General features: G+C 42.3%; 1 protein-coding gene across 1 annotated transcript; it reads left to right on the plus strand.

Moving 5' to 3' along the window:
• Positions 1-5,770: 5,770 nt before the first annotated feature.
• Positions 5,771-41,801, plus strand: LOC134358952 (5-hydroxytryptamine receptor 7). Its single transcript, XM_063071655.1, has 2 exons — positions 5,771-6,326; positions 40,883-41,801. Exons 1-2 carry the CDS (start codon positions 5,779-5,781, stop codon positions 41,634-41,636), a joined length of 1,302 nt encoding a protein of 433 aa, XP_062927725.1. The 5' UTR covers positions 5,771-5,778; the 3' UTR covers positions 41,637-41,801.
• Positions 41,802-72,089: the final 30,288 nt, after the last annotated feature.

A 72,089-nucleotide genomic window follows, 5' to 3' on the forward strand; every position in this document is an offset into this window, starting at 1 on the left:
AGACACAGACACTGAAGTACTAGGAACAGGACAAGGTTTATCAAGAAAGCAAGGGGAGTCAGGAAGAAACGACGCTGGACATTGTCTCATCTAGGGCCTGTGACAAGGATACCGGGCCTGGGCTAGGACTAAGACTAGGAAAGCAGGACCAGGATAAGGAACTTGGAACTAAGAGCCAGGGCTAGGACTTCGAGCCAGAGACTGGACAGGGACCCAGAACCTGGGTCTTGACTTGGGCTCGGACCCCAGATATACGTGAGGACAAGACATGAGTACAGGACTGGACGTGAAACTCCTGCACAGGATGAGGCACATGGACAGGACGAGAACACAAAGCCTTGACTTGGACTGGACGAGGTTCTTGGACGTGGCTTGGACTGGACGAGGGAACTCCAGCACTGGGCAGGGCGAGGTACACCAGGGCAGGACTTGGCTCTTGGACTAGGCTTAGTTAGGCCCTTGGGTACAGAGCTGGGACTCTTCCTTGGAGCACAGGGCCGGGATGACTGCCAAGGTAAACTGCCAAGGATTTGGATGGGAACGATCCAGCACAGGAGAAGGAATCTCCAGCACCGGGCTGGGCGAGGCACTCCTGGGCTGGGCAAGAACACGAAGCCTTGACTTGGACAGGACTGGAACATGGTGCATGGAACTTGGAACACAGGAACAAAGAACACAGAGCCTGGACCCCTCCTTGGGAACAGGACTTAGGGCTAGGGCTTTACACAGAGTCAGGACCCCTCCTTGGGAACAGGACCTAGGGCCGGGACTCTTCTTTGACACAGACACTAAACACAGGGTCACAAAGAGACAGTTCCAAGATCAACAATACATAGTTCCTTACCATGGCGTGACAAGGCTCTGGTCTCACTCTGGCAGTTGAACTAGACAGTGATACAGGCGAGGACACAGGTGAGATTGCAGGCAAGGTAGCAGGCAAAGGTAACAGGCAAAGGTTACAGACAAAGATTAGTGCCAAAGTAACTGTTGAGATAAACTGCCAAAGTAACTGCCCAGGATTAAGATGGGGATGGAGAGCGGAAGGGAACAGTCCAGCAGGGAATCATTGCTTTGCAGAGGTATGTATGTGTCAGCCCAAAATGAGAATCAGGTGCCTCAATTAAGGCACCCAATGGAACAAGGGAAAACAGGAAAACCTGGAATAAGGATCGATGAACTGGACTGTGCACTGGAATGCAGATTTCACAGACCGGACCATGACACAGACATGAATAATATCTTTTCAAGATTTTGTGAAGACATTTATCAAAAAAAAATGTTTAATCTTCTGCTCAAAATGGATCAAGACATGCCATCACGATGCTTAGAAGTTTGCATCTATTGGTAATTTTGATGGGTAGAATTCCAATCTGCCTGAATATAATTTCTGCTTGTTAAGAAAACACATGACGCTAGGTCTCTTATAAGGAAATTGGATGTGATTCAGGCTCAGGCCTTGAGAGTGTGCAGTGGGGCTTTTAAAACGTCACCAGTGTCAGCCCTACAGGTAGAAATGGGAATAATGCCTTTGGAACTAAGAAGGATGCAACTGATGGCAAACTACTGGGCTAACTTGCAGGGGCACAATGATTCTCACCCTACTAAAGGAGTGTTGCAGGAGTGCTGGGAAAATGGGAAGTTTCAGAGGGATAGCTTTAGTCGGGTAGGGAATGATATCGCGAAAGAATGTGGAGTATTGATCTGAGGATAAGTCCTTCAGTAGTTTATCCGGTTGTAGCTCCATGGAAGCTTGTATGGCCTGACATAGACTGGCATTTGTTAGAGGTAAAAAGGAAAGAAAGATATAAAACAGATTTGGTAAATGCATTTAACTGTCATGTGATGGAAAAGTATAGTGATTATACTCACATTTATACGGATGGTGCGAAGGAACCTGAAACAGGAGTGCAAACAACAGGAATTCTGCAGATGCTGGAAATTCAAGCAACACACATCAAAGTTGCTGGTGAACGCAGCAGGCCAAGAGGCGCAGTCGACGTTTCAGGCCGAGACCCTTCGTCAGGACTAACTGAAGGAAGAGTGAGTAAGGGATTTGAAAGCTGGAGGGGGAGGGGGAGATGCAAAATGATAGGAGAAGACAGGAGGGGGAGGGATGGAGCCAAGAGCTGGACAGGTGATAGGCAGAAGGGGATACGAGAGGATCATGGGACAGGAGGTCCGGGAAGAAGGACGGGGGGGGGTGACCCAGAGGATGGGCAAGAGGTATATTCAGAGGGACAGAGGGAGAAACAGGAGAGTGAGAGAAAGAATGTGTGCATAAAAAAGAGTAACAGATGGGGTACGAGGGGGAGGAGTGACAGGGTTTGGGGTGGTAATACCAGCAAAAGAAATTGGAATCAGCAGAAGAACATCTAATAAGTTAGGATGTTTACAGTGGAGATGCTGGCAGTGTTGGTTGCGTTGCAATGGGTGCAGAAAGCCAGACAAGCCAAAGCATTGATATGTTCAGATTCATCCTCAGTTCTAGCAAGTTTAAGGTCTTTTCACACAAACAGTTGGCAAGATGTACTTTATGAAGTCCTTCAGTTAGTTACAAGAATTGCAAATCAGGGAGGTCACGTAAAATTTCTATGGTTTCCAGCACATGTAGGGGTGAAGGGGAATGAGAGGGTGGATGAGTTGGCAAAGAGGGCGTTAAAGAAAGAAAGTGTGGAAATGCACATTAGTATCAGTAAAGCAGAGGTTAAGTGTGTAATCTGGGAAAAAGTCAACCGAATGTGGCAAGAAAGATGGGACAGGGAGGGGAAAGGGAGGCATTTATATCAAATACAAAAGAGTGTTGCAGTTACTAGGGTAGGTAATGGAAACAGAAGAGAGGAAATTGTGTGGACTAGGTTAAGGCTGGGACACTGTGCATTAAACAAAACATTGAAAATGATAGGGAAACACCAGACAGGATTGTGTGAGGAATGTCAGGAAGAGGAGTCAGTAGAACATGTAGTTCTGTGTTGCAGGAAGTATGGGATACAGAGAGAGATGATGAGAAATAAATTAAGGGAGTTGGGGATGCAGGAATTCACATTAAAAGGGTTGCTGGGCATGGGTGAGAGAGCACAAGTCCGGGTATTTTTAGCGTTTTTAAGGGGTACAGGAGTTTTTTATAGAATATGACGAATAAACAGGAATAGGATACTAGGATGGTCAAAGATGGGAGGGTGAAGTGTAGGTTTGTGTGTGTATATATATATATATGTGTGTGTGTGTGTGATTGGGTGAAGGGATTTAGAATGTATGTCTAGTGCACATTCTGGAGCAGAGGGTGGCGGTAATGCACCATTAAGCTGGATGCCAACTGCCATAAAACAAGATACAGACAGACAGAAAACACATGACATCAAGGACAGAGGCCTATGGAATCACATAATTTTTTTACGCACCATGATGTGGTCTGGATTGGAGGAAGACTTGAGTAATGACGAGACATTGGATAGGCAGTGTTTTTTTTCTCCTGGAGCAAAGGTGGCTGAGTTGTAACCTGGTAGAATTATATAAAATTATGAGAGCCATAGATAAAGCAGACAGTCAAATTCCAACTACCTCCTTGTTAGAACGTTAAAAAAAGTCCACCATTTTAAAGTGAGAGAGGTAGAAGATTTAAAGGGGACCTTAGCGACAAGTTTTCTTTGGAATATGGTGGAATCAGAGACGTTTATGAGGCATTTAGACGGGCTTTAAAAAGGCAAAGCATGGAATAAAGCAACACACATCAAAGTTGCTGGTGAACGCAGCAGGCCAGGCAGCATCTCTAGGAAGAGGTGCAGTCAATGTTTTGGGCTGAGACCCTTCGTCAGGGCAAACTGAAAGAAGAGCTAGTAAGAGATTTGAAAGAGGGGGGGGGAGATCCAAAATGATAGGAGAAGTCAGGAGGGGGAGGGATGGAGCCAAGAGCTGAACAGTTGATTGGCAAAAGGGGTATGAGAGGATCATGGGACAGGAGGTCTAGGGAGAAAGAAAAGGGGGAGGGGGGAAGCCCAGAAGATGGGCAAGGGGTATAGTGAGAGGGACAGAGGGAGAAAAAGGAGAGAGAGAAAAAGAATGTGTGTAAATAAATAAATAAATAACGGATGGGGTAGGAGGGGGAGGTGGGGCATTAGCGGAAGTTAGAGAAGTCAATGTTCATGCCATCAGGTTGGCGGCTACCCAGGCGGAATATAAGGTGTTGTTCCTCCAACCTGAATTCCAGCATGGAATAAGGTCTTAATGGGGCAAATAGGATTAATAGAGAGCAAACAGTTCAACACGGATATGTTAGGCCGGGGGGTTTGTTTCTCTGCTGCACAATTTTTTTTAAACTACCTGCATTATCAGCAGGAATCCATTACATATCCCCATGCCTATCTAGTTGGCATTACTCCTTCCCAGTGTGGTAATGGCATGCGTGCACACCTACAACCGAGAGAGACTTTCAGCCTCAGGAAACAGGTTTTCCGCAGACGACGAATCTCCAGTTAACCCACGTATTGATTCAGCTGGGTAATCAAACCAAAGGCCCTGCCCTGCCCCGCAGAGAAACAGGTTGTCTGTCGTCCATCTACATTGCAACAGGGAATTCATTTCACTGTGAGAATTCTCCTCCCAAATGAAAGACTAAAGCTCAGTTTCAGATTCATTTATTTATCATATGTACATCAAAACATACGGTGAAATACGTTGTTTGCATCAACAACCAACGCAACATAAAGATGTGCTGCGGGCAGCCACAAATACCGGCACTCTTCCATTATCGTATCAAACAGCGTCTAAACAAGAATAACACGAGCGCTTAAAACAGGTGAAATAAAAGTTTCGGAATGAAAGAGAAAATTAAACAAATCAATAAAGAAAAAGTATTAGCCGTCAGAAACAGTGCACTCAATCATATAGAAAGTAACTACTGTAATTCTTGTGTTGCCGGTTTGTCTGTGGGAATAACTGTGAGCTCACACTTGCCATGCAGGATCAACGCAAATAGAGGCAAGAATTCGGTTTGATTACCCAGCTGAATCAATACGCTGATTAACCGGAGACCCACCGAACCATATATTTTTTTTCTCCTAACCTTACACCCTGCCACGTCAGGCTGCCGGTGTATAAATTACACTGGCATTAAAAATTGTCCCCTAGCCCCCGTGTACGAGAGAGCCGAGAGCTCCATTAAAAAAAACTGGCTACAACAACAACAAAACAAAACATCGACGGGGAGATTCAAAAATACATTTTCTGAAGTCATTCTGGTGGCGCTCCATGGGAGAGATCTACCAGAGCACCTCCAGGTACGGAAAAAAGGGAAGGTGTTCAGGAGTTAAGCCCAGAATGATGGAAATAGTCAAAGACGAGTTTGACCCATGCAGAACGTAACATCATAGAGGGAATTCCCAAGGATATACAGCGAAGAAAAATAAACGGTGAGTTTTAAATCTAACTTCCGTGTGAAGGACCGCTCTCCGTTCTCCAAAATCGAGGATCTGTTGCTCCTCCTCGGACTTCGGTTTTGTTCAAAGCCGCTCACCTTTGGAGAGAATTTGCGCAATGCCAGGGAACGAAGGGAAGCGGGCGAATTTCGCCACTGGCGCGCCCCGAGTCGAGGGATCCGCAGCACCCGCCCGCTTGCACGGGCTCTCCAACTAGCCCAATGTCCTGCAAAAAGTGACTGGAAAGAAATCTACTCTGTCGAATGATTGACGCCGCGAAGGCAGGCACGGCCAATTAATCACCAGTCTGGATTCGCTCTGCACATTGTGTGAACATCTTCAACAGCAAAGGTTCGGCGCCGAACAAATGCTGTGGGCACTGTCGGACCTGGTGATGGACACTAACGGCAGCTATATCAGCAAGTTCCGCTGGCATACCGTTGGGGGAGCCCTAGAAGAGCTGAACACCCCTTTGATGATCCCTGGGTCGCTGGACCCCAAAATCTTACACATTGCCCAGCAGCCCACACCAAGCGCTCGACCCATCGCTGACACCTTCCCGCTGCAGAATGCCACCAAGTGCGGAGCGGAAATCCTGCCCTATGGCGACACGGAGAAGGTGATCATCGGGATCGTTCTGTCCATCATTACCTTACTCACCATCTCTGGCAACTGTCTAGTTATGATCTCGGTGTGTTTCGTGAAGAAGCTACGGCAGCCTTCTAACTATCTCATTGTGTCTCTGGCCCTGGCCGATCTGTCCGTGGCCGTGGCCGTGATGCCATTTGTTATCGTTACCGACCTGATAGGAGGCCAGTGGATATTTGGGCAAGTTTTCTGCAACGTTTTCATTGCCATGGATGTGATGTGCTGCACCGCTTCTATCATGACGCTGTGTGTCATCAGTATTGACAGGTGAGCTCTTCACATACCTGCCCCGCAATCATTTGTATCCGCGACCGTGTGGGAATGCAAGAGTTGCCCCCGAAACCCCTTGTATGCAAAATGCAATTCACTTGCCACCAATCGGCCGGCCGTCTAATAGTAACTGCCCGTTCATCGGAAATTATGATGTCAATGCGCAGTAATGCGAACTTATCCGGTTTTAAAATTACTCTGAAATGTTTCCCGAACTGTTTCACTGTGTATGTGTGTTTGAAGTAAATCCTCTCAAGAAAGTCGTTTGTAAATAGAGTACAACTCTTCAGATCAAATAAAGGGATACGATGAAAATAATTGGTGTGACAAGAATGAGGAGGCGAATGAAAGCGTAGTTCTGGACTTTATTCGGCCCATGTAAAATATCTCGCTTTAGCTTGCCATTTAAGAGGCTCTTCGAGACATAGAGAACCGCGGGTATACTCAGTCAACAGGATGGAAGAAGGGGGAGGGAGTCCAGCCTGTATTGACACGTCTGCCATAGTCTGTAAAGCATCTTCATGGTCGCAGTTGCTACACACTGTAGACGTCCCTTGTAATTGGCACTGTGACACTGCGGCGCGCCTGTTAGTGTTTATTTGATTTGATCTTAAAGTAGAACGAAGCTTTCACAAACACGCACGCTAATTTTTCTACCTGTGAGTCTAGAAAGCAGAGTGTGTCCATACCCGATGCGGGGGAATCCACGTCCCAGCTGGCGCGGATGTCTGTTGTCAGTTACTGTCCCCCCAGCTGGAGAAGGAGGTGAAATGTTGATGACTGGATGTCTGATTGCACACGTATAAGTGAGCTTGAGCGTCAAATTCTGCCCGTTTGCGAAATAAGCACCCGTTTCCACTAGTGTTACTATGAGGTGCTATTTTGTGGGAAAATAATGTACCAATGTACAACCTCGGCGGGCCTACGAAGGGTAGAAAATGCACATTATATGTTGCAGTTTCAGATCCTCGAGGAAACAGACTCGAAACGGAGAATGTTATTCAACATTTCCCATCCCTTTATGCTTCTTAAGTAGGCATTGAAAGAACTCGTGCATGAATTCAACAGCTTGCTTTTAAAATTCAACAGTCCAATTGCATTATGTTTGTAACACCGATATAAAACGGTCAATGTTAAATAGCTTCAGACTCACTGAACTTAACTTGAAACTATCGCAAGAGGTTCTCTTATAACGAATCTTTTTCCAGATATATCGTTCATTTGCATATAAACTTGGATTAGATGGATAATTTTGCGACGCGGTGTGACAAGGTTTAAAAAACAAATATACTCAGTTGAATGCTTCCGCGTTAACGTAACTTTTCCTTGCGAATTAACTCGCCAGTTTTATTTATCCCGGGGTAGAGGTATGGGAAACACTTTTTTTCTTCTTTAAAAAAATTGAATTAAGAGATGAAATGATGGCAGATCGCTAATTGCGTCACCTCTGTAAGAAATGCTGCAGTACGCAAAACCTGACTGCTGATTCTATTTGTAATTTAGATTAAAAAGATCAATCCCTGATCATTTTAGTAGAATTTGCAGACTATGATCAACTAATGCACACGTTCACCAGGATATTTTGGCAATTGAAATGCTTAATGGAATCCATATCACATGCATAAACTAACGGCAGCTGTAGACAATATGACCATGATCTTCCGATATAGATTAGGAAGTAATTCCGGACACCTAGACTTTCAATTAAAACTGTGACCTAAAGGTTTCTCCGGGCACCCAGGGAAGCATTGGTCATGAAAAGATGGAGCTGATGCAGAAGTTCAACGGGCAGAATAAATCCAAGAGGTTGCATGGAAACATGTCCTTTGGCCCAACTGGTCCCAGCCAACTAAATTGCCAGATTGAGCATGTGCTATGTGTCTGGGTTTGGCCCATATCCCTCCAAACCCTTCTTATCCATGTTACAGTCCATATACCTTTTAAATATCGTGATTGTACACATCTCAAGCACTTGCTGTAAAAGCTCTTTCCAGACACTCACCATCCACTGTGTGGCAGAAGTTGCCACTTAGGTCTCTTTTAAATCTTTCCCTTCCCAACTTAAACCTATGCAATCTAGTTTTGGACTCCCTTACCCTGAGAAAAAGACTTTGTTATTCATCTTATCTATGCCCCTCATGGTTTTATAAACCTCTGTAAGGTGACCCCCCCCATGCTCCAGTAAATAAAGGTCCAGACTATCAAGTCTCTCCTTTAAACCAAATCCTCCTGTCCCCGTAACAGCCTCTTAAATCTCATTTGTACCATCTTCACTTTAGAGGCATAAACACAGTACTCCAAATGGAGCCTTACCCACTCAATATTCTGGGCAAGTGTGCTAAACAGCTTCTTCACCACTCTGTTTATTTGTTTCACCACTCTCAAGGAACTATGTACCTGCACTTCCAGGTCTCTCTGTTCTATAACATGTCCCAGGACTCTTCTATTTACGATGTAACTCCTGCCTTGATTTATTTTACTACAATGCAACCTGATATTTATCTGAGATAAGCTAAATCTGCCTTTTCTTGGCCCACTGCCCTGTTTGAATATGATCAGGGTGTCACGGTTGTGCAGTGGTTAGTGTGACACTATTACAGTTCAGGGTGCTGGAGTTCAGAGTTCAAATGCAGTATCCTCTGTACGTCCTCCCCGCGGAATGCATGGGTTTTCCCCAGGAGCTCTGCTTTTCTCCCACAGTCCAAAGACATACCAGGCAGGTTAACTGGTCATTATAAATTGTCCTGTGATTATGGGTTAAATCCAATTTGTCGGGGGTTGCTAGGGAAATGCTGTTCCAAATGCCTGGAGGGTCTACTCTGTACTGTACAGTACAACTAAATAAAAACAAAATCCCACTGTAATCTTAGATGGCCAACTCCACTGTCCATTCTACCATTAATCTTTCTCTTATGTTTGCAATGCCCACAAATGCATTGGCCAATAATGAGTTACCAAGTAGTTTTCGGTGATGTGAAATTTCATTTATCACCTTTCTTATAAAACAACAGAAACTCATGGATGAAAAATAACAAATATAGATGTAAATTGTAGTGTTTTACTGCTTCTCTTTTAACTATGGATACAAAATGTTTGATCAGCTTATACCATTGATAGGCATTGGAATGATATAGAAATATATTCCTCTAATTTGTCAGCTGAAGTTGATGAGACCACAGGCATCCCTTGAGCAATAGTCATCAAAATACTGATCAAGGTATCCAAAAACTATTGCTATCTTTGGAAATATATTCTAACGATGTCAGGCAAGGTATAATGGGGGTCTGAGATATTCTTGGTTCACTTTTTAGTACTAGGTAAAGGTATCAGGAGTTCAAGAGATATTGTTGTAATGGACTTATTATGACTTCTGAATCCTTGGAGTACTATTAAAGAAATATATTAAGCAGGCATATAATATCATTGGAGCCGTAGAGAGCTGGGAAAGGAGAAAAAGTAAATAATCAATAGAAAGACAACAGAAGTGGGGGAAGAAAGGTAGCTGACTGAAGTATCATATACTTCTACTGAGGTGTAATATGCTTTTTAGGATTCCAGCAGATGCAGTCAGTTTTTTCTTTGTCACGGGTTAATGTCATAGACTTGCAAATAACTCTAAGAAGATCTTTATTATCATTAAAATTCTATCTGTGGAAACACTTAATCCCATTCACACCATTGATGCTGTTGCTATTTTTTTATCATCTATTTCCAAATAACTGGATTTCACCCTTATTTGGAGCATTAAAGGAGTGCCACATTTGTTCTAATGCCCAATCACAGGAGCCCTCAAAAATGCCAAAACCTATAAAACACATTAGTGAAAATTAAGATGGTTTTTGATGAGCCCTGATTGCTGAGTTACAACATACTTTGTACATTCTTCCTGGGCCTGGCAGTTGCTGCAGACATCATAGCTGCCTCCTCTGCGGCTTGGGTGCATGACAAGTGAGTCAAAGCTCATAGGAGTAATCTCCATAGCATCCAGAGAAAGTGTGGGTAGGGCAGGTGGGCACGCGTGTGTGATTACACAGCTGCTGTAATTATCCTGCCGTATGTCATGCCTCCACATAGCCCAGGATCATTATTCAGGCAGAGACCACAGTATATAAGACCATAGAACATAAGATATAGCAGCAGAACTAGGCCATTTGGCCCATCGAGTCTGCTCCACCATTTCGTAATGGCTGATCCATTTTCACTCTTAGCCCCAATCTCCTGCCTTCTCCCTGTATCTTGATTGGCCAGAGCATGAAGGAATATCGGTAGAAGGCGGGAGATTGGGATTGAGAGGAAAATTGGATCGGCCATGATGAAATGGCAGAGCAGGCTTGATGGGCCAAATGGCCTAATTCTATTTCTATACCTTATAGCCTTATGGTATCGTTTCATGTCCTGACTAATCAAGAATCTATCAACGTCTGCCTTAAATATACCAACCTTGGCCTCCACAGCCGTCTTTGACGAGAACTTCCGCAGATTCATGACTCTCTGGCTAAAGAAATTCTTACTCATCTTCATTCTAAAAGGACACCTCTCCATTCTGGTCTCAGACTCCTGCACCATAGGAAACATCCTCTCCACATCCACTCTATTGAGGCCTTTCAGTATTCGATAGGTTTCAATGAGGTCATCCCTCATTCATCTGAATTTCAGTGAGTACAGAACTACAGCTATCAAATGCTCTTTATATGCCAAGCCTTTCAATCCAGGAACCATTTTTGTGAACATGCGTTGAGCCCTCTCCAATGCCAGCACATCCTTTCTTTGGATGTTAGGCCCAAAACTGCTCACAGTACTCCAACTGAGGCCTCAACAGTGCATCATAAAGCCTCAACAATACATCCCCTTGCTTTTATATTCTCATCCTCTTGAAATGAAACCTAACGTCACATTTGCTTTCCTCACCACCAACTCAACCTGCAAAGTAATCTTTGGGGGATCCTGCAGAAGGACTCCTAAGTCCCTTTGCACTTCAGAATTTTGAATTTTCTCTCCATTTAGAAATAGTCTACACTCTTATTTCTTCTACCAAAGTGCGTGACCATACACTTCCCGACACTATATTCCATCAGCCACTTCTTTGCCCATTCTCCTAATCTGTCTAAGATCTTCTGAGTCTCTCTACTTTCTCAATATGACCTTCCCCTCCACCTATCTTGGTAGTATCCGTAAACTTTACCATAAAGTCATCAATGACATATAATGTAAAAAGATGAATTAACAGACAATGTTTAAAGTCTGTGTGAGGTATAAGTGAATAGTGTTGGGAACTCCAGCAGACATTTTAAAATAGCAATATAACAGTGTTTGAATCAGTATTTCTCTGTTGATGGGTTTACTGAGAGTAAAATTGAAGGTTATAGATTGCACATTATTTCTTCATTTTCTCATGTTAAGTGAGTGATACCAGCAAAATATCAGACCCACTAAGGTGAAATAGTCCATTTTCTCAGTAGGCAGGATATCTATTTGGAATGGGCACAATTACATTAAATAGGTGTTATGTGTAATTCACTTGTGACAAATGGGAGCAGCTCTCCAATCCTTAGGCCAACCTTCCTATAGGTTAGGTATGCAGGTTTTTCTGTCATTTAGAATGCTATTTTATAACAACAGATAAATATTTATCTATACTTCAAGCAAAGACATTTATCAAGGTAACCACAGATCAAGGCATTGACATTTGAGTTTTTTCTTCAATATTAATCCATGGATATAATTGTGGGAATAATGGCAGTCCCACATCATCGGCTTGGTTACACTTGGCTTCCTTGCTATCTCTGCATTTAAATGGATCCCTTCAGTTCAATTTGACATGCTAACATCAGTTGAATGTCAACTTTTGTTTAGGTGCTAGTGTCTAAATATGAGATATTACTAATTGTTAATGTCTATTTATTTCTTTTCCAGTTGTTCTTCATTTTATTAGCTTCTCCAAACTATTTTTGATGATCCATGCAATAAAGCAATGGGGGTGTATTAATCTCAAAGAATATAATAAATTGAATTGCTCAGTTTCACAAACAATGGTAAACTGTATAATATTGTGTTTAATTTTGATTCCCAAGCAGTTTCTGTGACTGGTTTCAAAATATTAAAGATTTGACAGTCAGAAATTAGAAAGGGAAAGGGCTTTCTCCTGATAGGGCTAGACTTCAATAGATTCAAGGATATCTTCAATGGATTCTATATTGCATATAGTGTGTATGTAAATAGATCCTTGCTGGAAAATTGTCCGCAACTCTATTCAGAATGGTTGGGATTTACCTTATTAGACGGGAGCAATTCCAAGCTTTTTAGGCACTGTAGTCAAAATGTGAAAGTCCTAGACCTACTGGTTAACAGTAAGTGCCCTGTGATAATTTACAACCCCATTGATTTCAATAGGGACTGCAGGTTCATAGAAAAATACGCAGTGGAATTATTAATTAATTTAGTCATTTAATATAATTAATTATTTGCAACAGTTGAAAATGTTTTATTGATTTTATGAAGCATTATTAACAGCATTTAAAAAATATTTTTAGGTATCATATAATGCACCGGACAGTCCAATTGCTGTCAAAGCTCTCTGAGGATATTAAGGGTGGAGGTTTCTTGTTTCAGTAGAGGCCCTGCCACCACCTATGACACACCATTAGAGTTCAGCATGCTTTGAGCCAACAGACCTAGCCTTCCTTCACGCTATCAAGGTGTGGGCTGATTCCAGGGACTGTATGCAGACAAGAAGGCAAAAAGCCTTTGGGTCGAGGCTTTCCAATCCCTGACTGGACATAATTTACACATCTTTTAGAACTCCATTTTGAGATTCAGCCTATAAATATCTGATACCCAGTACTAATATTCAAGAATCTAATTAAGATTTCACTTGCGATTTAAAAAATTGACTCCACATGAAAATTGACTCTGCCTTTTAGCTCAGTGATCTTGAAACATTTTGAACTTAACTGAAGAACGAAACTGAGATTTTTTTTCGGCAAAGTACAATCAATAGCTATACAAGAGGTACCTAATCAAGTGGCCACTGAGTCTGTGGTCATGGTCTTCTGCCACTGTAGCCCATCTACTTGAAGGTTCAACACATTGTGCATTTAGAGATGTTCTTCTGCATCTGCACACCATTGTTGTAGCATATGGTTATTTAAATGACTGTTGCCTTCTTGTTAGGTTGAACCAGTCTGGCCATTCTCCTCTGACCTCTCTCATTAACAAGACATTTTTGCCTGCAGAGCTGCCACTCACTTGATGTTGTTTGTTTTTCGCACCATTCTCTGCACGTTCTTGAACCAGAAGGGATAACTTATCTCAACTTCATTAGCCCCATCATTGAACTGTTCCTACAACCTATGGACTCAACGTTCAAGAACTCTTCATCTCATGTTCTCAATAGTTATTGCTTATTTATTTATTCACTTGTTTTTTAATGTATGTATTTATTACTTTTTTTCTTTTCCTCTTTTCGTGTTTGCAGTTTGTTGCTTCCTTTTTCCCACATTGTTTGTCCATCCTTTTGTGTGCAGTCTTTCATTGAATCTCAGGGTTACATATGGTGACATATGTGTACTTCGATAATAAATTTACTTCGAATTTTGTTGTGTGCCCAGATCAGCAGCTTCTGAGATACTCGGAAGCATCCCATCTGTCACCAAAAATCCTGCTTTTATGCATTGATTGGCTGCCACATGATTGGCTGGAAAGTTATTTGCATTAATGGAGCAGGTGTACAGGTATGCCTATTAAAGTGGAGTCTTAAAAAAAATCAGAAGTTGCATTAGGACAAACATTTTCAAGTCGTGATTGGTTGGAATTTAGATTGCACCTCAGAGGTAAAGAAGTAGTTTCAGTGTATGTTTCGATATACATGTGATAAATAAACTTGAATCTTGAATCTTGTACGATTTAAAAGTGAACGGGGCATGTATTTGAAAGGAAAATATTTGCAGGGTTATGGAGGAAGGATGTTCTGCGCAGACTGGCTAATGGCACAATCTTCCTGTGATCTTATAGCTGTGATTTTTCCCACAGCTGTAGTAAATTTCTGATAGTAAGTATTTCGGTATACTCACATGATGTGTGAGAAAGCATGAGTCAAAGCTGAATGTTGGCTCATGCTTTTGAGGTGGAGTTGTATTTGGATTTTTGGTTACTTGGGAGATTTTGTATAAATGTATTGCCCTCAGTGATCCAATGCTTCCTCCAAGCACACCTTCCCGTCTGTGATATGAAAGCAGTCCTTTTCCTTCATTTTCAGGGTGAGCAAACATGCACCACAACTGATTCAGGTGATTTGCCTTGTTTCCTGCATAAAGTACCTGGGATCACCCCACACATAAAGGTGTGAAGACCAAGATTGTGATGCACTTTGTCAGATGGTCACTATTACTAAAATACTAATGGATCAAAGAGCAGAGGCTTCTGAACTAAAAAGAAATCAGGTACATTTACTTGCAATCGATATAATTTACAATGCAGTACTAAAAACATTATATTTTAAGAACAGTAGAAATAATGAAAACAGATAAAATGCTTCTTTTGTAAAATATCATGTTTGATTATAAGACCATAGGAGCAGAATTAGGCCAACTGGGCCAATGTGTCTGCTTAGCCATTCGATCATTGCTGATTTATTTTCACTCGCAACCCCATCCTCCTTCCTTCTCTCCATAACCTTTGATGCCCTTACCAAGCCCAAATCTACTGTAAATATACCCAATGACTTGGACTCCATTGCTGTCTGTGGCCATAATTCCACAGATTCTGGCAAAAGGAATTCCTCCTCATCTCCGTTCTAAAGGGATGACCTTCTTTTCTATGGCTGTGCCTTCTAGTCCCAGACTCTCCCACTATTGGAAGTATCTTATCCGTGTCCACTCTATTTTGTCCTTCCAGTATTCGGTAGGATTCAATGAGATTTCTTCTTCTGAACTCCAGCAAGTACCGGCCCAGAGCCTTTAAATGCTCTTTATACATTAACTCTTTCATTCTCAGGATCATTCTCGTAAACTTCCTCCAAATCATCTCCAATGCCTGTAATCCTTCCATAGGTATTCACCAAAAAATGACCATAATATTCCAACTGTGGTCTAATCAATGCCTTTTAAAGCCTTTATGTTACATCCTAGCTTTTATATTCTAGTTCTCTGAAAATGAATGCTCGCTTTGCATTTGCCTTCCTTACCACTGACTCAACTTGCAAGTTAAACTTCAGAGAATCCTGGATTAAAACTCCCAGGTCCCTTCGCACATCTGCTTTTTGAATTCAGTCACTATTTACAAAATAGCCTGCACCTTTATTTCTCCTACCCATATGTACCATGATACTTCCTTATATTATATTCCATCTGCCTCTTCTTTGCCCATTCTCCGAATCTGTCTAAGTCCTTCTGCAGACTCCCTCCTTGCTCAACGCTTGCTGCCCCTCTATCTATCTCTGTATCATCCACAAGCGTGACTACAAAGCAATCAATTGCATCATCCAGGTTATTCATATATTATGTGAAAAGCTGCAGACCCAACACCAACCCCTGCAGAATATACCAATCAGAAAAGGCCCTCTTTATTCCCACTCTTGGCCTTCCGTCAGTTAGCCAATCTATAGTCCATGCTAGTGTCTTTCCGACAATACCATGGTCTCCTATCTTATTTAGCAGTTTCATGTGCAGCACTTTGTCAAAAGTCTTCTGAAAATACGAGTACTGTAAAAACATTTATTGACTTATCTTTGTCTATCTCGCCTGTTATTTTCTCAAAATATTCCAACAGTTTTGTCAGGCACGATTTCCCTTAAGGAAACCATGCTGATTTGGGTTTATTTTATTGTGTGCCTACAAGTACCCCAAAACCTCATCCTTAATAATAGACTCCAACATCTTACACTGAAGTCAGGATAACTGGCCTATAACTGCCTGAGTTTTGCCTATCTTACTTCTTAAAGTGGGAAGTGACTTAAGTGATTTCTAGTCCTTTGAAACTATTCCAGAATCTAGTGATCCCCTAATGCCTCCACAATCGTTCAACTACCTCCTTCAAACCCCTAGGGTGTAGTTTACCTATTTACCTTCAGACCTTTCAGCTTGCCAAGCACCTTCTGCTTATATAGGAGGAGATCTTTGTAGATTTGATCAAATTTTGCTTCTTGATACAGTAAATTTAATTTGTCTCATCTTCTCATGAAGCCTCTCCTGCCAGTCTGTAATCTTTGAGAAATTTCAGTCAAGGACTGAATTATTGGCTCACTGCTGGTCAGCTGCCTGCTTCAGAAATATATTTTGACTGCTTCAAGCTCTAGCCTTTGCATTGTAAATAAAATCAAACAAAGAATTACTTTGATTATTTGATATTATTCAAACTACATTTCATTGACCAATTAATGGATCTCAATTCCAATATTTATGGATTCAGCTTTTGTACTAAAGCTCACACTCCAATTACAGAAAAATACCTATCAATTAACAGTAAAATATCATACATGTATTGAACTAAAACAATTTAAAAGTTTAAAGAAATAGATTGGGCAGCATCTGTGGCAAGAGAAATTAAGTTAACATTTCAGGTATGATGACTGTTTTCTTCAAGTTGTAAAATGTACAGCTTGTAATCAACTATAATACAATAACCCTTCAACAAATATTCCATGAGTTTCATTTGATTGGCAACTCTGTGTTAGTGGAGGCTGTGACTGACAAGTGCCAAAAGGAGTGTTGCAACAGAAGTTAATAGAAACATAGAAACATAGAAAATAGGTGCAGGCGTAGGCCATTCGGCCCTTCGAGCCTGCACCACCATTCAGTATGATCATGGCTGATCATCAAACTCAGAACCCTGTACCAGCCTTCCCTCCATACCCCCTGATCCCTTTAGCCACAAGGGCCATATCTAACTCCCTCTTAATTATAGCCAATGAACTGGCCTCAACTGTTTCCTGTGGCAGAGAATTCCACAGATTCACCACTCTCTGTGTGAAGAAGTTTTTCCGAATCTCGGTCCTAAAAGGCTTTCCCTTTATCCTCAAACTGTGACCCCTCATTCTGGACTTCCCCAACATCGGGAACAATCTTCCTGCATCTCGCCTGTCCAATCCCTTTAGGATTTTATACGTTTCAATCAGATCCCCCCTCAATCTTCTAAATTCCAACGAGTATAAGCCTAGTTCATCCAGTCTTTCATCATATGAAAGTCCAGGAATCAATCTGGTGAACCTTCTTTGTACTCCCTCTATGGCAAGGATGTCTTTCCTCAGTTTAGGGGACCAAAACTGCACACAATACTCCAGGTGTGGTCTCACCAAGGCCTTGTACAACTGCAGTAGTACCTCCCTGCTCCTGTACTCGAATCCTCTTGCTATAAATGCCAGCATACCATTCGCCTTTTTCACCACCTGCTGTACCTGCATGCCCACTTTCAATGACTGGTGTATAATGACACCCAGGCCTCGTTGCACCTCCCCTTTTCCTAATCGGCCACCATTCAGATAATAATGAAGTACATATCATAAGAAATGGGCCTAAAAGAGCATGCAGGAGGGGAAAGATGGCAATCAGGCATGAAAAGGTTCATGTGGGCCAAAAATATGGTAACAGAGAGGGGTCTAGGCTCCAGGGGCTTCAAGGGTGCTGGTTATCCCTTTAGCCATGTACTGATAGGAAAACCCCACCCCAAGTTTTCACATACCTCCTGTACAACCTACGTCTCTGCTGCAGCCCTCCTCTATTTCCAGTTCCAACTTTGCAAGGAGAAAAGGGAAAAATATTAAAGACCTAAATTGCTAAACTTCAGGTTGCCAAAAAGTATATACATTTGTTTATTAATGTAATTCTAATCCCCCCCCCATCCTAAATTTAACCCTTAAGAATGTAACGTGTATATTCACAAACAAGAGAAAATCTGCAGATGCTGGAAATCCATGCAACAGACACAAAATATTGAAAGAACTCAGCAGGACCTGCTGAAGGGTTTCGGCCCTAAACATCCACTGTACTTTTTTCCATAGATGCTGCCTGGCCTGCTGAGTTCCTCCGACATTTTGTGTGTGTTCCAATATATAATTGATGAATTTGCAACAGATACACAATATAATATGGCTTACAGTAGGGATTAATTCAATTACTTGGTATTAAAATGCCATTCATCTTTAGAGATTTTCTGTCTCTATGAGCTGAGCAAGAAGCTGGGAGGAAACACAAAGAAGCCGAGGCAGATTTTGATGGCGATAGGCAACTTAGGCAAAAAAAATGTATCTATTTAGGATGTGTTGCATTTGGATTTTATTTTGCCAGATAGCTGTAATGATAACTTACAATTCCCGTCAAAATCAAAACATATTTATTTTGTTTCTTTCAAAAGTTGGAAGAATCAGAAATTGCCGAATTCCACAGCAGAGTAAGGAAATACTATCATAATATGAAGCAAGAAAGATTTTTCTTCTCAAAATTGCTGAAGAAATATCAATGTGTTCAGCTAGCACACAAAACGTACTTCATTTTGTGTAGGAGCTAATGTAATCCCTAGGTTTGGTGGGCTGCGTTAGTCTAGGGAAAGACACTCTCCGGCCTGCCAAACTTGTGAAATCTCATTTGTGTGGATTCTGCATGATGTTTTCCCCTGTTACAAATCAGTACCATGCAATAACAGGCAGTACACCATATGCAATTATATGATTTAGCGTTCTTTACTCGAGGGCTAGAAAAGAAAACAAAAAGAAAAGGGCCAATTTTAAGGGAACAATCTAATGTGCACGTTGGAGCTCATGATTTTCCTGTCTGTTCCTTTTTCATCAATTTTCCCCAGGCGTCATCGACTCCCGACCCCATTCCATGTCCACTCAGTCCTGAAGTCTATGACCGCTCCCTTCTAGCATCTTCTCTCTCCATCTTCCACCAAACAAAAGCCCACAAATCCCTCGCTCTCAGTGCACAAGAAAGTAAAACATTCCTCTCATTGGACGCCGCACGTTCCAAAGCCCCGTTATCTCTAGTCATAACCTAAACACTGCTGCTACAGAGAAACCATTACATTAACAGTGAAACCTTTCCCAAGGCGTTACACTTAGAACTAGGAAACTTGAAGGAATGTAACTCGATATTAGGGCACTGATGTTCTTCTGGGACTGGTGTCAATTGTAACCATGTGACCACTCCTTGTTCATGTTACAAAAACATTGGAAGTATAACAACATGTGAAAGAGAAGGAAAACACATACTTATTCAATCAGATGCTGACTGATGAGATGAATATCATTTGGACTGTAATTCTTTTATAAAGCATTTACAATTTTTTCTATAATTGCTACCATTTAATACCTTTCTCTTCTAAAATGGCATTCATTTTATTACTGGCCACTTCAGGAAGTTTCCAATTACACTGCTGGAGAAATTTACTGGATTGTGAATGCAGCCGTGTTGAGGCGATAATAATTCTGCAAACGCGATTTGTCCTAACAAATGTTCAAGAGGCAGTTATTATGGTTCAGAGTTATTTGAATTGTTCTCAGCTGTTACAATGTTCTCATAACTGGCTTCCAATGTGTGAAAAGATGTGTTCTCCTAACTGACTTCCAACACACTCTACATCTTGTTCTGATATGACCCCTGTGCTTTCAGATTGAATTCCTAATCATGTTGCCAATCTCTATTTCTGTCGTTTTCAGCCTCACAATTCTCTGAGATGTCCTGGCTCTCCAGGTCTGATCTCTTCTATTTTGACAGCAATACCTTTAGCTGCTCATGCTTTAATCTTTGAGATTCCATCACCCCTCGACCTCTGTTTGTACTTCCACTTCTCCATTAAGCCACACTCCTGAAAACCCAATTCTTTAAAAAAGTTGCCATGGATCTTAATACCTGCTTACATTGCACAGTGTCAATCACTACAAAATATTACTGAATAAAAGTTTTATTATACTAAGGCTACTATACAAAATTAGGCCATGTAGTGTAAATCCCTTTGCAGCTAGGAGTTGCCCATTCTAAACATTTTTTAATTTTCTAGGGAAAATTTGCATTTGTAAAAATATTTTTGAATGGTTTGGTTATAGCTATTGCGAAATATTAAAGAAAGTTAATCTGGAGAATATTTGAATAATTCTTCTCGAGCCTATTCACAGAAGCCATGCATCCTTCTGTTAACAGCCACAATGCAAGCTTGTGAATTGATCTCGGTGAGATTCTTACCTACGTATGTCCTTTTCCTGACCAGTGGATGGATTCAAATATAATACATGGTTTGCTTCTCATTGCTCTGTTAGATTTTAGCTATTGTGGTGTATATACTGAAGAAGATGACTTTGACCCAAGCATTGGAAGGTAACACAGTCCTCAGACTCACACTACCAGCTACTGAGAACAGTAATGCTACACTGCTGTAGAGTGTTCTCACACCACAGACTTTTTCACTTTTGTAACTGAATACCCTGCAGTATGTTGCTGCCATAGAGAGTTCACTCATATTTAAAAAGATCACTTTTTGCTCTGTCACACCACGAGAAAGTCTGCAGAGATACTGGAAATCCAAAACAACACACACACAATGCTGGAGGAACTCAGCAGGCCAGGCAGCATCTATGGAAGTGAATAAACAGTCGACGTTTTGGGCCAAGACCGTCCTGAAGAAGGTTCTCGGCCCGAAACATTGACTGTTTATGCATTTCCATAGGTGCTGCCCGACCTGCTGCTTCTCCCAGCATTTTGTGTGTGATTTTTGCTCTATTCAAGGAAGAATCAGAGAAGCAGGCCTTCACTAGCAGAGAGATCATGCAGATGCAATAGGTAAAAGCCTCCTGTCATGTAAAATTCTTTGATTCTATCTACAAAGCAAACTATAGTGAATAATTCTCACTGTAGTTTACAGTATTGATGATGATTTTTTTCATTCAAAAAAGCAGAAATTTGACATCAAGTGTTAAGTTTGCTGTAGTAGGTACAAGGTCTGTCACACAACATACTGAATGTATAATGGGGAATAGCAGTGATTTATTACCAGCACTGAGTATAGATTAGGAGATTTAGTGCTGCACAGCCGGTTACCATATGGAGTAGCTGGGGGGAATAGACAGATGGAAGTAAGGGAAAACTAGGTAAGGGGTAATGCAACAGAGTAATACATAGATGTATCTGGGTGAAATAGTGTGAAAGGTCAATCTTTTGGAGCACAGATCAGCTGAGCTGAATGAAATGTTTTGGTATCATATGCTCAATGAATCTTGCTTCCAGCTCTTCATCTGCTGACACTAAGATCCTGCAACCTGACCTGCCTCACCAACGTGCTTCACAAAGTTTTAGTCAGGAGCGTTACTGACCTTATTTCATATAAGACCATGAGATCATAAGACATAGGAGCAGGATTTGGCCATCTGGCCTATCAAGACTGCTCCACCATTCAATCATGGCTGATTCTTTTCTTTATCTCCCTATCAACTCCAGATCCCAGCCTTCTCCCTATAACCTTTGATGTCAAGTCCAATCAAGAACCTATCAATCTCTGCCTTTAATACACCCAACGACCTGGCCTCCACAGCTGCATGTGGCAACAAATTCCACAAATCCTTTGGCTAAAGAAATTTCTCCACATCTCTGTTTTGAAAGGAAGACTCTCCATCCTGAGGCCATGCCCTCTTGTCATAGAGTCTTCCACCATGGAAAACATCCTTTCTGTATCTAATCTGTCTAGGTCTTTCAACATTTGAAAGGTTTTAATGAGATTCCCCTCTCATCCTTCTGAATTCCAGCGAATACAGACCCAGAGCCATTAAACATTCCTCGTATGATAACCCTTTCATGCCTTCCTCACCACTGACTCAACCTGCAAGTTAATCTTCAGAGTGTTCTGCACAAGGACTCCTAAATCCCTCTGCATCTCAGATTCCTGGATTTTCTTCCTGTTTAGAAAATAGTCTGCACATTTAATTCTACTACCAAAGTGCACGACCATGCATTTTCCAACATTGTATTTCATTTTCCACTTTCTTGACCACTCTCCTAATCTGTCTAAGTCCTTCTGCATCCTACCTGTTTCCTCAATGCTACCTGCCCCTCCATCAATCTTCATATCATCTGCAAACTTGGCAACAAATCCATCTATTCCATCATCTAATTATATACAGCATAAAAAGAAGTGACCCAACACCGACCCCTGTGGAACACCACTAGTCACTGGCAGCCAACCAGAAAAGGATCCTTTTATTCCCACTCACTGCCCCAGACTAATCAGCTAATGCTCTAACCATGTTAGTAACTTTCCTGTAATACCACGGGCTCTTAACTTGGTATGCAGCCTCATATGAGGCAGCTTGTCAAAAGCCTTCTGAAAGTCCCGTTTATCTAACCTACTTGAAATCTCCTCAAAGAACTCTAGTAGGTTCGTCAAGCAAGATTTTCCTTGGAGGAAACTATGCGGACTTTGTATTATCTTATCCTGTGTCACCAAGTACTCCAGCACCTCATCCTTAACAATTGACTCCAACATCTTCCCAACCACTGAGATCAGGCTAACTGATCTATAATTTCCTTTCTGCTGCCTTCCTCCTTTCTTAAAGAGTGGTGTAACATTTGCAATTTTCCAGTCCTCTGGCACCATGCCAGAGTCCAATGATTTTGGAGAGATAATTTCTAATGCCACCCCAATCTCTAACCCTACCTCTTTCAGAACGCTAGGGTGCAGTTCCTCTAGTCTGGGTGACTTATGTACCTTTAGGCAGGGGTCCCCAACCTTTTTTGCACTGTGGACCGGTTTAATATTGACAATATTCTTGCGGACCGGCCGACCCGGGGGGTGCCAACGGACAAGAGTAGTAGTCAAATACGTTGGGTTTACCCCGAGAAAGACGGCAATGACCATGAAGCCTTGCGCGGGACCCAGTGCGCATGCGTGACCTGAAGATTTTTTCTACAAATCGTTTTTGCTGATTCTGTTCGGGGGGGCGGGGGTGTTAATCACGACCGGAATATAAGTGATAAGTGGCTAATACACTCAATTTCGTTTCTAAAAAGGTTTATCTACCGAATTTAATATTAAACACACAGCGTATATTTTCCTCGCATGAATATAGTGAGAAGTCAATTATCAGGGGAGGACAGGGGAGCTTGAAGTAAGTGTTGAACGAACTTACAGTAGAAGTGACAGAAGCAGGTTCGATATTATCATTTAAAGAAAAATTGGATAGGTATATGGACAGGAAAGGAATGGAGGGTTATGGGCTGAGTGTAGGTCGGTGGGACTAGGTGAGAGTAGCGTTTGGCACGGACTAGAAGGGCCGAGATGGCCTGTTTCCATGCTGTAATTGTTATATGGTTATATAAGTCACTTTTCAGTCAATAGCTTCATAACATTTTAAGTAACGTTTGGATATTAAACACACAGCACATATTTTCCCCGTATGAACATATAAAATCATTGCAACACACCAATATCGCTGAATCAGTGGGAGCCCTGGGCTTGTTTCCCTGCAACAAGACGGTGCCATTGAGGGGTGATGGGAGACAGCGATACTCGAAGGGGGTTCCTTATGTCCAGTCTATTCCGCAATTTAGTTTTCGTTGCATTCATTGCAGAGATATGTTGGAAATGGAAGAAACGTTTTCAGTGCTTTTGTGGCTATCTCAGGATATTTAGCCTTGACTTTGATCCAGAATGCCGGCAGAGGTGTTATGTCAAACATACTTTTCAGCCCGCCGTCATTTGCAAGCTCGAGGAGTTGATCTCCTTCCCGCGCTGACATGGATGACACGCGGGTAATGACCTCGCGTGTGTTCAAGCTCAACAGTGGCCGTGACAGGGAATGAGGAAAGGTGCAGCTGACTCCTGTCGCCAAATCATATCGTTTCTTCGCGGCCTGGTAGTACATGCTTTGCGGCCCGGTACCGGTCCACGGCCCGGTGGTTGGGGACCGCTGCCTTTAGGTATTTCAGCTTTTTGAGCACCTTCTCTCTCGTAACAGTAACTGCACCCACCTCTCTTCCTTCACACACTACAACATCAGGTGTACTGCTAGTGTCTTCCACAGTGAAGACTGATGCAAAATACTCATTTAGTTCATCAGCCATCTCCTTCTTGTCCCCCGCTATTATTTCTCCTGCCTCATTTTCTAGCGGTCCTATTTCCACTCTCATTTCTCTTTTATTTTAATATACTTGAAAAAACTTTTACTATCCGCTTTGATATTATTTGCTAGTTTGCTTTCGTATTTCATCTTTTCCCTTCTAATGATTTTTTTAGTTTCTCTCTGTAGGGTTTTGAAAACTTCCCAATCCTCTATCTTCCCACTAATTTTTGCTTTGTTTTATGCCCTTTCTTTTGCTTTTACAATAGCTTTGACTTCCCTTGTCAGCCACAGTTGTATTATATAGATCTGGTTCAAACTCCCCTTCTCTAATTACTGGCTCTGCAGATTATAGGTTATTCTGTATTTTCAAAAGATTCAGTGAAGGTGAGAAACTAATCAATATGAAACCACCAGAAAACATAATTAGTAATTTCTCACCTGAGTGATATTCAAAGTTTATCTTTCACCTCATATAATTTCTGACACATACAAGCCTATTACAATATGACAAGGAGTTAACCTTATGGAATCACAATTCTAACAGTGCAGATTCTCATTTCAGTGGCATAATTGAGAGTTGCCAGCTGGAATCTGGTGCCATCAATTATTACAGGTTACATACATGATAATGAAGCATTTATAATGACTTTTACTGCTTGAAAGCTATATACTATTTGCTTCTAAATAATTATTTATTTCAGAGTATTTTTCATTTCTTTATTCTGCCGCATGCAGCAATCCAGAATTGTAAAAATGATTGTGTACATATGCAAAGACTTAGATTGGAACCATTAGACCATAAGACCATGGGACCATAAGACAGAGGAACAGAATTAAGCATTTTGGCCCAACAAGTCTGCTCTGCCATTTCATCATGGCTGATCTACTTTTTCTCTCAGCCCCACCCTCCTGCCTTTTCTCCGTATCCCTTCATGCCCTGACTAATCATGTATCTTTCAACCTCTCCCTTAAATATACTTAAAGACTTGGCCTCCACAGCTGCCTGACCAATCAAGAATCTAAAAACGTAAACATGAGAAAATCTGCAGATGCTCGAAATTCAAGCAACACACACAAAAAAATGGTGGTGAACACAGCAGGCCAGGCAGCATCTACAGGGAGAGGTACAGTCGACGTTTCGGGCCGAGACCCTTCGTCTAGTCCTGACGAAGGGTCTCGGCCCAAAACGTTGACTGTACCTCTCCCTATAGATGCTGCCTGGCCTGCTGCGTTCACCACCATTTTTTGAGTGTGTTGCAAAAATCTACCACTTCTGTCTTAAATATACGTAGAGACTGAGCCTCCATAGCTGCCTGTGGCAATGGATTCCACAGATTTGCCACTCTCTGGCTAAAGAAATTCCTCCTCATTTCCATTCTAAAAGGATGCCCCTCCATTCTGAGGCTATGTCCTCTGGTCCTCGACTCTCCCGCAATAGGAAAGACCCTCTCTACTCTAATGAATTTTAAAAAAGCCTGCAAATCTAAAACAGAACTGGGAAATAATAAAAATACTCTTCAGGCCAGAAAAGAGAAAGACACAATGTTTTAGGTTGATGGCCTCAAAAACAGTCCTTCTGTTTTTTGCCGCACAGATACTGCCTGAGATCTGAGTGTTTTCAGTCTTTTTTATTTTATAATGCAAATCAATTGGAGGAATATAAAATAATAATGAAGAGATTTGGATAAATATATGGATCTGCTACCCAGGAATTGTGTTAATATTGTGCTTATTGTTGGAAGAAGCCTTCCAAAAATGACCCATGGGGAAAATAAAGTAAATGTGAAAATCAATCAGTCAGTATGATGACTTCAATGCTGAATCACAATCATTTTTTCTTTTGATATTACTGTTATAAAAGTCACATATTACTAACTTTAATAACACATGTAACCTTTAAAAATTGGTTCCTAAAAGCCAGATTGATTACACATAATCATTTATCGGGTCCTTGCTTTTTACTAGTTTCTCTCCCTAAGTTTAATTTTCAGCAGTTTAGATAACTTTTCAAAAAACCAAAAGTAGCTGATACAGTCAGTGTCCAAACTTGATTTGTTTTCTTTGTTTATTAAATAATAATTTATTGTCATCATCTCAACAATACTCTCTCTCCTCTGGCTTCAAAGCTGCCATGGGCTATTTAATTTCCTCCTCAATATACACTTAAGTACAGGGTGTACCTAATAAAGTGGCCACTGAGTGTATGTTCACAGTCTTCTCCCGGTGTAGCCCATCCACGTCAAGGTTTGACATGTTGTGTGTTCAGAGATGCTCTAGAGTATGTGTGTGTCAAAATCCTAGGAGGTCAGCAGTTTCTGAGATACTCAAACCACCCTGTCTGGCACCAACAGTCATTCCATGGTCAAAGTCACTTAGGTCACATTTCTTTCTCATTCTGACGTTTCGTCTGAACAACAGAACCTCTTGACCACATCTACCTGTTTTTATGCATTGTGTTGCTGCCACATGGTAGGCCGATGAAGTATTTGCATTAACGAGCAGGCGTATAGAGGCACCTAATAAAATGGCCACTGAGTGTAAATCTACTAGCAGTTTTGCCATTTCACTTGTCTGCCACTGCCTGGTGTATGTCGACTCCTTTCATATTCTCTACTCACTTTGCTCACCCGGCCTATTTTCCACAATCCCGTCAAATCTTAGCTGGCTATTCTTTGACCGTTCGTTCAGTATTTCTGCAGGTATAATCTGATCATCACCTTCCATTGATGCGTTTGTATCAATAGAACCAATATTAACTCAAACTCTGGTTGCTATGTATCTATGGTGCTGCTGCAAGTCAGATGTCTATTGCACCTGTGCATACATGTACTTGAGGATGTGACAGTAAACTCAAATGTTACTTTGGTTACCCCTCCGGTGTGACCTTCATCTGTGCTTTTTGCAGTCGGAGGGATGCTAACTGTAATGTTGACTTCGAAGCAAAACTTGAAAGTGACTAACTGTCTGAGCCACTCATTGCCAGATCTGAGGAGACTACAGGAAGCAGTAGCAAGGCTTGATCTTCTTGCTAAAAGATCTCAGTGTACAAAGGTCATCCTGAATGCAAACATAACTTAGGTTGATTCTACGTGAAATCAGCTTATCAGTTGTTGAGAACATCATTTAGACATTTAAACACAAGAGATTCAGCAGATGCTGAAAATCCAGAGTAACACATATACAAAATGAGCAGGTGAAGCATCAATTTCACTAACATCCAGTAATATCTCCCTTCTCAACCTTCACACTTTTTCCATTCCCCTTTGTGGCTCGCCTCTTGCCCCTTCTCTTCTCACTTGCCTCTCACCTCCCTCTGGTGCCCCACCCATTTACCTTTCCCATTACTTGGCTGCACCAATCACCTTCCAGCTTATATTCCTTTCCTTCCCCTCACGTTCTCATTCTGACTTCTCAATCCTTTCCTGTCCCAATGAGAGGGTCTCAGCCCAAAACACCCACTATTTTTCCTCTCCATTGATGTTGCATAACCTGCTGAGTTCCTCCAGCATTTCATGTGTGTCACTCATTCAGACTTTTGTTACATTGAGGCTAGAGTACTCCAGTTCTAGTACTCCAGTTCTCATGTGACTGGCCTCTTGTCATCTATCTCTTAAATGTCAGCATCTTCAGTGGTCTAATCCTAACTTGCACCAAGTCCTGCTCAGATGTCACCACTGCACACCCTGAACAGAAATTACTCCAGTTTAACAAGAGTTTTATTTTATAATGACCATCGTTGCTTTCAAAACCCTCTACAATCTTACCCCCTACTTTTGAAATCTCATTATAATATAAATACACCTGTGAATTCTGACTATAGAATAAAATAGCATGCACAGAATCCAGAGTAATCTAAGAAACATAAAAAGGCTACAAATTGGATTCATTAGTGCCTGATTTTATGCTCATATCTTATACAAAAAATTTATGCATATATGTGGATGTGAAAGAGACGCCCAGATTATGATTACGATTATGATTATGAGGACACGAAGTCCCCTTTTATTGTCATTCAGTAATACATGCATTAAGAAATGATACAATGTTTCTCCAGAATGATATCACGAAAACACATGACAAACTGACTTAAAAACTGACAAAACCCACATAATTATAACATATAGTTACAACAGTGCAAAACAATACTGTAATTTGATAAGAACAGACCATGGCACAGTAAAAGTCTCAAAGTCTCTTGAAAGTCCCATCATCTCACGCAGACGGTAAACCTCCAGCATCGCCAACTTGCCGATGCAGCATCCTGGAAGCATCTGACCACAGTCCGACTCCGAGTCCATCCAAAGACTCCGACACCGAGCACATCTCTGCCGAGTGCCTTGACCCCGGCCCTGGCAACAGGCGATAGGCAAAGCCGAGGATTTGGGGCCTTCGTCTCCAGAGATTCTCGATCGCACAGTAGCAGTGACAGCGAAGCAGGCATTTCAGAAGTTGCTCCAGGTGTTCCTCTGAGCTTCTCACAGCTGTCTCCATCAAATCCGGATTGTGCACAGCCCCCTAGTTACACATAATCGATATTCATTCGGAACGGCCTCGCATGCTGTGTCCCGCCGCCATCTTCTCCTCCTCCCTGGCGTTACCTCTCAGGTGCCAGGGTCAGGAATGGCTCCAGTCTGGTCCGCAGCATTCTAAAGGGAGAAGGTGATCAGCTGGAAGTTGTGATACATATTGGTGCCAACAACACAGGTAGGAAAAGGGATGAGGTCCTGAACACAGAATATATGGAGTTAGATAGAAAGCTCAGAAGCAGGACCTCAAGGGCAGTAATCTCTGGATTACTGTCTGTGCCATGTGTCAGTGAGGGTAAGAAAAGGATGATTCAGCAGATGAATGCTTGGCTGAAGAACTGCTGCAAGGGGCAGAGTTTCAGATTTTTAGATCATTGGGATCTCTTCTGGTGAAGGTTTGACGTATACAAAAAGGATGGGTTACACCTGACCCCGAGGGGGATCAATATCCTCGTGGGCAGGTTTGTTACAACTGTTGGGGAGTGTTTAAGCTAAGTTGTCAGGGAGATGGGAACTAGAGTGATAGGGCTGAGGATGGGGCAGTTGGTATACAAGTAGATGAGACTGTGAGGAAGGACAGGTGGATGACAGAACAAAATTACAATCAGTGGGATGAGTTGCTGTGTAGCATGAGGGCAAAATGGCGTCAAATCAGTAGAAAGATGTGGCATAGGATCAGAAGATGTTGAATCCTTGAGTGTTGAGTTAAGAAACTGCAAGGGTAAAATAACCCTGATGGCAGTTATATACAGGTCTCCTAATAGTAGCTGGGATGTGGACCACAGAGTACAACGTAAAATAGAAAAGGCATGTCAAAAGGTTAATGTTATGATAGTCATAGGAGATTTTAACATGTAGGTCACTTGGGAAAATGAGGTTGGTAATGGATCTCAGGAGAGTGAGTTTCTTGAATGGCTTTTTAGAGCAGCTTGTCATTGAGCCTACTAGGCAATCAGCTATACTGGATTGGGTGTTATGTATTGAACCAGCGATAATTTGGGAGCTTAAGGTAAAATAACCCTTAGGAGGCAGTGATCAAGTTCAACTTAAAATTTGGTAGGGAGAAAGTAAAGTCCGACATAGCAGTTTTTCAGTGAAGTAAAGGAAATTACAGTGGTATGAGAGAGAAGTTGGCCATAGTAAATTGGAAGGAGATGCTGGTGGGGATGACAGCAGAACAGCTATGGCTTGAGTTTCTGGGGAAAATGAGGAAGGATCAGGATAGATGTCTTCCAAAAACAAAGAAATACTCAAATGGCAAAATAGCACAACCGTGGCTAACAAGGGAAGTCAAAGCTAATGGAAAAGCAAAAGAGAGGGCATACTACAAAGTAAAAATTAGCAGGAAGATAGAAGATTTTGAAGCTTTCAAAAACCTGCAGAGAGCAGCTAAAAGAATAATTAGGAGGACAAAGATGAAATATGAAAGCAAGTTAGCAAACAATATCAAAGTGGATAGTAAAAGCTATTTCAAGTATGTAAAAATTAATAGAGATGAGAAAGGACTGCTAGAAAATCAGGCCAGCAAAGTAATAACGGGGGCAAAGAAATGGCAGATGAACTGAATGAGTATTTTGCATCAGTCTTCACTGTGGAAGACACTGGCAGTATGCCAGATGTTGAAGATTGTGAGGGAACAGAAGTGAGTGCTGTTACTATTACAAGGAAGAAGGTGCTCAAAAAGCTGAAAGACCTAACGGTATATAAGTCACCTGGATCAGATTAACTGCACCCTAGGGTTCTGAAAGAGGTAACGGTAGAGGTTGTGGAAGCATTAATAATGATCTTTCAAAAATCATTGGATTCTGGCATGGTGCCAGAGGACTCGAAGATAGCAAATGTCACTCCACTCTTTAAGAAAGGAGGAAGGTAGCAGAAAGGAAACTACAGACCAGTTAGCCTGAACTCTGTGGTTGGGAAGATGTTGCAGTCAATTGTTAAGGATGAGGTTATGGAGTACTTGGTGACACAGGACAAGACAGGATAAATTAAGCATGGTTTCCTTAAGGGAAGATTTTGCCTGACAAACCTTTTGGAATTCTTTGAGGAGATTACAAGCAGGATAGGTAAAGGGAATGCAGTAGATGTGTATATTTGGACTTTCAGAAGACCTTAGATAAAGTGCCACACATGAGGCTACTTACCATGTTAAGAATGTTACTGACATGGTTAGACCATTGGCTGATTGGTAGGAGACAGTGAGTGGGAATAAAGTGATCCTTTTCTGTTTGGCTGGCAGTACTAGTGGTGTTCCACAGAGGTCAGTGTTGGGATCGCTTCTTTTTATGCTGTATATCAATGATCTAGAAGATGAAATAAATGGCTTTGTTGCCAAGTTTGCAGATGATACAAAGATTGGTGAAGGAGCAGGTCATGTTCAGGAAACAGGTAGGCTGCAGAAAGACTTAGGCAGATTAAGAGTATGGGCAAGAAAGTGGCAAATTAAACATAATGTTGGAAAATTCATGGTCATGCACTTTGGTAGTAGAAGTAAATGTGCAGACTATTTTCTAAACAAGGAGAAATCCAAAAAATCTGAAATGCACAGGGACTTGGAAGTCCTCGAGCAGAGCACCCTAAAGGTTAACTTGCAGGTAGAATCAATGGTGAGGAAGGCAAATGCAATGTTAGCATTCATTCAAGAGATCTGGAATACTGGAGTCGGGATGTGATGCTGAATCTTGAGTATCGTGAGCAATTTTGGGCTCCTCATCCAAAAAAAGATGTGCTGGCATTGGAGAGAGTTCAGAGGAGATTCACAAGGATGTTTCAGGGAATTAAAGCATTATCATACGAGGAATATTTGATGATTCTGGGTCTGTATTTGCTGGAATTTAGAAGGATGAGGGGGGATTTCATTGAAACCTTTTGAATGTTGAAAGCCCTAGACCGAGTAGATGTGGAAAGAATGTTTCCCATGGTGGGGGAGTCTAAGACGAAAGGGCACAGCCTCAGGATAGGGGGGCATCCATTTCAAACAGAGATGCGGAGAAATTTCTTGAGCCAGATAGTGGTGAAATTGTGGAATTTGTTACCACAGGCAGCCGTGGAGGCCAGGTGGTTAGGTCTATTTAAGGCAGAGATTGATAGGTTCTTGATTGGACACAGCATCAAAGGTTAAGGGGAGAAGGCCAGGGAGTGGGGCTGAGGAGGAGATAAAAGGAGCAGCCATGATTGAATGGCAGAGCAGACTCAATGGGCTAGATGGGCTAATTCCGCTTCTCTGTCTTATGGGCTTATGGTCTAAAATCTAAAAGGGTGACAAGTATAGTACTGAAGGTGTTAGACTGAATGCACATAGAATACACAATAAAGTAGATGATCTTGTAACACAGTTAGAGATGGCAGGTAGGATATTAAGAGCACTGCTGAGTAATAGCTAAAAGCAGATCATATTTGGGAGCTTAACATCCAACGATACACATTGAATCAAAAGAACAGGTAGGTAAGCAGAGGGGGTAGGATGGCTTTGTTAGTAAAAATTGAAAACAAATTCTTCAGAAGAGGTTCCATAGGATCGGAAGATGTAGGATCCTTGTGGGTAGAGTTTCGAAACTGCAAGGGTAAAAAGACCCTGCTGGGAGTTATATACAGGCCTCCAAACAGTAGACAGGATGTGGGATACAAATTACAATGGGAGATAGAAAAGGCATGTAAAAAGAGCAAGATTGCAAGAACAAGGGTAGATTGGGAAAATCGGGTTGATGTTGCATCCCAAGAGAGGGAACTTGTAGAATGCCCACGAGATGTCTTTTAAGAGTAGCTTGTGGTTGAGCCCACAAGGAGAAAGACAACTTTGGATTTGCTGTTCTGTACTGAACCCAATTTGATTAGGGAGCATAAGGTAAAGGAACACTTGGTGGACAGTGGTGTTCATATTATAATAGAATTCACTTGCATTTTGAGAGGGACAAGTTAAACTCAGATGTCAGTATTACAGTGAAGTACAGGGTATTACAGAGGCATTAGAGAGGAGATGGCCAAATCTGTTTGGAAGGTAACACTAGCAGGGATGACAGCAGGACAGCCATGGCTGGAATTTCTTGGAGCAATTCGGAGGGTGCAGGATAAGATACATCACAAAGAAGAATGTCATAACCATATATCTGCCACGCAGTCTACGTGCCCGCGCAGGTGGGCTGCAGAAAAGGTTGGGCAATCACACTCATGTGTCTGCATGTTCCAGCTAATTAGTGTTTCATTCTGGTGGCACTTAACACCCTTCTTTAAATTCTATACTTGTCAAGACCTGACCAAAAGCACAGAAATGTTTATTGTTGTAATGTTTTTAAGTTACAAAACTTAACAGTTATGCTCCCTGCTTACCCTCATCCTTATCCGGGAAAGAGGACGACTGTTTTGCTTGATGCTGTAAAGGAGCAGTATTAAATATTTAATTATTGCTGCCAGCAACAGTGTTGGCATTAACATTCAGTTTGAGTGTTTTAGTTAATGGCCTCTTGTCCTGGTGTTTATTGTTATTTTTCCTCAAATTCTCCAAAAATTATTATTAACATCAGTGAACTGTTGACCCAATTCAGTCTCTCTCTCTCTCTCTCTCTCTCTCTCTCGCTCTCTATCTATCTCTATCTCTATCTCTCTCTATTTCTCTCTCTCTCTCTATCTATCTATCTCTATCTCTCTCTACTTCTCTCTCTCTCTTATCTCTCTCACTCTCTATCTATCTCTATCTCTATCTCTCTCTCTCTCTCTCTCTCTCTCTTATCTCTCTTATCTGCAACTGTGGCTGACAAGGGAAGTTAAAGATAGAATAAAAGCAAAAGAGGGCTATTAGAAATAAGCAAAAAAAAAGAGGATTGGGAAGCTTTTAAAAAGCAACATCTGAAAAAGGCATAACGAGAGAAAAGCCGACGTATGTAGGCAAGCATGCCAATAATATAAAAGAGGATGCAAAAAGGTTTTTTTTTCAGATATATAAAGAATAAAGGAGAGGCGAGGGTGGATATTGAACCTGGAGAAGTCATAATGGGGGGGGGGGAACAAAGAAATGGTGGACAAACTTAATAAGCATTTTGCATCAGTCTTCACTGTGGAAGACACTAGCAGTATGCCAGAAATTTGAAGGTACTGAGGGGAGAAGGAGGTGGGAAGAATGAGTGCAGTTGCTATTGCTAAGGGGAAGGTACTTGGGAAAGCTGACAGGTCTGAAGGTAGAGAAGTCATCCGGACTTCTGGTTTCAGAAGGTGTTAGCTGAAGAGGTTGTTCAGGCATTAGTAGTGATCTCTCAAAAATCACATTTTGGAATGGTTCCAGAGGATTAGAAAATTGCTAATGTCACTCTGCTCTTTAAGAAGAGGGGAACAGAAGGAAGGAAATTATAAGCCAGTTAGCTTGACTTCAGTGGTTGGAAGATGTTGGAGTCCAGAATTAAAGACGAGAATTTGAGAATCTTGGAGGCACACATTAAAATAGACTGAAGTCAACATGGTTTCATTAAGGAGAAATATTGCCTGACAAATCTGTTGGAAATATTTGAAGAAATAATATGCAGGATACAAAGGAGAGTCAATTGGTGTTGTTTACTTGGATTTTCAGAAGGCCTTTGACAAGGTACTGCACATGAAGCTGGTTAACAAGAGCCCATAGTATGACAGGAGAGATACTACTATGATAGAAGATCCGCTGATTGACAGGAGGCAAAGGGTGGGAATAAAGGGGGCTTTTCTGATTGGCTGCTGGTGACTAGTGGAGTTCTGCAGAGGTCAGTGTTAGGACAACTTCTTTTCCTGTTATTGGTCAATGATTTAATGGCATTATGGGCTATTTTGCGAACAATACAAAGATGGTTGGAAGGGCAGGTAGTATTGAGGAAGCAGGGAGTCTTCAGAAGGACTTAGCAAGATTAGGAGAATGGGCAAGGAAGTGACAGAATATAGTGTTGGGAAATATGTATATGTAATGCACTTTTATAGAAGGAATAAAGACATAGACTATTTTCTAAATGGGGAGAAAATTTAAAAATCAGAGTTGCAAAGGAAATTGGGAGTTCTTGTGCAGGATTCCCTAAAGGTTAACTTGTTGGTTGAGTCAGTGGTAAGGAAGGAAAGTGCAATGTTAGCATTCACTTTGATAGAATACAATGCTGAGTCTTTATAAGGTATTAGTCAGATTGCACATGGAGAATGCTGAGCAATTATGAGCCCCTTATCAAAGAAGAGTCGTGCTGGCATTGGATATGGTCTAGAGGATGATCATGGGAATGATTGTGGGAATGGAAGTGTTAATATGTGAGGAAGAGTTGATTACTCTGGGCCTGTACTCATTGGAGTTTAGAAGGATGCTGAGGGATCTCATTGAAGCCTATTGAATATTGTAAGGACAAAAAAAGTGGATGTGGAGAGGATGTTTCCTATCGTTGGTGAGTGTGGGCCCAGAGGACACAACCTCACAATAGAGGGACATCCAGTTAGAACAGAAATGAGGAGGAATGCATTTAGCCTGAGTGGAGTGAACCTGTAGATCTCATTGCACAGACGTCCAGGGAGAACAAGTCTTTGGGTACATTTAAAGCAGATGTTGATTAGTCAGGACATCGAAGATTATGGGGAGAAGACAAGAGAATGGGGTGAGAGGGATAATGAATCAGCAGTGATGGAATAGCACAGCAGACTCGATGGGCCAAGTAACCTAATTCTGCTCCAATAGTCATATGGTTTTATAAAAAGCAATTAATCTGGATTAAGTCCATTCACGATCATTTCCAGGTAAAATTATGCCCATCGAAAAACTGGCCAGCACACTTCTGTTTGAAATATGTCATAAAGCTTTTGAAGGTTTCCTAGCCTTCTTTGTGTTCCAAATGATAGTGTGAGCCAAGAATTGCATTTTTGTCTTTTATCAACCTAATATAGAGTATCTTTTAGGGTGCAATCTATGGCCATTGCGAACTCATAGTACAACCAGGAGTACACTAGCACTCTCAAAATGCTCGAGGAATACACCAAGCAGTAACAGACCATTTAAAGCGGCATTCTGCTCTTGTCTGCACACCAGACTAGTCAGCTTTAGAGCTGATGCAGGCTACTAAAGCAATGTTTACGTAGTGAGCTACAAGTAAGTTACAATGAATGTTTTCTGCAACATTTAGCTGCAGAGATACTCACGTGATATTGCCCAAGTGGTGAAAATGCTACCAACAACCCATTGCAGGCAGTGCTGGTGTGGTATTAGAGTACTTACCCATTTAGAGGGTGTTGGGGGCGTCAAAGCAGCAGTGAATTCCTGTTCATCTGCAGAAAACATTTTCCCAGAAAATCTACAAAGATGCCACAACATATCTAGTCTACAACTTGGCTACCCAGCTTGAGCCTGACCTAATTGCATGCAACTATCAGACTGGGGAATAAATCCATTAAAAGTTCCTGGGTTTCAGTAAGTTTAGGCCTCTTTACAAGTAAGTATACTAAGGCTCAGTAGTTGACTTAGATACTGTCTACACAACTCAAGCCTGATGGGACTGGAGTGCAAGTGTTGAATTCAGGTCATGTCTGATATTGAACAAGGCATGTCCTTGATTTCAAGGTTGGATCAGATTGGCTATAATTGGGTCAGGTTTGATTCAGATTTTAGTTTCACACTCGAACCTGGATAGATTGCCAACCTGGTCCTCTCTAATGAGTAATATCTCCACAGCTGAGATTTCAATGTCTGTCATCACAGTGTTGTAACATGCTTTGGAAAATCCTTCTAACATTAATGTGGACTGCTCTCTTTGCAGAGATCAAGGTCTCCCTAGACCATTAACATCCTCATAGAACATACAACATAAAACATAGAATACAGAACAAATCAACACAGTATAGGCCCTTTGACCCACAATGTTCCACCAAACGTTTAATATATGCAAAGATCAACCTAACCCTTCTCTCCCAAATACCATGTACCTATCTAAATAAATGTCGCTAATGTCTCTGCCTCTAGCACTACCTCCAATAGTGCGTTCCAGGCACTTCTTACTCTCTGTGTAAAAAACACACATTGCCCCTATAGTTTCTTCCAATCACCTTAAAATTGTGCTCTTCTGTATCAGCCATTGCTGCCTAGGGATAAAGGTATTGCCTATCCATTCAACCTATGCCTCTTGTCATCTATCTAGTCACGTCTCATCCCCCTTCACTCCAAAGAGAAAAGCTCTAGTTTGCTCAGCCTTTCCTAAGACCTGCTGTCTAATTCAGGCAGCGTCATGGTAATTCTCCTCTGCACCCTATCTAAAATTTCCACATTCATCCTATAATGAGGTGGCCAAAACTGAACACAATACTCCAAGTGCGGTCTAACCAGAGCTTTAATGAGCTGCTCTTGACCTCCACACTGCTAAGAATCCTGACATTGACCTTGCACTCTGCCTTCAAGTTCGACTTTTCGAAGTGTATCATTTCACACATCGAATTTGCCCATAATGATGCCTATTAAATATCTCGGGTATTTTCATCAATGAGAAGTATTCAGGTTGTGGACCAGCAGAAAGTTATCCTGAACGGCGTGTTTCCGGGAAGCGTTCATCTAAAGGGATTTGGAACTGGCCAAGTGTTAAGGAATGGATCATGGAGGCAAGGACTACTGTCTGCTTCCTTGACTGGCCACACTAATTCACAGTCCTATCACGGGCAAGCCGCAGTATCATTGTGGATGACATCACTTTTATGGAGGATGAGGTACCAGAGCCTCCACCAGACAAGTCACACCCAACATGAAATGTATAGGACGTACAAAGTGAATGGTGCTGGGGGATGAGCAGAATGTGGATTCAGAACCTGAAAGACATGTAACATAGGATGAAGGCTGGTTTATAGTGGCAGGGAGCAGCACCAAGATCTTCGTTTTCCAGCAGGAAACATAGCCCTGCATCAGAACAGGAGAGGAAGGGGGAAGATGCCTGAATAAGGTGGTAGGAGGATGGACTGAAGGCAGATTTGCAAGAAATAGAGGAGATGTGGGTGAGGGCAGCATCAATGGTGGTGGAAAGCAACCTCTGTTCTGTGAAGAAGATGGACACCTCAGATGTTATAGACTGAAAAAGCTAACTAGTGGAGTGGTGTTGCAGCAACAACCTGGCACTCAACATCAGTGAGACGAAAAAGCTGATTGTGGACTTCAGGAAGGGTACGACAAAGGAATATATACCAATCCTCATAGAGGGATCAGAAGTGGAGAGAGTGAGCAGCTTCAAGTTCCTGGGTATCAAGACCTCTGAGGACCTAACCTGGTCCCAACATAGCGATGCAGTTATAAAAAAGGTAAGACAGCAACTATACTTCATTAGGAGTTAGAAGAGATTTGGTATGTCAAGAAATACATTCAAAAACTTCTATAGATGTACCGTGGAGAGCATTCTGACAGGCTGCATCACTGTCTGGTATGGAGAGGGGCTACTGCACAGGACCGAAAGAAGCTGCCGAAGGTTGTAAATTTAGTCGGCTCCATCTTGGGTACCATCCTACAGAGTACCCAGGACATCTTCAAGGAGCGGTGTCTCAGAAAGGCAGCGTCCATTTTTAAGGACCTCCAACCCTTTTCTCACTGTTACCATCAGGTAGGAGATACAGAAGCCTAAAGGCACACACTCTTTCAGTCCTGTGCAGCTTCTTCCCCTCTGCCATCCCATTCCTTAATGAACATTGAACCAGTGAACATACCTCACTTTTTAATATATATTATTTAGATTAGATTAGATTAGATTATGAGGACACGCAGTCCTCTTTTATGTCATTTAGTAATGCATGCGTTAAGAAATGATACAATGTTCCTCCAGAATGATAGCACAGAAACACAAGACAAATCAAGACTGAAAAACTGATAAAAACCATATAATTATAACATATAGTTACAACAGTGCAAAGCAATACAGTAATTTGATAAAGAACAGACCATGGGCACAGTAAAAGAAAAGTCTCAAAGTCTCTTGAAAGTCCCATCATCTCACGCAGACGATAGAAGGAACAAAAATGCTCCCTGCCATGAGCTTCCAATGCCACAAACTTGCCGATGCAGCACCCTGGAAGCACACGACCACAGCCGACTCTTCAGTCCATCCAAAAACTTCGAGCCTCCGACCAGCCCTCTGACACCGAGCACCGAGCACCATCTCTACCGAGCGCTTCGACCCCGGCCCCGGTAACAGGCAATAGGCAAAGCTGAGGATTTGGGGCCTTCCCCTCCGGAGATTCTCGATCGCACAGTAGCAGCGGCAGCAAAGGGGGCATTTCAGAAGTTTCTCCAGATGTTCCTCCGTGCTCCTCACGTCTGTCTCCATCAAATCAGGATTGTGCACGGTACCTACTTACAAATACGATATCGTTTCAGAGCGGCCGCACGGGCTGCGTTGCGCCGCCATCTTCTCCTCCCCTGCTTCCCTTAAACATTTCTGTTTTTTTGCATGATTTTTAATCTATTCAATATATGTAGACTGTAATGTATGTATTTATTTATTTATTCATTAGTTTCCACTTCTTCTATATTATGTATTGCATTGAACTGCTGCTGCTAAATTAACAAATTTCACGACACATGCCGGTGATAATAAACCGGATTCTGATTCTGAGCTCATCCTGGAGACAGATGCAGTGGAGATGGAGAAAATGATAAAAGAGAATGGCATTTTTACAATTGACATGGTGGGAAGAGATATAGTCAAGAGTCAAGATAGTGGTGAGAGTCAGGAGGTTTATAAAAAGTATCAGTAGATGCTGTGTCTCCAAAGATGGAGACAGAGAGATCGGGAGAGGGGAGAAAGATGTCAGAGAGAGACATGTAAATTTGATGGCAGGGTGGAGGTTGGAGGCAAAGTTGATGAAATTGATGAGCTCAGCATGGGTGCAGGAAACAGCACCAATGCAGTAGCTGATGTTGAATAGAGAGAGTTGGAGAGTGTTACCAGTGTAGGCTTGGAACATGGACTGTTCCATTTTATCATTCTTGAATTGGATTTTTAAAAATTTTTGTCATGTGCACTGAAATACAATGAAAAGCTTGTCTTGCAGACTGTTCATAGAGATCAAATCGTTACACCATAATGATTTATCATGGTCTCCTTAAAGATATTTGTTATGAAAAACTTTGATACTGCTTTGTTGTCATATCGTTATATTACTTCGTTTTGCTGTGTATATCTCCTAATTAACTTTATGTTTCATGCCTGTTTTATTTGGCAACTATATCTACGAAGTGCATTGGCAGTATTTGCCATGGTATAGCTACTGCTGCTGCAATGCATTCACAACATTTCCTCAATATATACAAATTGTTGAGACCCTTCGGTGACACCTGATTTATTTAATAGATTTTTATGAGCAAGAATGATTCGGATCAACTGCGCATTATTTTCAGACTGTCTGAAAGCATGCCACATCCAGGAAAGGTAATTGCTGTTCTAAGGCCAGAAACTGTCCAGTTCTGGTCTCCTCACTATAGGAAGGATGTGGAAGCATTGGAAAGGGTACAGAGGAGATTTACCAGGATGCTGCCTGGTTTAGAGAGTATGGATTATGATCAGAGATTAAGGGAGCTAGGGCTTTACTCTTTGGAGAGAAGGAGGATGAGAGGAGACATGATAGAGGTGTACAAGATAATAAGAGGAATAGATAGAGTGGATAGCCAGCGCCTCTTCCCCAGGGCACCACTGCTCAATACAAGAAGACATGGCTTTAAGGTAAGGGGTGGGAAGTTCAAGGGGGATATTAGAGGAAGGTTTTTCACTCAGAGAGTGGTTGGTGCGTGGAATGCACTGCCTGAGTCAGTGGTGGAGGCAGATACACTCGTGAAGTTTAAGAGACTACTAGACAGGTATATGGAGGAATTTAAGGTGGGGGGGTTATATAGGAGGCAGGGTTTGAGGGTCGGCACAACATTGTGGGCTGAAGGGCCTGTAATGTGCTGTACTATCCTATGTTCTATGTTCTAAACACAGTAGATAAAGTGAGCCTCAGATGAACATGGGGTTTGCCAATCACCAATTTTCTTTTTGTTGCAGGTATTTAGGAATAACAAGACCATTGACATATCCAGTCAGACAGAGCGGGAAAGGCATGGCCAAAATGATCCTTTGTGTATGGCTTCTGGCTGCATCTGTCACACTACCACCTCTCTTTGGCTGGGCCAAGAATATCAACGATGACAAGGTTTGCCTGATCAGCCAAGACTTTGGTTACACCATTTACTCTACGGCAGTAGCATTCTATATTCCCATGTCAGTCATGCTTCTCATGTATCACCAGATTTTCAAGGCTGCCAAGAAGAGTGCTGCCAAGCATACCTTCACTGGATTCCCTCGGCGTGGCGATATGAACATGGTTGAAGCAGATCACAGAGGGGTTAAGCCACGCAAAGAGTCAGAGGAATGTACTAACTTTACCCGTCTTCTCAAAAATGAGCGTACGAACATGTCAATCTTCAAAAGGGAACAGAAAGCTGCAACCACTCTTGGCATTGTAGTTGGAGCATTTACTTTATGTTGGTTACCATTCTTCATACTTTCCACAGCAAGACCTTTCATATGTGGCACCAAGTGCAGCTGTATACCATTTTGGTTGGAAAGAACGATCTTGTGGTTTGGATATGCAAATTCACTCCTAAATCCTTTTATATATGCGTTATTCAACCGAGACCTGCGGACAACCTATCACAATCTGTTGAGGTGCAGATACAGGAATATTAATCGTAAACTCTCTGCTGCAGGAATGCACGAGGCTCTGAAGCTAGCAGAGAGGCCAGAACTGGTACTGTAGGCAGAGCATGTTCTCTGAAACAGAAATACCTCAGGAAGAAAAGAATTCTCTTTGAAAACTATTGTTGCTGTAAAATGGGCTCTTATGCTGAAAATACTTTATTCTTCAGATATCCTTCATGCATCAAGGATACTGGACTGAATCTATAAACAGTTCAGATGAGTACAGGGGCAGTGGGACATACAGGCTCCTTCCCTTTGATGCTTTGGTACCTTTTTGTATGCATGTTGTGAAATGGATTAACTCAGCAAATTGGAGTTTAAGGTGTCAAAGATCACCATGCATTTTGGAAATATTGCTGGGTAGAGCACACTCTTCTTACTGGCACTTGGCATTGCTTATATTAATGCTTCTCCTGGGTCTTCAAAACATCACAATGCATAACCTTTCCTTGTGATGTTTCCATCCAGCCCTTCAACCCACTTTTCCCCTAATCTGCACCCCCCCCCAACCAACCCCATCCCTTTTAATCTACTGGGATAATGTGCAATCGAGACCATCAGATTTCTTTGACAAGAAAATTTGCTAAATGCCAAGAAAATACATTGGGCTTCCCACCACTTCTAATTGGCTTCCCACACTTGACATTGCCATTTGAATCTAAGTAGGCCCCTCAGTTTGGCACACTGCTTGCAGAACTGCAGGCATGCATGTCCACAGGAACATATGGATTAAGAACCAAACTTTACATAACATTTTGTCCTTTTGTCGCAGATGGTCGCAGGATTGCCACAGCTGTGCAGCTCTTTATCCCTTTATTTTGAAAAGTGACAATTCCCCAATTCCTGATGTCTGTCTTCACATCTTTTCCTAGTTTAGAAGCCAGCAAAAGAACAAGTTCAGTTTTCATTTCTTTGCTTCCTATCAGAAACTCAAGTCATATTAAGGTGTTTCATCACCAGTGGGATAACTTTTTGAAGTGTTCCCATGATTACATCGATGGCAATTTTCATCCACCAGGTTCACACATACAATTAAATTATAATCATAAGAGAGTCCAGGGCAACACATACAAAATTCTGCAGGAACTCAGCATATCAGGCAGCATTTATGGAGATGAATAAACAATTGATATTTCAGGCTGAGTCTCTTCATCAGGACTGGAAAGGAAGGGGTACGAGGGCATAATGTAAATTATAATGTTTAAATGATCTAATTTTTAAACAGTTAAAGATTGTAAAACGTGGCACTGAAAACTGAGGAATTAACACAAGATGATTTTGAGAAAAAGGTGGGGTAAAGAGTTGTGGAGGTACTGGGACCTTCTATCAGAGGACAACAGGACGTTCTTCAAAATTCAGTCCCTTGTCCAAATACTTAAGGCCATGCCACTTTGGAGAGAAAATACAATATATTAGTCAGGTAACTGCATACTAAACATGCTGTAACAAAAAGACTTGTGATTACAAGAGATTCTTGAAAGAAGATAAATAATCTGTTGCAACACACATGAAATGCAGGAGAAACTTACTATCTACAGAAATGAATAAACAGTCGATGTTTTGGGCTGAGACCATTTTTCAGGACTGAGGTCTTGGCCTGAAATGTCAACTGTTTCTTTATTTCCAAGAATGCTGTTTGACCTGCTGAGTTCCTCCAGTATTTTACGTATGTTGCTTTGGATTTCTAGTGTCGGTAGAATTTCTCGTGTAAATAATCTTTTTCCTACTGAGCTACCAAAGGCTAAAAAATGATGCAACAGTCCATGACCCACAGCACATCAGCAGATGAAATGCTCCAATTATGTATTTTTAATACTGATCCATTATTTGTTTAATTGTTATTGCAGATTCAATGCCAGTAGAAAAGAAAATCAAAAAAATGATGTATGAGAAGCATCTGAATTGACTTTACCCATGTGCATTTCTATTGTCAGTAACCCAAGTAGTACCCTTTCACACTTCAAGAGGAGCTAAGCATCCTTAAGATAACTGGAAATTGGCCAGTTTGAGGGGCAGAGCACAGGAAAGTTCTCTCCATCTTCATATCCTGCAGAAGACCAGCTAGTACCTAGTTACCTCAGCCTAAACCTATTCGGCTGAAGGGGGCTCGACAGGGAACTTCATTGTAGGATGGGTTGAACATCATTCAGAGAAGATCCTGAGAAAATGTCGCAAATAGAGTTGGTTTAAAAATTTTCTCTGTGGAGAGAGGCCATAGGCTGTGGAGCATGGCCCGAGTACATTCCCTGAGAACTAGAGATCAAGTGCTTCATATTGACAGAAGGCAGATGCCCAAACATTAAGGAATTTATCCACTTGTTCTGGCTTTCCCTTGATCTCTCACTATTGTACCCCAATATTGTGGAACCCTGACCCTGTCAATCAGTTCTACCATACTAGGCTCACAGTCAATTCTGTCTGGTATATCATGACTTTGACACCCCAAATTCACCACACCCTCTTTCTGTAGTAAATCAAAAACTAGTTCCATGATAGATCAGCCTAATCACTGAGGACCCTGTACTAATCCTACCTTCTGCTCTTCCCTTCTTCATCACCCAAGGCATCTCTCCACAGAGATCATCTTCACACTCTCTGTGCATGACCTGTGGCTATTAACTGTGAACTACCTGACTAGTTAAGGTCAACAATGTCTTATGAAAGCAAGGTCAATGGATCAGTAAAGGATCCCTAAGGCCAAGGGCCTGTGGAGAACCCATGGACAGAATTAACTCTAAGGCAACTGGGAGCTTGAGTGAGCCTATTGGCACCTGAATAGAGCAAACGTTGATACCATTTTAAATGGATTTGGAGCCAAATATCCAAGGGCTAGTGAAATGCATCTGGAGTGGACAGGTTTGACAATGGGATCATCTGGGAGTGCAAGGATGGAGCTGGGAAATTCAGATTATTTCTGTGGAAATGTGAGACACAGGGTCTAACCTTTGGATGTGGCTGATACCTTGTGCCCAAGTTATAACCCACCCCAGTGGGCTGAATGACATCCTCTGTCCTCAGACATTCATCAGGTCTTCCCTCATCTCCATGAGCCACTCAATGAAGGTGCTGACTGAAGTACTCTAACTCTGCAGAAACTGCTGGAGATCTCACGTTATTCATTAGCTGGGTCCTTCAACACAAAATGCACAGGCAACCTCTGTTAAAAAAAAACTTACAACAGCCTCAAGCATTGTGGAGAATTGAGGAGCACTTACACCAAGTCTGAACTTCCCAAAGCTCTTTAGTATCATTTTTTAAAGTAATAGTCACTCCAACAATGTAAGGAATGGGGCAGCCATTTCCACTTATTGGGGTTTCACAAACAGTAATGAACAGAAAGAATCATTTTCTTTATGCACTTATCAAATCAGTTTATCCCGAACAAAAGTTTTTTTTAAAGTGCTGGATCATAAGGTAAGCTTGGAAATGTGTGAGTGAATTTTGGAAGTGATGTGAGTTCATCAACCTGAGGCATTAACTCAAGGGTTCCCATCCTTTTTTTATGCCATTAAGCAAGGATTCTACGGACCCTGCATTAACTATTTCTCTCTCTACAGGTGCTGCCTTACCCGCTGAGTATTTCTAGTATTCCTTGTTTAAATTTTGGGTTTAATGCTGTTGAGGCTATCAGAGCATTTTTTTTTGTTTACTGTGTTGTTTTGTATGAACCACTTTGCATTTACGTACATTGGAACAAATGTTCTCCTGTTCCTGAATCGAAACTTGACCTAGTCTAATATAAGCTACTGCATGTACTGTTAAAACCTCTTGACCATGGAATGTAAAGCTTTCAGCACTTTAAAAAGCTTTCCAGCCCAACTTCTAAGCTTCTGAAGTGGCTCACTAATTGCCTGTATTATTAGTTGAGCTAGCAATGCCAGTGAAGTGCTCGCTGGAGTTGTGGGTCAACCTTACTCGATTTGACGTTGGGAGAGTTTGGTTCTTAAGACTCAAGTTGAAGTTTCTTCTTGACCTTAAATCTTCAGTTTATTGATCAATTAACTAAAAACCTTAAGCTCTGACACGGAGATGCATACAGAACTCTTTGTCTTAATTACAGAGGTGCTTGGTGAATCTAGAAAGAGACCCCTACAATGAAAGAAGCCTTAGCAATGTCTAGGTTTCAGTTTTAGGTAAGGGACATTATTCACCATTGTCATCTGTCTGAGAAGCAGGTCAGGAGTCCAGTTCAAATTATTCCACTCGTTCAATGGATCTTACTTTGGTTCTGCTTAATTAGAGTTTGGTTAACAGTATCTGCAAAGAACTGTCAACACACTTACTGAACAATAAGTTTAATGTCCAGCTTATTCACATACAATGGCTTTGAAAAATTCCAAAGTTCATAAGTTGAAAGTACTCGGAGAGTCATTTTCTTGCAACCATTCACAGTTGAACAAAGTAATACAATTGAATCAATGAAAAACTACACACAAAATAAAGACTACCAAACAACCAATGTGCAAGTACAAAAAACAAATAATAATAATAATAATACTGATAATATGAGTTGTAGAGTCCTTGAAAATGAACGTATAGGCTGTAAAATTTGGTTGGAATTTTATTGTTCTCTGGTATTATGTTAAATGCTTAGTCATGTAAGTGAGTCTTGGACGAAGGTAATGTGTGTTCATTGCAGGCTTCAGATCTTTCACCAAATGTCTCCTAATGATGCTAAATTATGATCTTACCTCTCCCTCTCCTCCAAGTTCCGAGAAGGTTGGTCTGGTTTGGTTAGGAGTCTGAACATGCATTTTTGTCAATTTTATGTGGAATTAAATAGTCATCACTGTGCAATTACCTGGGAAGTTATTTTGATGAAATGGTGAAAACAGGTGCCAAATAATGTCAGTACTAATATAGCAGGCACTGTGAGGGTCCATGTTCAGAGAATATTTTTGGTCCTAATTGTTATAATTTGAACTTGCCTGGACTTGGAGAAAGATTATTGCAGGCTTAACATTAAATGGATGATAAGAATAATTTTTTTTCTGGAATATTTCCACGTGACCTTTGGCTTATACGGGAAACTGAGCAGGTGATAGATAGGAGCTACAGGGAAGTAGTCACCCCTAAGCTGCAGGAGGCAGGAAACTGGGTGACTGTCAGGAGAGGGAAGGCAAATGGGCAGCCAGTGCAGAGTACCCCTGTGGCCATGCCCTTCAATAGACAGGATACTGCTTTGCATACTGCTAAGGGGATGACCTGCTGAGGCAAGGCAGCCACACTGACCAGGTCCCTGGCACTGAGTCTGGTGCTGTAGCTCAGAAGAGGACTGCAGTAGTGAGAGGGGATTCTATAGTTAGAGAAGTAGACACAAGATTCTGTGGATGCAATAGAGACCCCAGATGGTATGTTGCCTCCAAGGTGCCAGGGTCAGGGGCCTCTCAGATTGGGTCCATGATATTCCAGAGGGGGAGGGTGAGCAGCCAGAAGTCCTGGTACATATTGGCACCACTGCCATAGGTAGGAAAAGTGAGGAGGTCCTGATGAGAGAATTTAGGGAGCTAGGTAGAAAGCTGAAAAGTAGGATGTCCAGGATGGCAGTCGCTGGATTACTACCTATGCCACATGCTAGTGAGGTTAAGAATAGGATGACTTAACAGATAACTGCATGGCTGAGACGCTGGTGCAGGGGGCAAGGTTCAAGATTTCTGAATCATTGGGATCTCTTCTGGGGAACGTATGACCAGTACAAATGGAAAGGTTACACTTGAACCCGAAAGGGACCAATGTCCTTGTGGGCAGGTGTGCTAGAGCTGTGGAGAGGGTTTAAACTAATTCAGCAAGGGGATGGGAACCAGAGTGATGGGGCTGATGATAGGACTGTTGGTTTATAAGCAGAGGCAGTGTGTACAGAGACTGTAAGGAAAGACAGGCAGATGATGACAAAATTACAGTCAGTGGGATGAGTTGCAGTGTAGAAGATGGAAGAAATCAAAATGATTGTTGGATACAGGATTGAAGGTGTTATATTTGGATGCACTTAACATGGAAAAAAGTAAATGATCTTGTAGCGCTGTTAGAGATTGGCAGAAATGGTGTTGTGGACATCACTGAGTTGTGGCTGAAAAAGCTTAACATCCAAGGATACATATTGTACCAAAAAGGACAGGCAGGTAGGCAAAGGAAATGTGGTGGAGGTTGGTAAAAAATGAAATTAAATCCTTAGAAAGAGGTGACACAGGGTTGGAAGATATAGAATTGTTGTGGGTAGAGTTAAGAAATTGCAAGGCTAAAAAGAACCAGATAGGAATTATATACAGGCCTCCAAACAGTAGCCAATATGTAGGCTAAAATTACAAACAGAAAAAGCTTGTCAAAAGGGCAATGTTATGATAGTCATGGAGGACTGGAAGGCCAAGCAGGGATGACAGCACAGCAGCAATGGATGGAATTTCTGGGAGCAATTTGGAAGATCTGGGATAGATACATCTCAACGAAGAAGAAGTATTCTAAAGGCAGGATGACACGACCATGAGTACCAAGGGAAGTCAAAGACAGCATTAAAGCAAAATAGAGTGTATAAGATAGAGCAAAAAATTAATGAGAACTTAGAGGACTGGGAAACTTTTAAAAACCAACAGAAGACAACTAAAAAAGCCAGAGGGTCAGCTAGCCAATAATATCAAAGACGCTTCCAAAAGTTTTTTCATATATGTAAAGTTTAAAAGAGAGCCAAGAGTAGATATCGAACCTCTGGAAAATGATACTGGTGAGGTAGTAATGGGAGACAAGAAAATGGCAGACAAACTAAATAAGTATTTTGCATCAGTCTTTACTGTGCAAGACACTAGCAGTGTGCCAGAGGTTCTAGAGTGTCAGAGGGCAGAAGAGAGTGCAGTGAGTGCAGTTGCTATTACTAGGGAGAAGGTGCTCAGGAAGCTGAAAGCACCAAAGATAGATAGGACATCTGGACCAGATGGTGTACACCGCGGAGTTCTGAAAGAGGTGGTTTAAGAGATTGTGGAGGCATTAGGAATAATCTTTCAAGAATCACTTGATTTTGGGAAGGTTCTGGAGGACTGGAAAATTGCAAGTGTCACTATATATTTCAAGAAGGGAGGAAGGTTTAAGAAAGGAAATTATAGCCTGACCTCAGTGGTTGGGAAGGTGTTGGTGTGGTTTCGGGGTGCTTGGAGGCACATGGTAAAACAGGCAAAAGTCAGCATGGTTTCCTTAACAAAAAATCTTGCCTGACAAATCTGGTTAGAATTATTTGAGGAAATATCAAGCAGGATAGACAAGGGAGAATAGGTGGATGTTGTGTAATTGGAATTTTCAGAAGGTGCCGTACATGAGGCTGCTAAATAAGATAAGAGTCTATGGTATTTATAATTATCATGGAAAAGGATAGAATCAAAGAGGACAGGAAAATTTTTAATTGGGGAAAGGCAAATTATGAGGCTATAAGGCTAGAACTTGCGGGTGTGAATTGGGATGATGTTTTTGCAGGGAAATGTACTATGGACATGTGGTCGATGTTTCGAGATCTCTTGCGGGATGTAAGGGATAAATTTGTCCCGGTGAGGAAGATAAAGAATGGTAGGGTGAAGGAACCATGGGTGACAAGTGAGGTGGAAAATCTAGTCAGGAGGAAGAAGGCAGCATACATGAGGTTTAGGAAGCAAGGATCAGCTGGGTCTATTGAGGAATATAGGGAAGCAAGAAAGGAGATAAGAAGGGGCTGAGAAGAGCAAGAAGGGGGCATGAGAAGGCCTTGGCGAGTAAGGTAAAGGAAAACCCCAAGGCATTCTTCAATTATGTGAAGAAAAAAAGGATGACAGGAGTGAAGGTAGGACTGATTAGAGATAAAGGTGGGAAGATGTGCCTGGAGGCTGTGGAAGTGAGCGAGGTCCTCAATGAATACTTCTCTTCGGTATTCACCAATGAGAGGGAACTTGATGATGGTGAGGACAATATGAGTGAGGTTGATGTTCTGGAGCATGCTGATATTAAGGGAGAGGAGGTGTTGGAGTTGTTAAAATACATTAGGACAGATAAGTCCCCGGGGCCTGATGGAATATTCCCCAGGCTGCTCCACGAGGCGAGAGAAGAGATTGCTGAGCCTCTGGCTAGGATCTTTATGTCCTCGTTGTCCACGGGAATGGTACTGGAGGATTGGAGGGAGGCGAATGTTGTTCCCTTGTTCAAAAAAGGTAGTAGGGATAGTCCGGGTAATTATAGACCAGTGAGCCTTACGTCTGTGGTGGGAAAGCTGTTGGAAAAGATTCTTAGAGATAGGATCTATAGGCATTTAGAGAATCATGGTCTGATCAGGGTCAGTCAGCATGGCTTTGTGAAGGGCAGATCATGTCTAACAAGCCTGATAGAGTTCTTTGAGGAGGTGACCAGGCATATAGATGAGGGTAGTGCAGTGGATGTGATCTACATGGATTTTAGTAAGGCATTTGACAAGGTTCCAGATGGTAGGCTTATTCAGAAAGGTAGAAGGCATGGGATCCAGGGAAGTTTGGCCAGGTGGATTCAGAATTGGCTTGCCTGCAGAAGGCAGAGGGTGGTGGTGGAGGGAGTACATTCAGATTGGAGGATTGTGACTAGTGGTGTCCCACAAGGATCTGTTCTGGGACCTCTACTTTTCGTGATTTTTATTAACGACCCGGATGTGGGGGTAGAAGGGTGGGTTGGCAAGACGACACAAAGGTTGGTGGTGTTGTAGATTGTAGAGGATTATCAAAGATTGCAGAGAGACATTGATAGGATGCAGAAGAGGGCTGAGAAGTGGCAGATGGAATTCAACCCAGAGAAGTGTGAGGTGGTACACTTTGGAAGGACAAACTCCAAGGCAGAGTACAAAGTAAATGGCAGGATACTTGGTAGTGTGGAGGAGCAGAGGGATCTTGGGGTACATGTCCACAGATCCCTGAAAGTTGCCTCACAGGTGGATAGGGTAGTTAAGAAAGCTTATGGGGTGTTAGCTTTCATAAGTCGAGGGATAGAGTTTAAGAGTCGCGATGTAATGATGCAGCTCTATGAAACTCTGGTTAGGCCACACTTGGAGTATTGTGTCCAGTTCTGGTCACCTCACTATAGGAAGGATGTGGAACCATTGGAAAGGGTACAGAGGAGATTTACCAGGATGCTGCCTGGTTTAGAAAGTATGCATTATGATCAGAGATTAAGGGAGCTAGGGCTTTACTCTTTGGAGAGAAGGAGGATGAGAGGAGACATGATAGAGGTGTACAAGATAATAAGAGGAATAGATAGAGTGGATAGCCAGCGCCTCTTCCCCAGGGCACCACTGCTCAATACAAGAGGACATGGCTTTAAGGTAAAGGGTAGGAAGTTCAAGGGGGATATGAGGGGAAGGTTTTTTACTCAGAGAGTGGTTGGTGCGTGGAATGCACTGCCTGAGTCAGTGGTGGAGGCAGATACACTAGTGAAGTTTAAGACACTACTAGACAGGTATATGGAGGAATCTAAGCTTATATAGGAGGCAGGGTTTGATGGTCGGCACAACATTGTGGGCCGAAGGGCCTGTACTGTGCTGTACTATTCTATGTTCTATCTATTACAGGAAAGATACTAGCATTGGCTATTTGGCAGGAGACGAACAGTGGAAATAAAAGAGATTTCCGATCGGATGGCTGCGATTGGTGGTGGCTTGCAGGGATCGGTGTTAGGGCCTCTTCTTTTAATGTTGTGTGTGAATGATTTGGATGAAGGAATTGTTGGCTTTCTGGCCAAGTTTTCAGATGATATGAATATAGATGGTGGGGCAGGTAATGTTGAGGAAGCAGAGAGGCTGCAGAAGGACAGATTAGGAGAATGGACAAGGAAGTGTCAATTGGAATACAGTGTGGGGAAATGTATGTTTGATAAAAGGAATAAAAGCATAAACTATTTCTAAATGAGGAGAAAATACAAAAAACTGAGGCACAAAGGGTGTCCTTGTATTGGATTCCCTAAAGGTTAAATTGCAGGTTGAGTCTGTGATGAGAAAGGCAAATGCAATGTTAGCATTCATTTCAAGAAGACTAGAATATAAAAGCAAGGAAATAATGCTGAGGCTTTATACTGCACTGCACTGGTGAGCTCTCTCTTGGAGTATCGTGAACAGTTTTGGATCTCTTATTTAAGAAAGGACGTGCTGATATTGGAGAGGATTCAGAGGAAGTTCTGGGATTGATGTATGAGGAACGATTGATGGCTCTGGACCTTTTACTCTCTGGAATTTAAAAGAATGAGGGAGAATCTCATTGAAACAAATTGAACACTGAAAGGCCTAGATATAGTGGATGTGGAGAGGATGTTCCCTATAGTAGGGGAGTCTAGAGGGCACAGCCTCAAAATACAGGGACATCACTTTAGAACAGAGATGAGGAGGAATCTCACTAGCCAGTGGGTAGTGAATCTCTGGAATTTGTTGCCATAGGTGGCTGTGGAGTCCAGGTCATTGGGAGCATTTAAGGCAGAGTTTGATAGGTTCTTGATTGGTCAGGGCATGAAAGGTTATGGGGAGAAGGTAGGAGAATAGGGGTGAGAGGGAAATGGATCAGCCATGATGAAATGGTGGGGCAGACTCGATGGGCTGAATGGCCCCTATGTCTTTTGGTCTTATGACCTTTATATATGGGCTCTTTACTTCCAATTGTTTTTAAGGTGAGTAGTGGCTGGCATGCTGTTAGATGACTCAGGGCTATCCATTCTCAAGCAAGGTCTTTGTGGAGAAGGTATAGAGAAAGAGGGATATCTAATACAGGACCAGAAAGGAGACCAGGTTAACCATGACAGCAGAAATAGTCCTACCATGGCTATCATGCCTTCCTCCATTCCTTCTGCAGATAGAAAATATCTTCACAGTTGCTAATGACTAAGCTCTCCCTATGTCTGTGACACATGTATGGTATTCAATAGGCTGGATGAGCACTGCAGTGTCTCTTTTTAAATGAATTCTTTTATGGATTTCTCGAATAAATGCTGGTTTCATGTTAGTGAAACCTTGTTCCAGAAAGCCTTTCAATATCCCCTTCATTTGAGACACCTTTGAAGAGGTAATACTTTATGTAAGCGATGAGCATCCCTTTAATTGGAACTTGAAATCAACATGACCACCATACCCAGAAGCAGAGCAACACACACAAAATGCTGGGCATCTCAGCACGGCAGGCAGCATCTATGGAGAGGAATAAACAGTGAACGCTTCAGGCCAAGATCTTTCATCAGGTCCTCACCTGATGCTACCTGACCTGCTGAGTTCCTCGAGCAATTTTGGACGTGTTACTTCAGATTTCCAGCTCCTGCAAAATCTCCGTGCTTATAGTTGCAACCAGTCAGCCACTGTCGTGGGACTAATCGAAATAATTACCATCAACTGTCCAGTAGCCTCTTTAGATAAACACCACCAAATATATTCAAGTGGCAGTGAGGTGATAACTAAGCAACATGCTGTCTCCTCCAATATTTTGGCTTCATATCCCATCCTAGGCTCCTCTTTATCTTTTTAATAGTTAAAGTAGTTGGTAAAAATTCATCCTCCTGGGCTTACAGAAAGGGGGAGTAAGAGAGCTCATGTAATATACTCCTCACATATCGCAATATGTTACAATTTTATGGGCTCCCTTAAGCTCTTGCAAATTACTGCCACATGCAGCAGATGCTCACCATTCAAAGCTATGGAAATCGTGACAAACAAGCTAATCCCGTTTATAATGCCAACAAAGGTTCCATATACCGGGATATGTTATTTTGTATTGTTCTTGCGCTATGCTTCCTGTCATGTAAGCTGTATGAAACATAAGCACCAAATTAATAATGTGTATACCTAAGATTGTCTTCTCTGTGTCTGAAGTATATGTATATATTTCATATACGTACTGTATTGCAATGCCATTTTTTAGATGGAAAATGTTTTGATTGCCAAGTGTTTGAACTCAGTTACAAATTGTATCGAAAGGAACTAAACAAACGTCTACTACAGTCCCCATTCAAAATTCCTGCTTTGAGAATAGTTGAATTGATGGGAGACAGATTCATAAAAAAATGCATTTTGTTACATCACTTTGGCCTAATGACATCAAAGCCGTTACTAGATGTTCATGTCTGCATTTGTAATTGTAGTTACACGGAAGTTATCATGTGAGATTCCAATTTATGTGAAATGTCTTTCTTGGTAATAATCCATTAAACAAACTACTGCAAGAGAAGCTGCTTTTCTTTAAATTGCCTATTATCACTTCAGATAACACATTGCCGTGAAGCTTAAGATAAGCATTCATCTTCAGCAGTGAACAAAATTGCTTAGTGCTCTGGAGATCCCAGTGATTGAATCTTGGCCTGACTCATAACACAATCACTGTGATTATACAGCAGTCTACTCAGTGCTAGCTAATTCTAGATAGGATCAAGAAGCAGGTGCGAATGAGTGAGGTTTCTGTTACTACTTTTCTGATGTTTTATTCTAGTAAATGCAGAGAGCATGTCGATTAAAAGAAACCTGTCTAACAAGATGATGCATGATTTGGTTGCAAAGATTGCTGACAAAATGTGGCATTTGCGATATAATTGAACTGTTGCTCAGCTAAGTAAGTCTGCAAATTCAAACACCAAGGCAGATTCATCAGCTTTAGGTTTTGACGTGTTTGAATTATTTTATGTGTTTCTTGTCACATGGGTAGCCATCCAAAACGATTAGTGTGAGAGACACCTTACAGAGACAAGATAAAGGGCAGAAAGGGATTCCCATATGAGAGTCTTCAAAGAGCAACTTAGGTGCTAAAGACAAATGTTTGGCAGCTCCTGCTCAAACTATAAATATTAAAAACTGTTTCATTCCTATGCAATATACTGTATGCAAATGTGAAGCAACTTATATAAATCTTGCAATGCTGCCCTGGAACATTTGGTTTCGTTTATTTATGTATGTCACTGACTAGTTATGTGCAGTTTTTTTTACATGTCATTTCATTATTCAATTTTTATTGGATTGGTTTAAATGTTTCATTGGTTGGTGTCCCGTTGGCTTGGTTTAATTCACCCCTTCTTACAAAGGTTAAATAGAGAAGAATGAGAGTAGACCTGGAATAATTAACTGACTTGTATCAGTAAAGTGCAATCATCCTGCTTACAAACTCACGCACATTAGTAAACATGTTTGCATTAATAAAGGAACATCACACCATATTTTATAACAAAGAATATAATATGCAGGGAGAGGCTGTAACAACAAACACATTGTTGTCTGTTCAATGCTGACTCGCGTGGTTTTTCTGTTTTTCATGGCTATCTGGAGAAGACGGATATCAAAGTTGTATTCTGTGTACATACTCTGACCACAAAATATAGAAATATTGAAACATAGAAAACCTATAGCACAATACAGGCCTTCGGCCCACAAAGCTATGCTGAACATGTCCATACCATGGAAATTACCTAGGGTTACCCATAGCCTTCTATTTTTCTAAGCTCCATGTACCTGTCCAGGAGTCTCTTAAAAGACCCTATCGTATCCGCCTCCACCACTGTTGCTGGCAGTCCATTCCATGCACTCATCTCTCTCTGGGTAAAAAAACTTACCCCTGACATCTCCTCTGTACCTACTTCCAAGCACCTTAAAACTGTGCCCTCTCATGCTAGCCATTTCAGCCCTGGGGATAAAATCTCTATCAACTCAATCAATGCCTCTCATCAATCCCAGATTGATTCCTGGGATGGCAGGACTTTCATATGAAGAAAGACTGGATGAACTGGGCTTGTACTCGTTGGAATTTAGAAGATTGAGGGGGGATCTGATTGAAACGTATAAAATCCTAAAGGGATTGGACAGGCTAGATGCAGAAAGATTGTTCCCGATGTTGGGGAAGTCCAGAACGAGGGGCCACAGTTTGAGGATAGAGGGGAAGCCTTTTAGGACCGAGATTAGGAAAAACTTCTTCACACAGAGAGTGGTGAATCTGTGGAATTCTCTGCCACAGGAAACAGTTGAGGCCAGTTCATTGGCTGTGTTTAAGAGGGAGTTAGATATGGCCCTTGTGGCTACGGGGGTCAGGGGGTATGGAGGGAAGGTTGGGGCGGGGTTCTGAGTTGGATGATCAACCATGATCATAATAAATGGTGGTGCAGGCTCGAAGGGCCGAATGGCCTACTCCTGCACCTATTTTCTATGTTTCTATGTTTATTCATCTCTATCAGGTCACCTCTCATCCTCTATCGCTCCAAGGAGAAAAGGCAGAGTTCACTCAACCTATTCTCATAAGGCATGCTCCCCAATCCAGGCAACATCCTTGTAAATCTCCTCTGCACACTTTCTATGGTTTTCATATCCTTCCTGTAGTGAGGCGACCAGAACTGAGCACAGTACTCCAAGTGGGGTCTGACCAGGGTCCTATATAGCTGCAACATTACCTCTCGGCTCCTAAACTCAATCCCACGATTGATGAAGGCCAATGCATCTTATGCCTTCTTAATCGTAGAGTCAACCTGCGCAGCAGCTTTGAGCGTCTTGTGTTCTTGGACCCCAAGATCCCTCTGATCCTCCACACTGCCAAGAGTCTTACCATTAATACTGTATTCTGCCATCATATTTGACCTACCTAAAGTGAACTTTTGAACAAGAGAAATGGCAGAGATAGAAAGAAGGGCTGGATTGTTAAATTCATTGAAGAATTAGGACCAACCATACCAAAATAAAATTCAAAGCACATCATGTTTGAATCAGAATGAGGATTATTCTCACTGACATAAGTCACTAAAATTTGACAGTAGTAGAGAACAGGCATACAAATTACTATAAGTTACAATAAAAATAAATATATAAATAGTGTCCACAAGAAATCTGACAGCAGAGGGGAAGAAGCTGTTCCAAAAATGTTGAGCATGTGCCTCCAAGCTTCTGCACCTTTTTTTTAATGGTGGTTATGAAAAGAGGGCGCGTCCCAGATGGTGAGAGTGCTTAAGATGGATGCTGCCCTCTTGACGAACCACCTTTGGAAGATGGTCTTGATAATGAGGAGTCTCGCATCCGTGTTGGAGATGGCTAAGTCTACACTCTCTAAAACCTATTACCATCCTGTACAGTGGCCCCTCCATACCAGACAGTGATGCAACCAGTAAGAATACTTGCCATGGTACATGTAGAAATTTGCTAATAGTCTTTGGTGACATAACAAATCATACCAATTTTGAAATTTTGGATCTTAACAGGAAATGTATTTTTGATATTTAATATTGAAACCAAATGACTGAAGCCTGAGAGGCAGAGTGTAAAGTGGGCCAATATCCTGGGTTAGCCGTCCATTTTGCAAAAATTTACCATGATGTGTAAAAACTGAGCTTTTGATTCTTTCAATACAATCAGAATCTGAGTCAAGTCAGATGGATGGCGCCTTTTTGAAACAACTGGGGATGCTCAGGAGCCAACAAGAACTGATGCCCAAGAGGCAGACAGAAAAGAGATGGTGAAATCACTTCAGATTGAATGCCACCATGTATATTCAGACTTCTATCATCAAAGCTGTGAATTGCAACAGGTAAGGACGTTTGCAGTGTCTCAGGAGTCCAGCAAGTGATTACCTAGCCTGCTAAGGCATCATCCTGGGAGTATGGTAGTAGCTCCATAGGGTTCAGATCAGCTCTCCACCCTCAGGATGCCAACAGTCATGACCTCACCACAGTCTTTTCACCAGTTTGTGTGTGTTACCTAACTTGAAATGGGGTAGTCTTCAGCTGGGCTTTTTGATTTGAATTCTAAGCCCATCTGAATTTCATTGACTGAGAGCAGCATTGCAAAGGGACATTGGCATAGAGACTGGGAATGTGGTAATTGCCTTTGGCTGCTTGCTCAGCTTTAGAACTGGGGATTGAGCACCTTAAGTCCACTCATGGTGCAAGATTGCACAGCCCGCCATCAGGACTGCTTTGTTTTAGCCATCCAATCCATCTTGTTTTGTGTTAGACTGTGGCTTCTATTGACCACATAGGTATGAGTTGTCTATTACAATCATGAGCTCAAGCTGTCAACTGCTCAGTAGCCACTCTTTGGTTGAACTTGTTGGGTCAGATAGAAACAGCGAAGTGGACTGCTAACCTAGGAAATAGTGAGCTTGTTCCACAATTAAGTAACTTGTAACTTCATGACCAAGTCTGTGCTTCATTCACCAGATTGTATGGATAGCATAATGTCTCAAAATTTTGATTCACTGAGCCTTTAAAAATGTAATTACTGAACATCCACAGCCTTTGTAGTTGAGATTACCAACAATTTAAACTCCTTTGTTTAAATAAATTTCTCCTCATCTCAGTCATCACTGACCCTGGTTTATCCTAAGATTTTTCAACCAAAGGAAATAGCCTCTTCAAATCTACCCCACCAAGTTCCCTCAGCATCTTGTATGTCTGAATAAGAATCTATGTTTCTTCAAAGAAATAGACTTTCTTCTAAAGAACAACATCCTTTTCACAGGATCCTCATCCTTTTGAATCAATTGAGTGAACAGCTAATTCAGATTCCATTGCAAAAACAAAGACATTATGAATGTGGCCACACATTTTAATTCCACATCCCATTCCCATTCTGACATGTCTATCCATGGCCTCCTCTACTGTAAAGATGAAGCCACACTCAGGTTGGAGGAACAACACCTTATATTCCATCTGGGTAGCCTCCAACCTGATGGCATGAACATCGACTTCTCTAACTTCCGCTAAGGCCCCACCTCCCCCTCGTACCCCATCTATTACTTATTTTTATGCACACATTCTTTCTCTCACTCTCCTTTTTCTCTCTCTGTCCCTCTGAATCCATCCTCTGGGTCCCCCCCACCTTGTCTTTCTTCCCGGACCTCCTGTCCCATGATCCTCTCGTATCCCCTTTTGCCTATCACCTGTCCAGCTCTTGGCTCTATCCCTCCCCCTCCTGTCTTCTCTTATCATTTTGGATCTCCCCTCCCCCTCCAACTTTCAAATCCCTTACTCACTCTTCCTTCAGTTAGTCCTGACGAAGGGTCTCGGCCTGAAACGTCGACTGCACCTCTTCCTACAGATGCTGCCTGGCCTGCTGCGTTCACCAGCAACTTTGATGTGTGTTGCTTGAATTTCCAGCATCTGCAGAATTCCTGTTGTTTACATTATGATTGCTGTTTAAAACTGAGCATGAATCTACATGGTGTTCTATATGTGGTAAGGCATCCACTGACTTTGGGGAGATTTTCCTTCTAGTTAGCTGCTTTGCATTTCTAATTTCATATGTGGCACTCTCAAAACAAAGTATTTGCAGCCAAAGTCACTTGGTAGCACATCAAAGCCTACATTCGTTAGTTCATTAGGAACAGGAATGGTCTACTTGGCCCCTTTACCCTGCTCTACAAGTCAATAAGATTATGGCTAACCTGGTTACAATGTGAACCCTGCATTTTCATGGCAATATTTTACCCCCTATTTTTTCTCAACTTCTGCCTTTAAAACATTCAAAACTATGATTCCATCATTTTTTCCAATAGTTCTAAAGAACCATTGCTTTCTTCTCTGTCATGAATAAGCGACCTCTTATTTTTCAATCATGATCTCAATTTCTAGATTACTCTACAAGAGGAAATATCATCTTCACATAGTCTTAAAGTCATACTGAATGGAAACGGGTCCTTCACACAAAGTGGTTCCTGCTGACCAAAATTCCCATCTCAGCTTGTACCATTTTCCCATTTTTATCCTACATCCCGCTAAACCTCACCAACCCATATACCTCTCCAAGTGTCTTTGAAATGTCATTAATATAACTGCCCAACCACTTCCTCAGACAGCTCATTCCACACACAGAATGCTCTCCGAGTGAAAAGGTGCCCCTCAGGTTCCTATTAAATATCTCCTCTTTCACCTTAAATCTCTAATTCCTAATTCCCCAACCCTGGGAAAAAGACTGTCCACATTGACTCCATTTTTGCTTCTTACGAGTTTACAAGAGCACCGCTCATTCCTAAGCACCAGGTAGAAAAAGTTCCAAACTGCTCAAATTCTTTCCATAACTCAGTCCTTTAAGTCTTGTCAAATCCCTTGTAAAGCTGCTCTGCACTCTTTCCAATTTAATGGCATCTTTCCTAGATTAGGGTGACCAAAACTGAACAAAGTATTCCAAATTATACTACTGCAACAGAATATCAAATTTCTATATTCAATGCCGTAAAACCCATCTTCACCAGAAAGAGAAAGTCTGCAGATGCTGGAAATCCAAACAACACACATAAAATGCTGGAGGAACTCAGCAGGCCAGGCAGCATCTATGGAAAAGAGGACAGTTGATATTTTAGGCCAAAATCTTCCATTAGGATTGGAAAAAAAGATGAGAAGTTAGAACAAGAAGTTGGGGGCAATGGAGGCAGAAGTACAAGGTGGTAGTTGATAGGTGAAACTGGGAGATAGGGCGGGATGCTGACAGGTGAAAGAGATAAAGGGCTGGAGAAAGAGGAATATGATAGAAGAGGGTAGAAAACCATAGAAGAAAAGGAAGGGGAGGAGCACCAGAGGGAGGTGATGTGCAGATAAGGATTGGTGGAGAGAGAGGAAATGGGAATGGGAATGGTGAAAGAGGAGGCAATTACCGGAAGTTCGAGAAATTGATGTTCATGCCATCAGGTTGGAGGCTACCCAGACAGAATATAAGGTGTTGCTCCTCCAACCTGAGTGAGGCCTCATCGTGGCAGTAGAGGAGGCTGACATGTCAGAATGGGGATGGGAAGTAGAATTGAAGTGGGTGGCCACCAGGGAATCCTATTTCTGGCAGATGGGACATAGGTGCTCGGCGAAGCAGTCTCCCAATCTATGTCGGGTCTCACCGATATACAGGAGGTCATACCAGGAGCACCGGATACAGTTGATGACCCCAACAGACTCACAGGTGAAGTGTCGCCTGGAAGGACTGTTTGGGGACCTGAATGGTAGTGAAGGAGGAGTTGTAGGGGCAGGTGTAGCACTTGTTCTGCTTGCAATCCTCACTGGTTTGACTATTTGCTTCATCTAACCAGTCAAGACGCCTCCAGCTCCCATGTATAACATATGTCCATTGCCACTCTTCTGAACAATGGATACATCTAGCTTGTCCATTCCTTCCTCAGTCAATCATGATTGCTGATTGTTATTTTTCAGTACACAAGTGTAAAGGAAAAAGAAATGCTTGTTACTCCTGTTCTGATGCAGCATAAAAAACACATTAACAAAAAAAAATTACAAATAAATCTCACAATAAATCTAAATATCAATCCTATAAAGCCACAATGTACAAGGAACTTCTATATACATAGACTGTATACTGTATAAAGTGACACTAGGTGATCTGTATGCAGTGGTGGTGGGGTGGGTTTGTGGGTGGAGGTATTGATCAACCAGATGGCTTGGGGGAAGTAACCGTTCTTGAGTCCAGTGGTGCTGTGTACCCCATCCACTTCAGGTATTACTGCTAGTAAACCCTCTCTATACTACTTCCTAAGAAAAATATCCGAAATGACGGGAACAATGCTGAGCACAGTACTGCAAATAAGTCTCACCAGTGGCCTATAGAACTGAAGCATAAACCTCTCTACTTCTGTATTTAATTCTCAATAACATTCTGTTAAATTTCCTCCTTGCTTGATGTATCTGAGTTCTTGCCTTTTGCACATCAGGCACTAAGAGACCCAAACAGGAGAAAATCTGCGGTTGCTGGAAATCAAAGTAACACACACAAAATTCTGGAGGAACTCAGCAGGCCAGGCAGCAGCAATGATGAGCAGCAGTCAGCATTTCAGGCCTAGACCCTTCATCAAGGCTCATCAGGTCCTGAAGAAGGGTCTTTGCCTGAAACATTGACTGTTTACTCTTTTCCATAGATGCTGCCTGGCCTGCTGAGTGCTTCCTGCATTTTGTGTGCATTACTAGGAGACCCAGATCCCTCTACATCTCAGAGCTCTGTAACCTCTCGCTATCTTGAAAACATCTTTTTATCTCTAGTTTTCCTGTCAAATTGAACAATGTCTCATTTTCTCATATTATGGATAATTTGCCAGATCTTTGTCCACCTTCCTATGTCCACTGTAGCATCCTTATGTACTCTCACAATTTTCTTACCCTGTGACATCTACAAACTTAGCAACAACACATTGGTTGTTTCGCCCCTTTCATTTAAATAGATTGTGAAAGATCGAGGATCTGGCACACCACTCATTATATCCTTCTACCCACTCTTTCAATGAAGAGATGCAAACGTATGGGGGCACTACCTGGAAAGTTGCCCGCCAAATCACACCATAAAGTCTTGGAAATACACGCTGTTCACTGCCGGGTTAAAATGCTGGATCTGTCTCTCTAACAGCATTGTTGACCTCAATGTCTGTAGCTGTTCAAAAAGCAAGCTTATTTCCACTTCTCAAGGGCAATTAAGCATGAGAACTTAAATGCTGGCTCAGCCTGCAAAACCAATATCCCTCGAAAGAATATAAAAATTAATATAGAAACTAACCTTTCTTACTTGGCTGGGTTGATCAGACCCAAAAGACCCAAACCAATTTGAGTGCCCAGGATCGATCCACCCCCGTGCTTAACAGTTGGAGAGGGGTCCTTTTCATGAAATTCTGCACCCCTTTTTCTCCAAACATACCTTCGCTCATTGCGGCCAAAAAGTTCTATTTTAACTTCATCAGTCCCCAGGACTTGATTCCAAAATGCATCAGGCTTGTTCAGATGTTCCTTTGAACCTTTTGAATAGAACTACATAGTAATTTATAAAGATTTCCACAAAGTTTTCACGAGTCGCCATTCTCAGCCACCACTTGATTGTCGCTGTGGCTGGGGGTGCTCTGAATTCTGACACATGAAATCACCCTGGGTCTGTCCTAGGTACCTATTGATCATGATCCTTAGTCTAGGTGAAGTCCCAACCGTCAAGCAAAGGTTGCCTCAATAAATAGGGGTTCAATCCACAAGCACTGAGAGACTCGCAGAGACAGATACATACCTTGGCAACAAACACAAAATGCTGGAGGAATGCAGCAGGCCAGGCAACATTTATAGTAAAGAATAAACAGTCATCGTTTCAAGCCTGATGTGCCCTGATGAAGGGTCTCCTCCTGAAACATTGAATGTTTATTCCTTTCTATAGATGCTGCCTGGCCTAACTAATTCCTCCAGGATTTTGCATTGACACAGGGCCATTAGACAGTGGTCGGCACATAATGTCCTGCAGGCAATGCAGGAGAAGGACGTGATGGACACAGTGGGGTGGTTCCCGGAGCAGACTGTCCAGTTCATCTGGCAAAATGCCTCATCGCCAGATCTCACCAACAGGCACAAAGACCTAGCCTGGCTGGCGGTGAGAGGGGCCCTCCCAGTCAGATCCCTCCTGTACGCCCGGAACTGTTCCTCCACACCCCGTTGCACAAGGGAGGACTGTAATGGGGTGGAGTCGGGGGCTCACCTCTTTGCACACTGTGGGTTCGCAAAGAAGGTGTGGAAGAGAATGGAAGGGACAGTACTAAGATTCATGCACAGCAGCTGCGTTACCGAGGACTCCGTGATCTACGGGCTGTTCCCGGGGACGCACACGGAGACAAACATCCGGTGCTGCTGGCAGATCATCAATTCGGTGAAAGATGCTCTTTGGTCGGCCCGAAACTTGATGGTCTGCCAGCAGATGGAGATGTCCGTGATTCAATGCTGCCAACTAGCACACCCTCGTCTGCAGCAGTACGTTCTGAGGGATGCACTCAAACTTGGTGCGGCCACCGCGAAGGCCCGGTGGGGAAGGACCACAGTTTAACGTTCATCACCTGTAGGAGGGGGAGAGGTTGGGTGGGGAGGAGACCTACCCTCATCAGCGGTGTGGACAGATAATCAACATGGTGCCCAAGGAGTGGGTGGAATTGTTAATTTGGGAAAGTATTAGAGCCATTGCCTGCCTTTATTGTTGAAAATTTTGATTGTTAATAAGTTTTAACTCTTGACCAAGGGTTGAGAGTAAACGCATGATTTACTGTAAACATCTTTCATTTGTAAATGAACAGAGAGTCAACGAAAATTTTTATTGTTAATAACTGTACTGAATAAGGACTTACAGTCAACGAATGGTTTTCTTTTCTTGTATGTAATTATTTTTATTTTGTAATATTTCTGAATAAAGTATTTTTGGAAAAAAAAAGATTTTGCATTTGATTTCCAACATCTGCAGATTTTTTTTTTGTGTTCAGATAAATTCTTTGGACTTTTGCTTTCATGCCATTAGTGCCTGAGGCTAAGGAAGAATTAAGGGGCTATTAGTAAACATTTAACAAACCTATAATGTAAGAATACAACCACTATTAACAAATCTACAGTGTTTAACTTGTACAGACAGTTTACATGCTGCAAGTTCACAAAGAGCTAAAGTGTCACTTGGAATTGTTCAGACTTTCATCTAATGTTTTAACAAATTTCAATAACCACAACACATCCACCCCTCTGACTGACCGAACAATTCAAAGTCATATAGAACTCTTCCTTCAGCTTAAAATGCATATTAATATCCCTTAGATGATTGACAACTAATACTATCATGAAACATTATACAGATCAAATTATTAACCTGAAGGATCACATTAAAATATATGTCCTCATCCTTAAAGAGTGCGAACAACATCTTCTTGATAATTAAAACACAATGTGTAAGATTTACGGACACTACCTTGTGATCAAGGTTGCAAGAGTCAGATTACAATCAAATTGGCACTTCTTTCACAGGAAAAGGTCGTATAAAGTCAACCATTTTAGGTTTACAACATCCTATCACACCTATAGGACCCTATTTAGCACAATTAGCACATATCACAATGTACATTTTCATGAAACAATAATATTTTCACAAATCACAAAGTTATCGGTGGCTTGTCAGGTCTCAACAGAAGTATGACATCCAACAAAACACAAGTATAGTGGCATCCATTAGTCTCGCAAGACCATGGATCTGCGCCTGGAAAGTCTCGCTTCAGTCTGTGTTAGAGCAGCACCTGTTGTGGCTGTAGAGGCCCACATGGGAGTGACAGTCTCGGCTGCAGTGACTGCCCTTGAATGCGCTGTTCTCCAGTGTTGTCTTGGTGCTGTTTTTCCGGTGAGTGCGCTTTTCTTCAGCAGCAAGCCTCAGCTTCTCTTCTCCTCTTTTTAGACCTCTGTGTAGTCCCAGCCTCCAGCGAGAGCGATCGCTTGCAATGTCCTCCCACCTCTCGACATTCACGTTCAGTGACTTCATGTCTCTCTTGCAGACATCTTTGAAATGAAGATGGGGCCGCCCTTGTGCTCTCTTGCCAGAGGCCAGTTCCCCATACAGCAGGTCTTTCGGGATCCTCCCGTCTGACATGCGGTGTATGTAGCCCAGCCAGTGGAGACGGCGTTGTTGGAGCAGGGTGAAGAGGCTGGGTATCTGGGCGCGGGCCAGGACCTCATTGTTGGTGCCTCGGTCAATCCACGTGATGTCCAGGATGCGTCTCAGGCTGCGAAGGTGGAAGGCGTTGAGACGCCGCTCTTGTCTGTAGTAGAGGCTCCAGGTCTCGCTGCTGTAAAGCAGTGTGCTGAGGACGCAGGCCCTGTAGACTGCAACCTTGGTGTGCATCATCAGCTTTCTGCTCTCCCAGACTCTCTTTGTCAGCCTGGCGAATGTTGAGGCTGCTCGTCCGATCTGTCTGTTGATCTCGGGTTCTAGGTACAGACTGTCCGTGATGGTGGAGCCAAGGTATGTAAACTCGTGAACTACCTCCAACGAAACACAAGGCAGGCATTAAACTAGAACAAAACAACAGAACAAAAGTAGGGATATAGTTAGAAATGTTGTCATCACCTCTTACTCAATTTACCTTTATCCACACACACAGGATGGGTCTGTTGTCATAAGACCATAAGACAAAGGAGCAGAAGTCGGCCATTCGGCCCATCGAGTCTGCTCCGCCATTTTATCATGAGCTGATCCATTCTCCCATTTAGTCCCACTCCCTTGCCTTCTCACCATAACCTTTGATGCCCTGGCTCCTCAGATATCTATTAATCTCTGCCTTAAATACACCCAATGACTTGGCCTCCACTGCTGCCTGTGGCAACAAATTCCATAGATTCACCACCCTCTGACTAAAAAAATTTCTTCATATTTCTGTTCTGAATGGGCGCCCTTCAATCCTTAAGTCATGCCCTCTTGTACTAGACTCCCCCGTCATGGGAAACTACTTTGCCACATCCACTCTGTCCATGCCTTTCAACATTCAACATTACTGCAGTTGTACAAGGCCTTGGTGAGACCACACCTGGAGTATTGTGTGCAGTTTTGGTCCCCTAATCTGAGGAAAGACATCTTTGCCATAGAGGGAGTACAAAGAAGGTTCACCAGATTGATTCCTGGGATGGCAGGTCTTTCATATGAAGAAAGACTGGATGAACTGGGCTTGTACTCGTTGGAATTTAGAAGATTGAGGGGGGATCTGATTGAAACGTATAAGATCCTAAAGGGATTGGACAGGCTAGATGCGGGAAGATTGTTCCCGATGTTGGGGAGCTCTAGAACGAGGGGTCACAGTTTGAGGATAGAGGGGAAGCCTTTTAGGACCGAGGTTAGGAAAAACTTCTTCACACAGAGAGTGGTGAATCTGTGGAATTCTCTGCCACAGCAAACTGTTGAGGCCAGTTCATTAGCTATGTTTAAAAGGAAGTTAGATATGGCCCTTGTGGCTACAGGGGTCAGGGGGTATGGAGGGAAGGCTGGGTTCTGAGTTGGATGATCAGCCATGATCATAATAAATGGTGGTGCAGGCTCGAAGGGCCGAATGGCCTACTCCTGCACCTATTTTCTATGTTTCTATGTTTCTATGAAATGTTTCTATGAGGTCTCCCCTCATTCTTCTAAACTCCAAGGAATACAGTCCAAGAGTGGACAAACGTTCCTCATATGTTAACCCTCTCATTCCCAGAATAATTCTGGTGAATCTTCTCTGTACCCTCTCCAACATCAGCACATCCTTTCTTAAATAAGGAGACCAAAACTGCCCACAGTACTCCATGTGAGGTCTCACCAGCACCTTATAGAGCCTCAACATCACATCCCTGCTCCTATACTCTATTCCTCTAGAAATGAATGCCAGCATTGCATTCGCCTTCTTCACTACCGACTCAACCTGGAGGTTAACTTTAAGGGTATCCTGCACGAGGACTCCCAAGTCCCGTTGCATCTCAGAACTTTGAATTCTTTCCCCATTTAAATAATAGTCTGCCCTTTTATTTCTTCTGCCAAAGTGCATAACCATACACTTTCCAACATTGTACTTCATTTACCACTTCTCTGCCCATTCTTCCAATCTATCCAAGTCTCTCTGCAGACTCTCCGTTTCCTCAGCACTACCAGCACCTCCACCTATCTTCGTATCATCAGCAAACTTAGCCACAAAGCCATCTATTCCATTATCCAAATCATTGATGTACAATGTAAAAAGAAGCGGCCCCAACACGGTCCCCTGTGGAAAACCACTGGTAACCAGCAGCCAACCAGAATAGGATCCCTTTATTCCCACTCTCTGTTTCCTGCCAATCAGCCAACGCTCTATCCACGTATGTAACTTCCCCATAATTCCATGGGCTCTCTTCTTGTTAAGTAGCCTCATGTGTGGCACCTTGTCAAAGGCCTTCTGAAAATCCAAATATAGAACATCCACTGCATCTCCCTTGTCTAGCCTACTGGTAATTTCCTCAAAAAATTGTAATAGGTTTGTCAGGCAAGATTTTCCTTTAAGGAATCCATGCTGAGTTCTGCCTATCTTGTCATATGCCTCCAGGTACTCTGTAACCTCATCCTTGGCAATTGACTCCAACAACTTCCCAACCACCGATGTCAAGCTAACAGGTCTATAATTTCCTTTTTGCTTCCTTGCCCCCTTCTTAAATAGCAGAGTGACATTTGCAATCTTCCAGTCCTCCGGAACCATGCCAAATCTATCGACTTTTGAAAGATCATTACTAATGCCTCCGCAATCTCCACAGCTACTTCCTTCAGAACACGCGGGTGCATTCCATCTGGTCCAGGAGATTTATCTACCTTCAGACTATTCAGCTTCCCGAGTACTTTCTCTGTCGTAATTGTGACTGCACACACTTCTCTTCCCTGACACCCCTGAGTCATACCATCATCCTGTATGTATTTCCTTGTCAGTATGCAATACGTCACAAAAACTTTACCCCCAATGTAGAACTGAATCAGCTCTCAGTTGTGCCATCAGGAATAAAAGAAATAGATTATCCCGTCATCAACAAAAAGGGAGTGCCTCCTTTCAATGGGTGGTTGTTCAAATTATACAAAGTATGAGAGAGGACAGGTAACCATCCAGACCAGTTAGGGCAGGAATAAGTAAATGAATTTTCTGTTTTAATAGGCAATTTATTTGTTCAATCAGACCACTGACCTGGGTAATAGGGGACACAGAAGACCCAACATACACTGTTAGAGATAGCCCACCCTTGTGCCCTGGAACCCATGAAGTCTGAACCATTATCGGATTGAATTTCAAGCCGATCACCATATGCAGAAATGAGGTGTTCCAATCCCCAAATGGAACCATCCTGATTAGATTTTACAGTAGCATTTGTCATCAAAAGACCAGAATAAGTGTCTACCATGGTGAGGAGGTAACGAAATTGCTTCTGTAAAGGAAGGGGACCAACATAAGCTATTTGCCAAATCTGAGCAGGCGCACGCCCATGGTGAATAGTAGCCAAGGGTCATTTTAACAGCTTTCAACCCTTAATTTCTAATCATAGCCCACAATTCCCTACCACTGTACGAGCTACATCAGTGGGAAAGAATAATCCCCACTGCCTAGACCACTCCACGGTACCCTGTACCCCCCAAATGACCAGAAGTTTCACGGGTCTACCAAGCAAGTGGTAAGGGTATTTGAGGCTGACAGCTAGATGTCATTGTCAACACAAGCGAGTGACATGCAATGGTTAGTTCCAAACGTCCCTCCATAACTCTGTTCCTCATAACGGACGTCCCATAACAGTATAAGACTACTAGCTGCATTGTGGCAATCAGACAGTAAAGGCTGATTTATACTTGTGCATCAAATGGATGCCGTAGGTACGGCGTTGCCACGAACCCTACACAGAGCCTACGCGGATCCCTACGCTGTAGCCTGACGTGCACCTCTCCCAAAATGTAACTACGCGTCGCAGCAACGCAGACCGCAACAACTGTGATTGGTCCACTTGGTAGCATCACATTTCCTCCGACGCTGCAATAGCTTCCCATTGGGTGACTGAAGGGCAGGGAAGGAACTCTGGCTGTAATGCTTTCCATAAAGCTTTACAGACCTCCGAAATTATGGAGGACACATTTTGCCTTTACGAAAAAAGACGCTTGCTTTAAACTTGTTTACCCCGGGAATGACTACCATGACCATGAAGCCTTGCACGGGCAGGTGTGTGTGCATGCGCGACATGCTCGAATTGCAGAGCGATGCAGACACATCAACGCACAAGTATAAATGCTCACAACGCGCGTAGGCCACTTGCGTATGTTACGACGTCAAGTTGACGCACAAGTATAAATCAGCCTTAAGTCCATTAGCAACAGCCCAAGAATTGATGTAAACATGAGCTTCTTTGGTTTCATGCATGATGACAGTGTGCACTACTATAAGCTCTGCATATTGACTTGACCTATCAGAGTCTTTTTTCTTCTGAACTTGTTGGGTGAGAGGGTCAAAGGCTGCCGTCTTCCAACAATGACAACCATTCTTCCATATTGCAGAGCCGCCAGTGAACCAGGTGTGTTGCTCCTAAGCAGGAGTCAGAAGATCCAAGGAACTCCCCCACTAGCAGGTGAGATTTCCACCGGAGTAACTTCAGGTGTGGGCGACACAGCCTGAGGGAGTTCAGCAAGTGGTTCCTGTGCCTTTGATGCTCGTTCAGAAAAATGTCACCTGCGCTTGACAATTGAACTCTGTTGTGCATGCCTTACCCTGTGGGCGAGTCTGTCAGAGAGTACCCGTCCCATCCCAGGGTGGAGGGAGACAAGAGAATCTGCTACCTGTGTTCCAGTCTCCACGAAGGCTCAGTAACAGGCAAGAAGCAGTGTGTCTGTTGGCAGCATCAGAAAGCTTTCGGGACCAGAAACCCAGAGGCATATTCATTCCTTCATCCTTATATCCATCTGCCACAGGCTCCAGACAGCCACATCATCTTGAACAGAAACTTGCACTTTGGAGGGGAGGCCTTTTTGAGGAAGGAACTGTGTAAAGCTGCAGAGACGGCCTCCCTTTCAGCCTCAAAGGCTGGTTGTTTCTCGGGCCCTATACAAAACTAAATCTCTTTAGGTCACAGTGTACAAGGGTCAAAGGAGCATGGTCAAAAGGTGTATGTGGTGCCGCCAGTATCCCAGTATCATGTTTGCTGTTGTGTGCTGGGGCAGCAGGCTGAGGGTAGCAGACTCCAACAGAATCAAAAAAATCATTTGTAAGGCCAGTGATGTTGTGGGGATGGAACTGGACTCTCTGACGGTGGTGTCTGAAAAGAGGATGCTGTCTAAGTTGCATGCCATCTTGGACAATGTCTCCCATCCACTACATAATGTACTGGTTGGGCACAGGAGTACATTCAGCCAGAGACTCATTCCACCGAGATGCAACACTGAGCGTCATAGGAAGTCATTCCTGCCTGTGGCCATCAAACTTTACAACTCCTCCCTTGGAGGGTCAGACACCCTGAGCCAATAGGCTGGTCCTGGACTTATTTCCTGGCATAATTTACATATTATTATTTAACTATTTATGGTTGTATTACTATTTATTATTTATGGTGCAACAGTAACGAAAACCAATTTCCCCTGGGATCAATAAAGTATGACTATGACTATGACTATGGCTATGACTATGACAAAAGGCCAACAATGGGTTTCTTGTTTTGTTGAAGTGGTAATAAGCATACAAGCACAAGAACGTAACTTAAGCTAATTTATTATAATAAAACAGAAAGCACAAATAAATCACACTAAATACTACGTAGTAAGTTGCAAAGATTTCCACAAATATCTCAGGGCTCACGATTCTCAGCCGCCACTTGATTGTCACCGTTCTTGGGGGATTTCTGAATTCTGACTCGTGAAATCACCCTGGGTCCACGCTAAGCACCTACTGATCGTGATCTTTGATCTAGGTGGAGTCCCAAGAGCCAAGCGAAATGTGCCTCAGTAAATAGGGGTTCAATCAACAAGCACTGAGTGACACGAAGAGACAAATAAACACTTTGGTCTTTTGTTCTCATGCAGATAGTTCCTGATGCTAAGGAAGAATCCAGATGCTGTTAGCAAACAGTTAAAGCAACACTCACAACATGCTGGAGGAACTCAGCAGATCGGGCAGCATCCATGGAAAAGATAGGTCGACGTTTCGAGCCGGAACCCTTCGTCAGGACTCATCGTCGGCCCAAAACGTCGACCGATCTTTTCCACGGATGCTGCCCAACCTGCTGAGTTCCTCCAGCGTGTTGTGAGTGTTGCTTTGACCCCGGCATCTGCAGATTATTTTGTTAGCAAACAGTTAACAAACCTAACACAACAGGTCAGGCAGCATCTATGGAAAGGAATGAACAGTCAATGTTTCGGGTTGAGACCCTTTATCAGGACTCCAGAATTTCCAGTATCTGCAGATTTTCTTGTGTTTGTGATTTAACAAACTTGTATTGTAAGAATACAACTGCTATTAACAAACATTTAACATGCCTACAGTGTTTAACTTGTACAGACAGTTTAAATGCTGTAATCTCATAAAGAGCTAAAGCTTCACTTGGAGTTGTTCAGACTTTCATTTAATATTTTAACAAAATTTAATACACCACAACACTTACTCAACAATAAAAAAAACCAAAAATGTTGCTATATCTCAGTATCAACCACGGAAGAAACTCCCAGTTTCTAACTTCATTCCCTCTCCCTCTCCTGTCTACCTACCCCCCAATGGCGTTGCCTATCATCTGCTAGTTTGTACCTCTTTCCCTCTCACCACTAGTTTATAATGGTTTTACCACCCCCCCCCCCTTTCTTTCCAGTCCTGATGAAAGTTTTTTTAAAACATGGACTATTTGTTGTTTCAACTTCAGGTGTTTGAGTGACCTTCTGTATGGCTTTCTTGGGTCTTCTGCTGTGATTCACACTTCCCCTCCTCTTCTCTCTCCCATACAATTCCTTACTTACTTAGTTATTTACTTTACTTCACTTTATTGTCGCCAAACAATTGATACTAGAGCGTACAATCATAACAGCGATATTTGATTCTGCGCTTCGCGCTCCCTGGAGTACAAATCGATAGTAAGTACTAAAAATTTAAATTATAAATCATAAATAGAAAATAGAAAAGGGAAAGTAAGGTATGTAAAAAACCTAGAGGCAGGTCTGGATATCTGGAAGGAACGGCCCAGATCTGGGTCAGGATCCGTTCAGCAGTCTTATCACAGCTGGAAAGAAGCTGTTCCCAAATCTGGCCATACGAGTCTTCAAGCTCCTGAGCCTTCTCCCGGAGGGAAGAGGGACGAA

Source organism: Mobula hypostoma, chromosome 19 (assembly GCF_963921235.1).
Source record: "Mobula hypostoma chromosome 19, sMobHyp1.1, whole genome shotgun sequence".
Lineage (NCBI taxonomy): Eukaryota > Metazoa > Chordata > Chondrichthyes > Myliobatiformes > Myliobatidae > Mobula > Mobula hypostoma.

Bases quoted from the DNA above. Each gene is read 5' to 3' on its own strand.
- LOC134358952 (XM_063071655.1), top strand. From the start codon at position 5,779: ATGCTGTGGGCACTGTCGGACCTGGTGATGGACACTAACGGCAGCTAT. The intron at 6,327-40,882 runs GTGAGCTCTTCA...TTTTTGTTGCAG, and splicing joins TGTGTCATCAGTATTGACAG to GTATTTAGGAATAACAAGAC.